Genomic DNA, 51,970 nt, shown 5'->3' on the forward strand with positions numbered 1-51,970 from the left:
CTTCATAAACATGCCCCTTATCGCATCCACATGCTCTGCGAGAACCTGGGCAGTGACTTTTTAAGCACATTGTTTCTTTTCATCTGATCACTATAATACCTTTTAAAATCTCATTATTGCCGTAGCTTAATGAGGTGTCCATGCTGCTTCAGAAAGACAAAGAACTGTAGTGCTTTTAGCTTATCAAGTGAAGCAAGGCCTCCACCGTTAGGTAGCAGACAGTCACTGCAGAAAGTATTGCCTTTTCCCTTCACACAGATTGGCCTCTGGCTATGGTACAGCAAAATTGTGACTGAAGATCTGATTATACTGCAGAAACAAGGCAGCTGTTGGTGGCAAATGTACACATTTTGAGCATTCAAATGCTCTTACCTCCAGCACAAATGGATTTTACCAATAAATGTTAGCAAGAATGGAAAAGATGTACCATACCAGTTCTCTCCTCATCAATTTCCAGACCTGCTAATAACTCTACACTCTGACAACATAATCAATTCCACCACTACATAACAGACCACTGCAGATGAATCACAGTATGTAATGAACAAATCTGAGTATTGCAACACCTCTTTTTAAATAGTTGTGGAGACACTCAACATCAGAGAGCAAGAGTCTGTTTATAGCCAGACCCATGTTCTTGCAGCAGGAAGTCTTGAAATCTATTACAGTAGCAGGAAAACAAAAGGTTTAAAAAAAAAAAAAAAGGAAAAAGAAAAAAGAGAAAAAAAAGCATGCAGCTAACAGAACCTCTACTGGTCTGAACTTACGAAAACTGAGGCTGATTTCTTCAGAAACTTCTCATGTAACTTCTGGGTTTTTGGTGCTGGGAATCCTTCTAGGGCATTTGTAGGCTGGGTTCTAATGGCACTTGAAATAGCAATTTCCTTCCCCTTACACAGCTCAAGAGAAAAATTTTAGTTGGGATGTGGGGGGAGGGGAAGCTTTTTGGATTAATTAAGTAGATCTTTCCACTAAAAACTCACTTTCACTTCACAGGAGAAAACTCCCACTACCAGCAGACATTGTTCACTCCACAAACTTTACTCAATCTGTAGCATTTTGGAGTAGGCAGTTGTGAATAAACCCTCTTATCTCTTCTGTTAAAATCTTACATCAATTACACAGGAAAAAAAAACAGATCAGGAGACTCAAAATTGTTAGTTTATTTTAATTATTATCTTCAGACAAACAGCACACATCTTCTGAATAGATTTTTCCTTTCAAAAACTCAACCGCATTTTCATCTGTCATTTCCTGAAACTTCTTGTTCGGAACCTGAAGAAAGGAAAAGGAAAGGGTACATTAGTTCTGTGGTCCTTACCAAACTACCCTGTCCCAGCAACCGAGCACTGAGTGCTGGAAAGACCACAGGGAATGCTGTATTTCAAAACCAAATTTACTTGGATCATTTATTCTATAAAAATCAGGAAAATATGCCAACGTCACATAGGATTTTTAGGTACAAAGCAATTCAGTAGCTTGGGGTTGTTGGTTTTTTTTTTTTTATTTTTCCTGAACTATATTGCTCCTCTGTCATTTCTCCCTAGTGACATCACCAGTACTATCTAAGGAGAGATGATATACAATTATCACTCTGCAGAAGGCTCACCATTCCCTACATGGCCTGCTCTCCCACCACCGTGGTGCTAACTGAACCAAACCAGAGAGTGTTCTTACCAGAATCACGTGATAGCCCAGTTTATTCAGGTGCCGCATCTTCATTGCCAGCTTCCCTTGGGGGTGTGTTGTACCCACACAGAAGGCAGACATAGGAACAAAGAGAAAAGCCAACCTACAAACAAGGAGAATTCCACTGAGAATTCCATGGAGAAGATTCCATTGTATGAATGCAGAATAAACATTTCTAAGATGATTCCATGATGTATTTTTGGTAGGCCAAAATGTTTTGCTGTCCTTTTCCAGTTCTCCAGAATTAAATAATTAAGACCCTCTTATCTTCCATGAGCCCCACACAAGTACCAGCCTCCACCCAAACATCCAGAGCAGAATGAAGTCCTTGGATCTCTACTCCTCCCACAATGAGAAGGGAATAGATCATTCAAAATTCTACTTTGAGAGCTTCTGCATTTACTTCCATCCTTTGTTAGTACTGGGAATCAGGCACTTCCTGCCATATAAACCTACTTGGAAGGGTAAGGAAAGCTGAGTGCTTTGGAAGCCTGACAGTGACTTTCTGTTACACAATTCACTAGCTTGCCTTTTCCTAAAAAGCAAACTATACAAAATACATGGCTGCACAGCGATCCAGCACACATATGTTATGTATTACCCAATCCTACTTAAGCATTACTTAAGTGATAGATGTCTCACTTCAGTTGCTGAGAGGTCAGTCTTCTACAGAAGACTAAATTAATCACTTAAAATGTGGAAATTAAGGTCCTTTTTACTCAAATTATATTTCAGCAGACGAATTGTCATACCACTGAACTGCACGTTTTAGAGACATAAGAGGATAACTGAATTGGACGAACAAGTGATTGGAACTTTAGGCCCATAATGTATCAATCTTTTTGGAAGGGATTTCAGTCATACTTCAATACCTATATCCACTACAAGAGTATCAAATGCCTCTGATGTTTCCTCCCTCTTTTTCTGAAATGTGAAGTTCTAGCCTCTGCTAGAAGGTAGTGAGCTGGATAAGTTGTTTCTCTGAACTGGCATGGCAATTTATGTATGTTTCAGTGAGCAGAAATAACAAGTACTACTTTTTTTTCTACAAATCAGTGAACCAAAGTAACTGGATGAAGTACATACAAATAAAACTAGCCTGCTAGAAAAAATATGCTGTCAAAAAAGACACCTTTGAACACTTGAGTCAGCATGAACATCTGTTGCAGCTACTGGGAGCACTTTCTTTCTGTCTGAATCCATTCTGATTTCAAAATCTGAAAGTTGAACAATAAAACATTTAACAACACAAGAAGTTATAATTAATGCTCAAAATTATCTGAATTCAACTGCTCCTTTGAAAAAAGTTAACAGACACCATCACTGCTCTGTAATTGCTGTTCTCTAGTATTTACGTATTACTGATGGTTTTCCCCTCCCTCCAACCAACATAAACATCCATAGCTTGTACATCTCCAGAAGAAACCCACACATTTGTTCTTGAAACTGTAAATAAAACCTTATGGGAGTTAAATAATTTAAAGAACTAGTCTCAGTCACAGTGTGTTATACCTATTCAGATATTCCTGTAATACTGTTTCTCATTAGAAATATTTAGGAAGAAAATTATTACGAATTATTACAGATACAGTAAAATTGGTAAGCTGGGCAACTGGCAAAAATATGAAGTATATAAAATATAAAAGAAAAAAAGGTTATCAAACAATCACCCATCAAAGAAGTTCATATCCCACTTCATAACAGAAAGTAGAACTCAAACCTTAGCCAGAACTTCAGAGAAGAAACAAGTTAGAAAGCAAAAGACAACTGCTATTTGGCTTTGTTTCTAAGGTGACTTAGTGTTAACATGAACTCTCTGAAACAGTTGGCTATATGGGATTTATGTACAATTAACATCTGCTCACCAATGCTTAACATAAAGTCCACAGCAGTTTTGTAAAAAAAGAGCAATCATAAAGTTTTAGTAAATTGATGTAAATACTTTAACATAAGCATCCTAGAAAGTAGATTCCACAATTGAGGACACCGGCTGTTAAGAGACTGTGTCTTCAAATTGTTACAACTTTAATCACTTGCACCTTATGTAAATTTATTACCTCTTTGCTATTTGGGGTATTATGTATTTAAAAGAGCATGAGAATAATTTGGCTTCATACCAATATGATATTTATATGGCAGCTGAACATTTTGCTGAAACATGTCTTCATCTCCCAGAAGTTCTATCAGTGCCTTTTGAGCCTTTGTGAGATTGAAAGCGACTGAAGAGGAGAAATTCTCAGTCAGCACAAATGCAGGCTTCGTGAAGGAAGGGCTGTCAAGTTCCATACACGTTTTCACGCAGCGAAGCATCACTTCCTTTTGTTCTTTGTAAGTATCACCTGAAAAAGAATTAAAAAAAATAAATTACTTCCCATGTAATAAGGCTTTAACAACCTGGTCTAGTGAAAGGTGTCCCTGCCAATGCCAGGGGGGTTGGAACTTGATGATCTTTACGGTCCCTTCCAACCCAAACCTGTGAATCTACGGATCTTAAAGAATTTTTTCTTTTATTATCATTAATAATCTGTTCTTGCATAGCAAATCAATTTCAGTATAGGAATCAAAACTCAATTGTTTTTTCACTGAATATTATTGAGGATCTTCAATATATTGTTAAATAGACATAATCAATTTCCTAATTATAGTATTCAAGTCCTGTAGCTGGAACCTGACCATTTTTCCAGTCTTTGTCCTCTACTGTAGACAGCTCTGTCCATGCTATTGGTTATTACAGGATAGTTAAGGAGAACATGGAACGAGAAAGCATGCATTGAAATGATTTATAAACTCCAGACAGCTAGAAGCCTATTTAGAAAACAAAGAAGGAGTATGAGACTTGGTCACAATTTTGAAACCATACTTCAAGAGTACTCAGCTGTGCAAACTCTAAGCAGTTCTACTTCACTGGACTACTCTACTGGCTGTAGAGAACTGTAATGTGGAAACCAAATTCTACTAGAAAACATTTCAGTTCTCATTAGAAGTCAAAGCAGTAAAAAAAACAACCCTTTTGCTTATGATTCAAGGTACTGAAGTTGGTTTACAAAAGTTAAGACTTCCTGTTTTTAAAGATGCTTGAAAATGACTCTTACACATTTCTATCATTTACACAGACCTCTCATTCACCCATTTCCCTGTGCATACCTACTATTAAACTGTTATCAACATGAGGCCCAAGACAGTAAGCCTGATGCAACTGCGCAGAACAGATTACTCAGATCACAACCACTACATCAGCTTTGTCTTGACAGCTTCGAGTTGAGTATTAATCACATTTGCATTCTTTAACTTTTAAACTTTTAAGGCAATTACAACAAATTCTACAAAGAGGCAGACTATCACTTTTAACACAAGAACAAGACAAAGTAAGGCCTGACCTGACGGTATCAGTTCACCCTTGCTGTCCTTTTGCAGTAGCTCATCAAGTGCACGACGAGGAAGGTATCCTAGGATGCAAAGCGCATACACCGCCTTCAGCAGTTCTGTGCTGGTAATCTGAGGGAGGAACTTATTCAAGCAGCTATCAAGTGTCCCAAAAAACCTTTTCAAAATGCAGAAGAAAAGTATCTAAATACACAAGTAAAGCTATATAAAAAATATATTTTAAACAAAAACACAAGCTAGAAATATTTACTATAATTTATAATCACATGTTGTGAAATCTAACATTAGCTTTTGATTCTTGAGAATTCAGCTGGCTATCTATGAACACATTTAGTAGTCTGGCCAGTCTAGAACCAAGGTCTTCATTTTCAATGACAAAGAAAAATTCCTATGTGCAAAAAATGTGAAAGGACACAGCAAATTTATCTTACAGATTAATAAAGTAGAATTATGAACTCTTTCACAAGTGAAATCAAATACTGGTTACCATACATTACTCTATAATGACTACATAATGTATTATCTGGCAGTCTAAATGAAAACCTACAGATGCTTTTGGCCTCTGGGAATATAGTTGAGTTGTGAATACACTCGGAGAATAATGAAAAAGCTCTTCAAGTTGAAGAATTCAGGGTCTTCTGTCACCTTCTCAGCAAAACTCTCCATCAGCTCAGAAGGCTGAAAGCCAAGTGTCTCAAAGGCAGAGAGAAAATGGGTAATCTAAAAGAAAGGATAGATTTATAAGCTCAAGAAAGCCAGCAAAGTAGATGCCATCTGTAGTCTTCATAAAAGGCATTTGTAATGAAAGCAGGGTTTCCAAATTATATCACCCTTTTCTTATTTATTCTTCAATAAATAGAACAGCATTTTTAAAAATTAACTGTATCAAATTCATCAGATTGGTATTCCTAAAAAAGTCTGTTCTCCAAAAACCAACCAAAACCATGAAGAAAGGTAAGATGGAAAGCACCAGATATTCTGCTTGTACCATTATATTATTTGGTCTCAAACTCACCTGTCTTTTGTCCCAAAGGCAGGCAGTAGAATTAACATAGTCTGCTAACACTGAAAACAATTTTACATTACGGTACTGGAGAGCGTTACAACCTTCCAGAACGAGAATTAACTGCCGAAAGGAAGCATCATGGACATTCTCTGCAAGAGAAGAGCAAAAAAGGACAAATGATAGAAAGCAATAGAAACTATAGGTTGGAGACACTGTGGGAACAGTTTAGCTCAGAGAGGGCAGATAAGGAACCGCACAACAGCTTGAGACTAGGTAGGCAAAGTCAAATGAGCTAAAACACATGAAGGAACTGAGAGGTAGACAAAACTAAAGCGAGACATCTCAAGCTAAAAGGGATAAATCATCAAAAGGGGCAACATTAACAAAATAAGCAGGAAGACTGTGTTTCAGGAACATCTTCTGTTCCAGGATTCTTGTTTTTCAGCATCTCCCTGCACTCTGCATGCAAAATCTTGGATTAGCCCCTTCAGTACTGATTGAGCCTTCCAGCTGTCCACTTCATGTCAGCTGAGGGAGTAACAAAGATGTGGATCTAAAGCTACTAATTAATGAAATTTACATTTTTTTCCTATTTGGTTTTACAAAACAGCAAGAAGCCACAAGTACAAATCTATGTCTAAAAAGTACCAGAGGCTGTCAAGCACCAAAGCATTAGTGTAAGCCAAAATAGAAAACACGGAACCACAATGTAACTTCCTGGCATATGAGCATGATGACATAGATTGAACGCAGATGACAACAGACTTCTCTGCACAGGACTGCTGCTTCATATGCCACACAAAATGGACCTATTCCTGCGATGAAAAATAGTAAGTAGTAACAACAATGCCCTCTCCTGAACATCTTGAAGATTGTTTGCTGCTATGAGGGGCAGATGCAGCATAAAAGACAGTGACTTCAAGAGAAAAGAGCATAGTTACAATACTAGGATTGGTATCCATCAAAACTAGACTTTATTTTTTCCTCTGCCAGAGGACTTAAGGGCCTAACAGGAGAACAACCAAATTTAACTCCTCTGAGTTATGCTCAGCAATTTTTCAAGTTCAGTATAAAACAGTTCACTCTTTTCTTGAAGAATGAGTGCTGACAACTGCAACTGAAGCCAGTGAGTGTTGTGCACCAAATAAAGTGACTTATAATACTAAATACTCTTAAAGAAAACAGGCTAATGGAACCCGTTACTGGACATGTTGATATTAACCTCTGCTGCACAATTAGAAAATCAGTATCACCACTGGGTCAGCCCCCTGCTGCTACAAAAAATTAAGTCAAAGAGTACCTGTAAAGTATGCAGTCATTACAATTCTGGCCAGGTCCCCAGAAATGGGAGGGGGGACTACTTTCTTTAGAGCCCTAGCAACAGAAGAGGACCCAGAAAAACCTGAAGAATTCCTCTGCTGCATGGCCTGCAACATGTGCCCCTCCCTGCCCTTCCTATTCCATCTCTGGTAGCAGTCACTTCTGCCGAGAAATTAATAACTTTGTCCCCTCTGAGCATCATTTGTATGATGTGTGTTGTATAAGTCCTGAGAATATGCACTAAAAACAAAAGCAGAAAGTGGTACTGAGTAGCTGCTTACTGTGTGTATGCCCTCTATCCTGCGTACTGAGTGTGGTAAAAGTCTTATGGGAGAAACCATTATGTGTAATTCAAGACTGTGTCCTAACATTTATGAACCACTAGGACAAACAAAAGCTGTACAAACACTCCTGGTTCATTTCTGTTAAGAATGATATTTTGCCGTCTTAATGGTTTTTAGACACAAATTCATAAGTATTTTAAATGTGAATCTATATATGTTGACCATATACTCTAATCATACTAAGCCACCAATCCATCCTGTAAGTTATCTACTTCCAATTCAGATTTGTTTTAAAACTTTTTCTGAAATCTTCTTGCTAGAATTCAATTCTTTTTCCTGAAGTCTGCATAAAGAAAAATGCAAAGAAAAATATGTAATTCAGGTAAATGTTAAGAAAAGCAGAGAATACAAGAGATATTTGTTTTCATTATTGATCAGTAACTTTCTGTCTTGCTGCTTGTCAAATGGCATTTGCTATAATATCCTGTAAAACAAAGATGTTTCTGGAGTTTTAAAGGAAATCAGAAAAGGGAGATGAGCTGGTAATTAGGAAGAATTTGGTATAAGGAAGGGAAATTTAATAAACATTTTTTTCTTACCCTGGATCTTTTTACTGCAGGCATTCAGGATTGGAATGGAACAATAATTCATTGCAACAAGAGCGAAGAACACACGCAGAGCATTCATGAATGTCAGATGGTTTATCTCTTTCAAAACTGCCATCTAAAGTGAATTAGAGTTTATTAAATCCTTCATTCTTCAAGTATATAATCACTGCATTACGACAAAGGTATTGTCACTAGAATTTTCTCAAATTCCTGTTCAGGCTTACATGAAAGAAAAAAGGAGCAAAAAACAGCAAAAGCATAAAGTAACTACTCTGAGTTTACTCTCAATTATAGCAGATCAAGTATGCTAGAGCTGTGTCACTAGGGAAGTTCCCAGTAACTTGCATATACATTATTTAAAAAAAACCCCACAGTTTCAGTAAAACTCATTCCAAAGACTACAAATATGTACTTTCTATCAAGTCTTTAAAAAGTAGCAGAAATATAACTGGCACAGTTGACTTCTATAATAATACTTCAATGAATGGTTTAGATGCATGGGAAATCTGTATGCCTTCAAAGTCATCCAACAGCACGCTGAGTGGCTTATCTTCAATAGAAACACCCAGCTACAAATGTGGACTGAGGCACAGAAAGTCAGCTGTGATGCCACAAGAAATTTAATTTAAGCAGGAACTGGGCTGATAACTGGCAGTAAAAATCTGGCTACAAAGTATATTGGCTATTAAAATACAGTAGTTTTACTATATGCAGATCAAAGGTCAAATGCAAAATGTGTCTACAATGGAAATCACAGAGTACTACAAATAGCACCATTCAGTTAACAAGTGGAAATGTTACGCTGCTCTCAGTTCCATATTCTAACAAATCTCCAGCCAGTTTCTAACCATCCTGTTAGAAATGGTAACTTGTTCAATGTTTTAAGATTTATTTAGATTTAATACATTGCATGAGCCCCCTTTACTGCTTTATTCTTGCCCAGCTTCCCATCAGTGGCATCTTCCCTTAACTGCTTGTGAATGCTATCACAAACTCTGAACTCAGAGCCCTTCAGTTATATGATGAAAATATGATGAAAACACTAGCAGGTTTCCAGACTCATCTTTAAACAAGGGGATGAAACCCACTACACCCTGCTATAAATCCTACAGCCTGCTTCCAATCACTGGGGACACTTCAGAAATGCATAAGGCAGCTGAGGTCTCTTGGTGTGTCACTCCTATTAGTCCTCTAGACCTAGACCATTAGTAGACACAGGACCATCACAGACCAGTTTGCTGTCATCTTGTCTTCCAGCCACAAGCTGGGAAAGGGAAATCATGAAATAGCCTGTAAGTGCTTCTGTGAAATACCATGAAGCAAGCCTAAACAAGAGGTGAAGGCACTGCCATTTTACTACCTGAATTCCTTTTGTATCATCTCCATTGCTTTCTGTCCCCTTTCATGGTGGGATATTCAGAGCCCCTAAATTCAGTTCTTCCTGCAGATATAGCTGGACTATGACCCGTATAGCAAAGAGAATTAACCTTCCTATTATATTTTCCTATGAGTGTCTGCAAAGTGCCATGCACAATTTCTAAACAAGGCAAGAGTACAGGCTTTATTGAAATAAAAGCCTCCAACTAAATTTACCTCTAATTTCTTTTTCAGAAAGAGTGGAGCATCTTTCCCCATGCATCTCATCAGGTTTTGCAGTATAAAGATGTCTCTGACACTTGGAATGCGCTGCTCCACTATTAACCTGATGAAGAAACACACACAAGGTCTTGAACCAGGGAGAAACTGTTTTAACAGCTTTCCTCGCTTCAACAGAAACAGGTACTCCCATTCTTCCTCACTAATGGATTTCCAAGTTAAAGCTGTAGTTACATGCTCAAGACTCTCTCATCTCCTTTTTCATGCCTGCATGATGTAGCTGCAGTACTGATATCTTATGCATAGAAATAATTATATATGCTTTCTTAATGCTATCCTGACAGATGAGTGTTATTCCTATTCAGTCAGCAGCAGGGGCATCTGACCAGACTGCCCACATGACTCTGCAGATGTGAGTGCTGTTGAGCCTCAAGGAATTAACACTCTTCTGGGCAGGGAGGGAAATAAACTATGCATTTTTATCACAGAATCATCTACCTGCAGGCATGTTCTGAAGCAGCTAGGAAACTCAGGGGAGGACACTAACAACTCAGTGCAAGCGAGGGAAAAACTACAAGCTATGCTGAGGGATACAGGAACAGAAGGGGATACGAGAGCATTAAGGATCATAAGCATAAGATGAAGGAGTTCTGCATTCCCAGCACCCCTCTTTCTGGCTCAGAGGGAAATACTGTAGTTGTTATGTCTGAATCGCCCTTAAATATACCAGCACAGCTACAAAAATATTGTGTCACTTTCTAAGGCAGTGCACTGCTGACACTCATCCCTGCACATATGGCTTCCTGGAGCAAGAGTTCCAGACACCAAGACAGAGAAGAGCTGTAGACGGATCTCCTGCTTTCCATCAACTCACAAGAACTGTGTACTTGAGCTTCAGGATACAGTGTGACAAATCAAAACACTTCACAAAGGAAGCTAGTCACACTACCTCCTTTCTACACATGGGTAAAAATATAGGCATGGATACGTCAGGTGACTTGATAAAAAAAACCCAACAAACAAAAAACCCACAACGGTGAAGCTGAAATCAGAACATGAATCCTCTGCATAGCAGTCTAGCACCCTATGTCATTGGAAGCCTTTCTGCTTGAAACTGCAAAGACAATACCAAAAATTACTATCTTGCACAGCTCTTATCTCATGTAATCACCGAAGTCCTAAAATCGTAGCACATCTTTTACATACAGGCATTCCCCCCATAATTTCTAACTCACATATTCAAAAATTTAAATACAAAGAACATGCAAAACATATTTTTTCTCACTGTAATCCAGCTTGAAGAGCGCTCACATTCTTGTCTTTATCCATCCCTGACAAAGTAGTTGCCAAAACTGAGAGACATCGGTTATCCAGATGATTGAGCTTTTCCTGTTAAATTTTCACAATGTCAGATTACTTAAAATCAGTTTCAGAACAGAAAAACTGACCAGTCTTAATCTGTACCTGCTGTCTTCTCTTTACCCCAGAAGTTAATTCATAAGATTTGACATAAAAGGTCAAATTTAATTGATTTGAAAAGGGTAATGATTTTTGCTACTTCCCTCTGTTAAATTTCTCTGAAATTAGGCAGAGTAAAATCACACAGAAATGAACTATGGGAGCCTTGTTTCCATCAGACTAAACCCAGAACCACAAAGGTTGGAAGAGACCTCAAAGATCATCAAGTCCAACCCGTCACCACAGACCTCATGACTAAACCATGGCACCAAGTGCCACGTCCAACCCCCACTTGAACACTCACAGGGATGGTGACTCCACCACCTCCCTGGGCAGCCCATTTCAATGACGAATGACTCTCTCATTGAAGAACTTTCTCCTCACCTCGAGTCTAAACTTCCCCATGACATAACCCAACTCCCTCTGGTGTTGTACAGCCTCCTGAGGTTTCAACCCAAACTTAGGAGAAGAGGGATTTTGATACTTACTTGGCACACTCTCACCAAAGTCTGAACTAGAAGGGTGTTCTGAGGAACACCTAGGCTCACCACAGCATGCAGACTGAACACCAAGTCACCCCGTGTCAACCTTCTTGAGTTCTGCAGCAGCTGCTGACAAACCCTAGGAAAAGCTGGGTGTTCAAAAATCAGCTGCTTCTCATAACGCTGCTGGTCATCAGATAGGTGTTTGAAGAGCCTCCATAGTGTTGTTAAACAGTTTGTGAAATGCTTAGTGGAAACAGCAGACTCTGAAGCCAAGTCCAGCACATCGCATGGACAGGTACACTTCTGAAGTCTATCGAAGAACAGTTCACTATGCTCTGTTACATGTTTCACTTTGATGCTCTCACAATCATCAAACTTTTCAAGTTCCTCGGAGCTCTGGTGACTCTGCTCATTCACCAGAGCATCTGTACTCTTCTCTGGCTGTATTTTAGTACCTGTGCTAAAAACTTCTGTTTTTTGAGACAGAAATCGAAGAGATGACTCTTGCAGAGAAGGCAAGATATTTAAAAATAAGTTCCTGAAGTTCACATGTTTCGGGGGATCCCTGTAAATGCCAATCCATAAAAGGTGTTTTCTCCTTGTGGCTGAAGATTTGGAAGTGAGCACAGAACTCCACTTATGCATGCCTCTAACAGTATTTAACAAATAACTCATTTTATTATTCATTTTTTGTTAATATTCCCTTAACAGATTAGAAATGCCAATTCAAGTAAGGGATCGATGGAGTTCTACCAGTAGAAACAGTCCCGGGGAAACTACGTAAACCCCCTTAGCAGTAAAACCAAATATAAATTATGGTTTAGATATTTCCAGGGCCAGAGCACCAGGCTGGGAAAAAGCCTCTCGGTTTCGGACTCGCTTTCTGCGGGCGCTCGAAAAGCTGGTACGGTAGCAGTGGCATAGGGCCGCGGCCTGGTGCCAAGGGGACAGAGGTCTTTCGGCGGCTCCGCACCGGATCGGAGCACCCAGACACAGCGGCGGAGGCTCTCGCCGGGCCGGCCGCTGCACTCCTCAGCAGGGCCGGGGAGGAACGGGCGCGCCGCGCACCAGACCCGCGCCGCGCGGTGACTGTTACCTTGCACGCGGCGGCGCCATGACACCCTAACCTTCCTCTCCACGCGCTCTCAGCAGGCCTCGCGAGAAGGACGGCGTGGGCCGAGGGACAAACTACCGCTGCGCGCGACGCGTTGCTGCGCAACGTCGAGTTGACGGTTTGAGGGGCGTCTCGCTCATGGCTAAGTTCGTGTTGGCAGGTGAGGCGAGGCAGGGCGGCGGACGCCGTTTCAGAGAGGGAGGCAGTCAGCGCCCGTGGCCGCCCCTTGTCTCTGCAGGCTCCGTAGACTTCTATTCTTTTAGTCTTTTGTTGAAATCAGCGTCGGTACGGCACGCTGCCTCAACCGTTCCCGAGTCAGCTAGTCCCGTCGGTGAGACTTCTGCCTCAGCTGCTGTCCCCGTCCCGCTGTAGCCTTCTCAGCCCTTTAAGTGGTTGTTGACGAAACTGTTTACCCTCCGAATTTCTCTTTTTATTGCTGGCTCATACACTGCTGTTAGCTTTCTGGGAGCTCATAAAACATTATTTTTTTAATTTATTTTTTTTTTAAATAACTGCAGCAATTGGAAAAAGGATTTTGCTATTAGGCCTTTATCAGTTAATGTCACAAAATCTTCCATTTGTGGTGTTTTCACTTGCGTTCACAGGTAAGGCAAACTGCCCTTACTATGCCAAAGCTGAACTCCTGGCTGACTATCTCCAGGCTAGCTTGCCAGACTTCAGGGTTCACAAGATCCTTCAGCACCCTGACAAATGGGAGGTAAGGGATAGTAAGTCACGTTGTTAGAAGATGCTTCAGTGCTTTACTAAGAAACAAATAAACTTATCTTCAGTGTGTCTCCTGATACCAGCATTTTGATATCTGGGTAGAGGTGCTGCAGAAACAGCTTTGGCCATGAGAGGTAGCCAGAGGAAAAGTTTGCATCTGAGAGGCTGGCGTTCTCAAGACTCTCAGCACAGATAAAGGGCACAAAATGTGTGCCATCCTAAGAAGTTAATTTTATTTTTTAAAATTAGGTATAAGTGGCTGTAAAGCTTTTGCACACTGTGATTGCATATGTGCTCAGAGTTGTTAATCATCAACAGCATTTCTGACATTCAGGGGCTTTGAATTACACTGGAAGTATGAAATTAAATCTCACACATTTGTTTACAATGTGAGTAGACCTTTCTGAGAACTCTTGCTGTAGATGTGACATGTCTACAATGTAGTCCCTATAAAGAATTGAAAAAAAATGCAATGTTCCTTCATGAGATAGTACTGTGATGTCTATTACCTCATCTATTTAGCTTAACACCTCCGTCAAGTAACTTAGTTAAGCGAACAGCAATTAGCCTCTGCAGCTTGCTTACCTTCTGCTGCTAAATAGGAAGTCTCAGATTACTCACTGCTTCACAACACTGCTGTCTTCAATAGCACTAATACAGCAGAGCAAAATTACAGCTGTAAAATCAAGCAGAACGAGGGCCTTTTGCTCCTTTGCTGAGGTGCCACAGTGTATCACCATGCCTTGCTTTGTGGTGTTTTCCTATTTTTTACATGCTGTTATGTAAATTGTGAATCACTTTGTAATTATGTATTGAGAAGAAATAATAAGGTTTGTAGCTGTAATATCAATCTTATCAAATGTGAAGAAGTATTAAAATCTTTGGGGGGGGGGGGGGGGGTGTTTACATTAGCAGTGGCTTCATGATATTTGTGAAATGAATGGATGGGAACATAGACAGTCTCCTATCATTTGGAGAGAACTATTGGACCGAGGAGGGAAAGGTCGGCTTCTGGGAGGAGTTAATGATTTTCTGGAACACGCTCAGGTAATGAGCTGCCTTTAATACTGTAAACCCATATTTTACTTTCTGTTCTAATAATGTTGGGTTTTATTCCTCCTTTAAATGTGAAACAAAGCTGTCCTGTCTAATGTTATCTGTCTGTCTGGGTTGTAATTTGATTACAGATCATCCTTTTTGTTCTTAGCGCTATTATGGCATCACCTCAGTGATGCTGGATGAGGAAATGTTAGACATTGCTGATGAGAACCTAAAGACATATATTGAAATTGAAAAAGAGGAGGAAGAGATTAAAAGTCTTGTCAAGCCTTTGCAGATCTGGATCACCAGGTAAGAGCAAAATCAGTATCTATGAAGTTTCATTCAGCTTCAGGATAATGCACTTTTCCTGTCATGTATAGCAGATGTAACCATCTGAAGTTATACATGAATCCTGTAATTTCCTATTTGAATTGGGTTCTACACCCCTCACTATGAACATTCAGTATATAATTTAGAAATTATTTCTTCTTTTGTTATGTTTTGCACCAGTTCAAGGTAAGGATGTAAACAGGCAACATTTAGCCCTGAGATTACCCTAGAGAAAAGCAAATGTTTGCAAAACAAGCCACAAATTTTGTAATGCAACTATCCTGCCTAAATGTTTTTGGAAATATTGAAGTAAGTAGAGTACCATGCAATTCTAACTTTAGAAATTTCTGTATTTCTGGTAGCCCTAATAGAGCACCTTAAAATATAGTGGTTCTTTAAAGTCAACAATTTTTAAGTAAAAGTATCAACTGACATATACAGGATGAAAAAACTTCAAATGAACGGTAGACCCAAATGTTTTAACCTGTTAAAATGACAGAGCAAAAAAATAATTCAAGGTAATGGTCTATTTAAACATAATCAACTACAAGAGATCTCTGTGTTTATTTATCTAATACTTCCAAACCAGCATAGGTTAATCATGAACTATGTATTTTCTATATCCTTCTCTTTATCAGTGCATCATCTCCAGTCTGTTATCAGCTGATCCCTCTGTTGGCAAATGGAGAAGTGTTTGGGATGACCACAGATATCAGTATCCATTTGTTTGACACTGACAAGTTTAAGGAAGTTCTTTCTGGTATCGTAATGGAAGCTGAAGACATGGCATTCCCACTCCTCTGCAGTATTTCAGAGCACACTGAAATACATGAGGCTTTTGTTCAAGCTGATATTGTCATTGTTCTTGATGATGTCCTCTTAAACCATGAAGTCCAGTCCCTTGAGAACTACATTAGAAAAGTGAGTGATATCTGCCAAGTATATGCTCCCCTGATTGAGAAGAATGCCAAGAGTGAGGTCAGAGTAATTTCATCAGGAAAAAACTTTGTGAACCTTAAGGCCATGCTGATCATGACATATGGCCCGTCCATTAAACCTGAGAATGTCATTGCTGTTGCAACATCATGGGAAAGTGTGGCTAAAGCCATGCTAGCCAGGAAGCTGAACATGAATGCTGCAGGTGAATATTTATGTGTTCTGGTAGCATTTGAGTAATTCAGTGGATGGATACCTTTGAGAGTACATATTTCTTTGCAGAATACAGTTGATGTGGGTGTGGAAATGCAGCTAGAGCAGTGCATTCACTGATGGAATGGCTGTACAGAATGCCAGGATGTGACTACCAGGTGCTACCATTCCCTGATATCCATTCTCTGGGTGTGTGCTTGATTCTGTGAATGTTAGTTCTTTTGCTAATGCTTGGAGACTCAGCCCTGCCAGTTAGATGTGTGTTTCTGCTGGAACTATACTAAGAAGGACTGAGCTGTGTTGTGGGTCAAAGACTAAGATTTCAAGATTGCATTTGCAGTCTGCAGTGCATTGTAGTATTGGAGACACACAAAATAGCTGTGAATTAACATAGCAACATAGCTTAGCCTGGAGAAGAGGAGACTCAGGGGTGACCTTATTATTCTCTACAACTACCTGAAGGGAGGTTGTAGACAGGCAGATGTTGGTCTCTTCTCCCAGGCAGCCAGTACCAGAACAAGAGGACACAGCCTCAGGCTGCACCAGGGGAGCTTTAGGTTGGATGTTAGGAAGAATTTCTATACAGAGAGAGTGATTGCCCATTGGAATGAGCTGCCTGGGGAGGTGGTGGAGTCGCTGTCATTGGAGGTTTTCAGGAGGAGACTTGATGGGGTGCTTGGTGCCATGGTTTAGTTGTTTAGGTGGGTTGGATTGGTTGATGGGTTGGACACGATGATCTTGAAGGTCTCTTCCAACCTGGTTTATTCTATGCTGTGCAGATAATGAGAGTACAGTAGAACTTTGTTGTAGCATTATTTCAGGGTTAATTACTTTTCTTTCTCAGGTCAGTTGTTACATCTTGGTTATGTTTTCATGGTGCTGCACTGCATGACAAAGATGTGGTCCAATAGTCTGCTCAGCACCAGGATTCTTTCAGCATTGCAGGAGAAGGAGTAGGAACTGGTCTTCAGTGACAAATCTAGGTATTTTGGAGCCTAATAAAATACAAAAGTAAGTTAATAGGCTAAATAGCTTATCAGCAGGTTATTTGAGAAATTCCTTTTGCACCAAAGCAGGTAGTTTGGGACTTTTCTAATGATTCATTTCTATATATGCATGTACAGGACTGCATGTATGCAATATGATTTGGTTTGGGTTTTGACATCTAAGTATTTACTGGGCTTTGTTTTTCTGTACAATACATGATACAAATGATATTTTTTTTTCAGCTTATGATGAGGTTTCATATGAAGAAACTTTCAGATCAAACTATTCCTCCTATCAAGGCAGGACACTTAAAGATAATTCATCATTAAGGGAACTTACGAAGGTCATCTAGTCCAGCCTACATTGTGAAAGTATGAGCCTATCTCTTCATTCATCTCTGTATTTTCTTCTGTTACAGGTGTTAAAGATGTGATTGTTTGGGGCAATATTACTGGCCGCAACTATATTGATTTGTCACATGCAAAACTTTATGGATATGATTGTGCTATTTGGGGCCCAGCTGATTTTCCACGTCCTTTGTTGAACATGATTCATGATAGGTACAGTACAGATTTTTTTTTTTAATAAAACCAAATAACTGCTATTAGTCCATGTTTAATAAATATCAAGAGAAGATTTTGTTTTCAAGATTTATCTTTACTGACTAGCTCTATACTTAAAGGAAAACTCAAGCTGAAGTGCTCTGTCTACAAAAGAAGCTGAGTAGCTCCTAGTGCTATATATAGCTCCGACTCTCCTGCCAACATTGTTTATAACTATATTCTCCTCCATACTAAATGTGTTTCTCTTCTATCATATTCCAAGCAGCCTATAAAATGTAGTGGAAGTTTGGGTAGCAGCTTAGATGTCTGGTATGCATGAAGAAAGTTTGAAATGATACTAAACGTATCGGCATCTTGAAGTACCTGAATTCCCATTAAACATATGGCCTGAACATGCTGGTGTAGTCAGTTACCCAAAACAGGCAATCTGTTAACATATATAAAAAGGATGCTAGGCAGCCAAATAGCTTCTTGTGGGAAGAGAAGTAGCGGAGAAAGGATGAGTACAGTGAAAGGGCAGCAGATGTGACATACCCTTATATCTGACTATATTGAGCTCCCCCTCTGGTCTAAACCTAGCATTTACTGGATAGCAGACATTCATTTTATCCTGTACTTGTGCTATGATAAGCATAGGGAAATTATGGTTCGTGGTTGTCTTTTACATAAGATGGTAATACATAGTGATATAATCATTAATAATAATAAAGATTACAACTTGAGCAAATTACTTTACTTTCATAGGTAAGTGCTTTATTGCTACCTTTTGAACCATTTTTTGTTAGATCCTATTTTTTTCTGTCTTTAGGTGCCTTGCTTTCAACAGTGAAGTTTGAGTAAGTTTTGAGTGCTTTCTTCCTACAGGCTTAATTATTTTTTTGCCTCTAAAAAATTACATATCCTTTAGTCACCTTAGTTTTTTGTTTCTCCACCACCCCCCTCTCTTTTGCTGGTAGTGAATGGGTCCATTCAGAACTTCAGTCTGCAGAGAGTTCACTGAGTTCCCAGGTCAACCATTGTGTAGGAATGTTACCTGCTCATGCAGTAGCCACTGTACTGAGATACTGGTATCATGGCTCTCCTCCTGGGGAGGTCGTTTCTGTGGGAGTACTTACTACAGGTAAATCTAGTTTTCTTGGTTAATCTTTAAGAGCTTTCCCCAGGATGTAGAATATTATTTTTAAATCTAGATTTTAAATATAAATGTGTAAACCAAATCAGGATATAATGGGAGGCTGAGGGATATTTTTTCAGCATAAGAAACTCCAAATCTAAGAAATTTTACTCTCCAGAACTGGTGATTTGATACTCACTTCTTATAAGCATCTCTTAGGTTAATGTTATCTTGTTGCAGATTGCCTCTTAGTCTTTTAGTTTAAATATTTTCTGGTATATGTGTTCTGTCAAGGACTATTTATAGTTCTTAGAGCCTAAGCTATGCAAACCTGTTCTTGTGTAGTTACATGGACCAATAAATGGAACATTTCACAACAGCCATTTATTCTTTCTATGAAATAAACTATATATTCCACACACACACCCACCCCCCACCCCCATTAAGATGTAAAATTCTTATAGCATTTCAAATACAGCATAGGAAAGACACAGACCTGCTGGGACAAGTCCAGAGGAAGGCAAAAAATATGATCTAAGGGCTGGAACACCTCTGCTGTGAAGAAAGACTGAGAGTGTTAGGGTTGTTCAGCCTGGAAAAGAGAAGGCTCTGGGGAGACCTTAGTGTGGCCTTCCAGTGCTTAAAGGGGACCTATAAGAAAGATGAGGACAGACTTTGTAGCAGGGCCTGTTGTCATAGAACAAGAAGCAGTGGCTTTAAGCTAAAAGAAGGGAAAATTTAGATTAGATAAAAGAAAGAAGTTTTATACTGTGAGGGTGGTGAAATGCTGGAACAAGATTGCTTAGTGAGGTGGTAGAAGCCCTAAGACCTTTAAAGGTCCTTTCCAATTCAAAGTCATGTGCATCTATCTAAAATACAAAATTACAGTGAAAGGGGAACTCTCTTGTCTTTGAACACTGCACTGACAAATGCAGTCTCTTACAGTTGCAGATTTTTGCAACTCTGTAGGACTTAATCTTGGCACTGGTAAGGATGTGTTTTTAATCAGAAACAGTATGATTGGGTAATATTAAGAGGGGTTTTTTCTTCTACTTCAGGTCAGTTTTGTGTTCCTGAAGGAATTGTCTTTTCTATGCCAGTGAGGTTCCAGAATGGTAACTGGGAAGTCATGACAGAATTAGAAATTAATGAAACAACCCAAGAAATTCTGGGCTGTTTAGCCCATGAGCTGATTCAGGTGATGGTTTCTTGTATCTAGTAGTATGCCCATTCTGCCACCTATGGGTCCCTTGCAATATAGCTTTGTTCCAAGTGTTAGTTGTACAGTTGTAGATGTACAATCTGCTCACATGCACTTTGGCATGGTAAATACCAGGTATTTAAAAGTGTAAGGTATTATTTATATATTGAAATGAACAGAAAACTGTTCTGTCGCCCAAGAAGGAGCTGATAAAACAAATTTACCTATGTAAGTGTTGAATTTGCATGCCAAGTTCTGCAGGATGTGTGCCAAACAGAAATAATAATTTACTGTTTCTACGTTCTGTGCTGCTGATATTGATTTTGCTTGTGATTCAGACTACTATGCCAGAAAACATATTTTTGGGGGTCTTTGTGGCTGTGATTCAGCATGAATCAAGACCAGATTTTACTGGAATTAGAGATTTTTCAGAAAATACAAAATCAGTGAGCAGTAATTTCATCATGAACTTCATGTTCACTTAGAAATAATAATTTAACTTGATTAAATATTAAAAGACTAAAAAGACTAATTTCAAGCTCCACATTCTAGCTTCAATTGGATTTTGAGATCTTCAGTCATACTAGTAACATGTGAGGACTCTTTTACATACTGTACATACTGTAAGTTTGTGCTGGAAATTACAGTGGATGAAAAGAATGGGTTATACTAAAGCTACCCTTTTTTTTTTTTTCCCCATTCAGGAAAAGCAAATAGCTTTAAAGGAAACAGAAGAAATGCACCACTACTAAAACATACTTGCTTCAAGGTGTGTTTTTCTCACCATAAAAGATGAGATCAAGTTTTAAGTGAGAATTTCAGTAAATGGATTCTTATACCTCTTTCATTTAAAATGGAGGCAAAATCCTTCAGGAAGGAGTAACAGTAACAAGTGTTTCTCTGATGTATCCTGACCATGCCTGGGGCATGATGACCGGAAGTGAAAGCCTGCTTGGTAGCAACCTTGTTTTAATGTTTCCACTGTGTCATTCACAGTTCATGAATATAAAAATTGAGCATACATAATACATTTAGCAAGACACCTTTTGTCTTAGGTTCTTAGTAAATCTAAAATCTATTTAACCAAATTAACTATTACTACAAAAGTACTTTCACTGTATGGCCTACTATATATTTATGAAGCTATTCTTTACTATACTGTCTAGAAATAATGAGTTGAATTTCTAACAGAGAAAAAATACTGTAAAATGGAACTCAAACTTCTCAGCTTTCTATGTGTTACAGTACTAAACAGTTTGTTCAGTATGTTTGGCCTATAAGCATGTCAGAAGGAGAGGTTGAGACACACAGACAGTAAGCTGAAAAAGAAATATTGTTACTCTGCATAAAGATAGCAATGTCCGTAAGTGGTGGCCACATCTGCTACTTCTTTCAGTTACAGTATCTGAAAGATCTCTTAGAGGTCCCTACATTATAAATTATTAAGCCATTTCAATTTGTTAATGACACACTAAGTTTATAATTAATTAATGTTTTAAAATACATAGTGATATGAGAATTTTATCTAAAAGTCTGCAGAACAATTTCAGTATCCCTTCTTAACACTTAGGAGCACGTGGGAAGGCTATAGGCCACGTAATATTGCTATGGCAAAAGCCCCCTGAATACACAATCTGCTTTTCCCATGCTCCGCATATTCTCCCAAGTCTTTCTGTGCTGCTACCTATTTTCTTTTTCAAGTCCTCTTGAGATTATATAATGGAAAGAAGAATTATTCATCAAATTAAGAACAGATGAACTTTTAAATGTGTTTATTTTTTGTTTTCTCTAGCCATTTATTTCTGCTTTTAGGTCCTACAGGCCGTTTCCATGGATTATATTTCTTTCCCCCTTCCTTCAAATACTTTTCCAGTACTTTTGTATCATCATTTGCTGTACTGTGATCTCTTCTTCTGCATTTAGGGCAGGCTAAAGCATGGGGAAACTTCAGATCTTGATGCCCAGCTTGATGCCCAGCTTGATGCCTTTCATGAGCACATAAGCCTTTTTGTTATCCATGCTTGTTTTTCAGGAAAAGACTACAGAAACAATAGGATTTTCTTGATATGTGCAGAGTATAATTGTTCCACTACTCCTGACCTTGATTAACCCAGACAGGAGATTCCCAGTTAGATAGGAGTATTCTTCCCTGTCTGCTCCCTGCTTGTATGGCACTGTTTTTCTGTAGAGCTGCTTTATTGTGACTGCTTTAAACACAAGAAGAGGGTCTTTCCATAGCTGGCAGCTAACTGCTTAGTTGTGGCATACTCCTGAGAGATTAGTATCAGGTGCCCTACTGTTTAAATATTACAAAAATGATTTGCTTATCTCCTTGCATGTGTAAGTGCTTTAGGAGATTGGCAAAAGTATTTACTGCTTTTACTTTTTTCTTTTTCAGAGATGGAAACCTTGCCTACTGGTCTCTTTAGCCAGAATGAGGAGGAGGAAGTGTCTGGAGGAGAATATATATTCTCAAGCAAAATTAAATTGTTACTAGAAAAATGTAAATGCATACACCTCCTTAGTGACAAGATCATTTCTGTTTCCACATTTTTTATCTATTTCAAGAGTTTCATAGGGACTAAGATATAAGTTAAAGATGTAATTAATTATGTTGTTGTCTGAATGGGATTGTTGCAGAACTACTTCCACTTGCATGTGTTTGGTGTCTTAAAAGATGGAGACTGTGTTAAATTAAATAGGCTATTCTAGGTCATTACCACGAGAACTTACTGTTTTTCCTTTTTGAATAGTTGCACCGTTTGTTACATGAGACTGTGCTGTCTGCATTATTGTGCTAGCTTTCACCTCAATTTCAGTCTCTATAGCAACACTGTTTCTCAGCAACTGGGAGATGCTTAGTAAAGGCCCCTCAATTTAGAAATATTTCACTCCAACCATATGGAAAAATTGCTTTGAAACAAAGATCAAAGAATTTTTATCTTTAATAATTCAGGATATTTATTACTAATTAATTAGTGTTCTCTGTTTTGACTGCTTAGACAATTACCTGATACTTTGATCTGGGCCTTTGCCAGGCATTTGTTGTGCACAGCATTCATTTAAAAGCAAAACCTTTAGTACTATGTCTTGAAGTCAACTTCTAAGTGCTATAAAACTACTGGGCTTCTCTGGTGGTGTCATCCAACTTCTAGGACTTCAGTCAGTAGCTGAGAGAAAGGTAAGTGTGGTTATGATATTTAAGAGGAGGCAATAATTTCAGCCTTTGAATGCAACAAAGAATGTTTTCACCCTTCACATGAAACAAAAGTAATTGTAGTTTATTTTATGTATATTTAAAATGTTGATGATGTGCTGTCTGATTTCAAAAGAAGGAAGGCCTCTGTGATGAAGTCAGTTGATCTACTTGGCGATTTCTGCCTTACTTGATCCAGTTTGTCTTTCTCTGTACATTAACTTAATTATGCAGAATGTTTAAAATTGCATTTCATTTGCTAAAGTACATATTGTGATAACCTGGATGGGCAAACAATACATATATGTAATAAGACAAGTTACTTTTCTTGAGCATTCCAGTAGGATTCAAGAATAAAGCTACCTCTCTACATAAAAATGTTTGCGTTAATGGGGTCAGGGTTTATAATTGTAAAAAAAATTGTTTCATCTACAATTGTAATTAATTTTAAATTTGTTTGGTTTGTGGAAGTGTTTTTAATTATTAGTAAAGGGCACATGTAGCTGAAATACCACACACTGACTGAAATAATGTATTATCAATGAAGAGTTAGTTCAAATTTGATGGCAGACAGATACTGCTTCTGCTTTCATATTATGTTGATTACAAAGTAGATGTGTTAACTGTGAAGCAGGTCCTGTTTATTTTACCCAAGCACTCCTACTGAAATCACAATCTGGATTCTCCATAGAGTTTTGCATATAAAAATGTAGATTTTATATATATTGATAATACCTTTCATAACTTTATGGAGGCAGGGTTCCTTGGTATGATATTATGATGTTGCACAATTACAGCTAGTTTGGTAAAACACATGAACAACATACTTAACTTTAAGACCATGAGTACCCTAGTACAAGAGGATATTGTGGTTAGACATATGGGTAATTTAAAGACATTGTGCTGTACTGGATAGAGAGCTTGCCATCTTACAGTAAGTATCAAGTACTAATAGATAATTCATGCTGCATCTTTCCTTATTTGAGTGAGCAAATAGTAATGAGTTCTAATTTAGGTGAGTTTAACCTGTATTTTTTTTTTTTTCATTCATCCTCTTGCTTTATTTTATGTACCTTTGGTGGGGAGGGGGGAAAAAAAGGAGGAAAACATGAGTCAAACTCTGTTTGTAAGTCTGTCTTTTAGGTTGCTATATGTAGTTTTCATTAAGCACGTGTGTTTAATTAATTGCTTAGAATCTTCTGATTTCATTGGTTTCCATACACTGACTTTTCTATCAAGTTATGCAGAGGCATATACTACTGCACTATTTTAGGAGTGGAGTAACTGTGAAAGCAAAGCTTCATGCCTGTGTACATGTTGGACAGAACTGCAGTCTTGCAGAACCCAGGGTTGGGTCAAAACTCTAAACCTGAGTAAGGAAGAAAATGGAAGAATGGTGAAAAAGTAACCTAGTAGTATTTCTTTCAAAGAAAGACTTCAATAAAATGTATGGCATTGTAGTCTTTATTGAAAAAGTTATTAAAGCAAAACTTTATTTCATCCTTTTAAGTATTTGTAGGTTATTTAGAGACTGAAACATAAAGTTGCAGCTTTCACCAGTTAAAATGGTGAGAAGCATATTTATGGTATCATAGATCCCTGAATGTTTATGCTTCATAATTTGCCATTATTAAAGTGAATATTTGGGTAAATTCGGATAGCCAAAAGGTAGTATACTGAATTAATATTTATTCATATTTATAATTTATTTTTGTGTTTAAAAATATAATGTTATTTATAGTGTTAATCCTGAGTGGAGGCATTTAGTTTCTCTTATTATCAGGGATATAATTACTTTTGCTTTCAGGATTGTGTAGAGAAGTCAGTTCACGGTTATGCTTTCTATTTGCCTTCCTTCTCAGCTCAAAAAGAAGAAGTGTCAGCTCAGATGAAAACTTTATTTCTGTTGGAAAATTTTAGAAAGTAGACTTGTGATCAATTGCAATCAATTAATCTTGGAAAGAATCTGATGTAAATATATGCGATCCTATATGTGAAAACTGAACTCAATAGTGAAAGATCCCATTTCCTGTATTTGAAACCGGGTTTGCCCTGGTACTATTCTGTAATTACTGGAATTGCTTCTGCCTTATCCCAAGCAGAGAGCACACAATTTTATGGAGTTTCTCTGCACTTGACGCCAAAACTATTATGTTGTTTTGTGTAATTTTTTCTAATTCCATTTCTGAAATGCATCCAGTAAGTTGCTGAGAGGTTTGATCTGAATGGTTTGATATATCTCTGTCTAGAAAATGTGCTTTTACACTTTGGCTTATTTCATTATAGAACGCCTAATGCCATCTGTTTCAAATGGATCCAGACTTGCAGGGTAAGGATTTTTCTCATTTTTTCCCAACTTTTCTCAAGAGATATGTCTTGACATCATCTGTGTCTGTCTGAGTTGTAATGAAGTAATGCCGCTTTCAGAATCTATGTGCTGTAGCACATAACGACAGCTGTGATGTCCTGTCTTTATTTTTGGATCTGTCCTGACACCTTCCTTGCCATTATCACCTGGGTTTATGGACTGGTCAGGCATAAAGGGGCCACATTCCCTAATTTATAATATAGGATATGTTTTTTTTCACATGTTCTCTAATAGGCATGAAGGATGGCCATACATTCCCTTTATGAATGCAAAATCATAGTGAGTACTTCATCTGCTAGATAATGTAGAACAAAATGCAGAACTTGCAAGTGACCTGTGAGAAACAAAAGAGTTTACAGCTCCTAAATAGCTTGTCATAAATAACAATCCCAAAATATTTTGTATTTTATTTGGGATATTCTTCTTTGTCCACTGTTTTACTTGTGTGCTCTCTCAAGTTAAATCTGGAACTGTTCTTGAAAGGCACAGAATGCCCTGCTTTGAGGCCACATTTTGTCTGTAAGAATGAACTTGAAATAAGTAGCAGATGGCTACTAAAGCAGATTCCCTCCACTTAGAAAGTCATCTTGCACATGGAGGGTGTTTTGAGTTGGATCACGTGTATGTTTCTAGCATTTGTGTTTGAAAATAAGCATTTGGAATTTAATCCATAGCCTACTGAAAACTGTGGGAGTTTTTCTGTTACTTTCAAAAGAGATTTGGATCAGTTTACTGAAGAAAAAAGAACTGATGATACACAGAAGTCAAAACTAATTTTTCACATTGTGTGACATGCTACGCTACATCTCCAAATAATATCACAAAACACAGTATGACAAGAGCAGGACTAAACAGATGGTATAGCAGATACTGGCTTATTTCTGTATCTTAGGCAGCATCTGGGAACCAGCAGAGCCTGTAATTTGCTTACTATTATCATTAGTCTGCTGCATTTGTGGGAAGCCATTCCACACAGATTGACTACATTCTGGACTAAACAGGTAGCGTTTTGTGGGTTATCTCTACTTGGTTATGCACATTTGTTGCTTATCTTAGTCCTTAATCAACTGTAACACTTCCTATTTGAAGTACAGGGAGAAAGAGTATGTGAGGACAGGAAGGTAACTGGTAAATCCTTTCTAGTTTCTAAATTTTTGCAAACAAGCCTTTTTTGTTTGTTGGTTTTTAAGTTCTAGGTATCTGTGCAAAGTATGAGGTATAGGTCATATTCAGAAGCCCTTACATCCCACTCAGGAAATCATCCTTTAGTGATGTGGAAGGAATGAACTGACATTATGTAAGGGTACAGGGTTGAATCAAACATCTTGAGTGGGATTACTAATGAGGTATGTCAAAAGCCAGTTGCTCTGTTGAATTACTTATGATCTTCTCTAAGAGACCCAGATGTTGATCTTACCAGAACATTTGTTTAATGCTTGAAATGTATCCTGCTGTGCTGACTGACAAACTGTTCCTTTTAGAAAAGTCTCTCTTATCAAGATAGGCTCTTTTGCCTGAAGAAATATTATTTACTTGTGATCTTGGCTAAAAGTATGCACAGTGCATATCCTTTTTTTCTCATTGTGAATAGACTTGATACCCAAAGAAGCAGGTGTGCTCTGTATGTTAAATACTATTTTTGTGTCTTCTCATGTCACTGATCATAAGAAGGCCATTTCCCCCACAAAGCTATTGCAAAGGGGGAAAAAATAATGTTTTAATTTCTCCTATTAATTTTTAAAGATTTGTCTTCAGAGTATTGTGGGGTTATTTTGGTTAAAAAACAAACAAAAAAATCAAAACCCAGACACTTCATTGTAATGTGGTGTTTGCTTTTTTCCCACAGAGGCTTTCAGTGATGTTCAGAGCTCCATCTACAGAACAGCCCTAGAACTACGCTCAGTACAAAGTCTGCTAATGTTAGTAGCTGATGAGAATCTTGTGCTTTGATGGGGAGAAGGATCTGTAAAAAATTTATGTTGCTGTCACCATGAGTTATTATGCTACTTTTCCCTCATTTTCCACCTGAGAATCTCAGAAAACATTACAAATACATAAGAGCTTCATATACAAATTGATCCCCCCTCCCCCCCCCCCGGCTTCTGAATGTCAATAGAAATACATCAGCAAAATTCTAAAGGCAAGGGAGAATAAAATTATTACAATCTGTAATGCTGCTATGTAGACACCACTGGAAATTATAAATATTTATCTGCAGATTATTGCTGTTATTGCTGTATCTATTATTATTGCATTATCTATTATTATTACATGTCAAATTCCTATGTGTTTAGGAATTGATTTATTTGAGATAATTGTGTAGTGTCAAAAATGCATTGACAGGCAGTATTTTTAACACTGTAAGTATTAATAAGAAGAACAAAATATAATAGACCAGAAACCTCCTGGCTAGCACTTGTTCTACCTGTCTTTGCTGACAATGTGCAACATTGCACGTGAGGCCTTCAGTGTAGCACAGAAAAGATGACTTGTTTGTTGGCATTGGCCATGTAACAGCACAGAAGTACCTATTCACAAAGCTACTGTTTTTGATTACCTCTGTTGCCTAGTCCTTCATGTCTCCTCTAGGCACCCATGGCACCTACTCCAGTTACTCTGCTCCTCCATGAGCATTGGTGGCCAGGATTGCACAAGGGTTTACAGACTGAGATTCACCAGTGTCTTGCACTGATATTTTGCCATCTGTGCTGGAAAGACCATAGGTGATATAATCATAGCTTCATAGAATGGTTTGATTTGGAAGGTACCTTAAAGATCCACACCCCACCTGTCACTGACAGGAATACCTTCCACTGGACCAGGATTCTTGAAGCTTCATCCAACCCAACCTTAAAAACCTCCAGCAAGAAGGCATGCATGACCTCCCTGGGCAACCTGTTCCAGTGTTCCATCAGCCTTACTGTAAAGAATTTCTTCCTAATACCCAGTCTAAATCTGGTCTCCTAAAGCTTCATTCTCTCCTGTCTTATCACTACAAGCCCTTGCAAAAAATGCCTTCCCAGCTTTCTTGTAGGCCCTTTTGTGGTACTGGAAGGCTGCTCTAAGGTCTCCATGGAGCCATCTCCAGGCTGAACAGCCGCAGCTCTCTCAGCCAATTCTAAGTTCTCTGCTTCTTCAGCAATCAACAAACTTTCAGCCTACGACAATCTTTCTATTCTGATGTTAATTTTAATTGATCATTCATCTGCAGTATTGAATGTGGCCTTCAAGAAACCATAACTCTCTTCTCCCCCTGGATATTGATTTTCCATGGCATGTCTATAAAACAGCTTGTTCGCCCATAGTGCTACCCTTCTCTTGGTATTTGTGCATGAGGAAATAGCCTACATCAATGCATAAATTGTTTTCACAGTTTTCCTGTTGGGTTTTTTTTTCTGAAATACTGAGTGGTGTGTAGCTTTATGCTATATCTATACATAGAGTGAAAGTTCTATAATTTGGATGCAGTTAGTCGTGCTATTTTCTTCCCTCCCTATCTATCCCTAAATCACATCCAGGAAATTTAAGCTGAGATGTTCTTACTTTATATCACAAGTTTGGCTAGATTCATAAACCCCACAAGACCTTTCTCAGACTGCTTCCTTTTTATGTTGCATATTGTTTTAGACTTCATTTTACAGACTTGTCTTAGCTAGGCACTTCTAGTAAAAAAATGTTGATCTTTCATTCATTGAAATGCAGGAGTCCTCATTCATTTCTCCCTTCATTTTACCACAGTGGATTTGCTTGATGTTTCTTGGATTCAGCACTTCCTATAAAGTGAAGAGAGCCAGAGGGGAAAGCAGCTTGTTCTGAACATACAGCAGATCTCTGGAATGCTGAAAAAATGTTTCAAGGTGTGAGAAAAAACAGGTCAGGCAGATCCAAGAGCTGCTGAATTCATGATGAGTCTGCTGGCTTCCATGTATGGCAGGTGAGAGGAAGCACAGCTGTAAATCTATCACAAAGTACTACTAGACTGTCTCTACCACCCTTGTACCATTTCTGTATGCATCTCTCCCTTTTAGATTCTTTTCCTTAGTATACACAGTGATAGTAGTTCATCTATAGGATATGAGGCAAAAGATTGATCAGAGAAATAGTGGTCAAATGTTTCCAGAATTACCTGGAAGTCCAGATGTCTGCTGCTTTTTCTCTCAACAGCTTTACAGAGACTAGCATTTTGACTATCAAGATTCTTGAAGACAATTTTATGTAATGATATTCTGAAGTTCAATACTGCTTTGCAGAACTGATATCTTAAAAACAGAATTCCAGAATTTCCTGATTTATAGTTTCCAATTCATGTCTGCTTTGTCTTCACATAAAGAAATGTTTTCCATTGGATCCCTATGTTGCAAACTTGGACAACTAAGCTAAATTAAGCTCCATTCTTTATAATCTGTCAAAACTAAAGCCCTGCTCTTCCATATATCCTTTTGAATAAATTGACTTGGAGTGAAATTAAATGGAATCAGCCCAAGAGAAGCTCAGTGCAGGTCTGGGGCCACAGTGAAGCTGTTTGATGGTATAATACATACAGTTTTTACATTCTCAGTGACTGTAGTGAACTTATTTTATTTTTCTAGATCTGGAACAGGTTATATCAAAATTAGATCTGCTGCAGCTACCCTAATTGCCCTTTCAGGTGACACTCTACTGGCTAAGTACAGAGGTAGGAAATCTATAATTTTATACACTGCCTGAAATACTGAACATTGAGAAAAGTCTCTATTGTATTTTTTTTTTTAACTTTAAAAGAGAATACAGTTCTGCCATGCACAAAGTAAACTTTGTTGATGTCTTAGTTCTAGAGAAAGGCTGATGCAGAAGAAAATGTTTCCACAAATGTCTGTAGCCATCTTTGCATAAAAAGTCTCCAAACTAATTGTAGTAAAATTTAAGATGAGTAAAGCTCAAAAACAAAGGCTACGTTCTGTGTGCCTAGCAGAAAAGAATGGAAAATACCCAGGCTTAAATTTTACTGGATTAGAAAACAATTTTACATATTTGATCCAGGAAACATTTAGAGCACTTTTAACATTATACAAAAATGCTTGAGGAACTAAGCTAAACAGATAAAGGTAGACGTGAAATGTGCAGCACGAGGATTTCTGCCTCTGTTAAATGCTCAGAATGGACCACAAGTCTCAAGCTGTGCCAGGGGAAGTTTAGGCTCAAGGTGAGGAGAAAGTTCTTCACAGAGAGAGTTGTTAGCCGTTGGAATAGGCTGCCCAGGGAGGTGGTGGAGTCACTGTCCCTGGAGGTGTTCTAGAGGGGATTGGGCGTGGCACTTGGTGCCATGGTTTAGTCATGAGGTCTGTGGTGACAGGTTGGACTTGATCTTTGAGGTCTCTTCCAACCTTGGTGATTGTGTGTGTGTGGTATTTGCCTCATACTCTCCCACTGCATATTGTGTATTTCCTTACAAATTGCAATAAGGAAGTCACAATTTTAAAGGGGCATATCTTGTATAAACATATTAAAATATTTGTATTATAGACATGAAAATGAGCTTGTTGTTTCCTTCACCCTTACTGGTCTTAACTGCTAGGAATAATGAATTGCCATAATTTCCTTGCTTTCCTTCTCTTTCCCCTACCTGTAGGAAGAAAGTATTGTCACAGCAGTCACTGAGTGCCCACTAGATGGACAATAAAGTGGAAATTTTTTGAGGGGTTTATCTGATAGGCTGCAATGATCATGTAGATAGTTGGAGAGTAAGTATCTACAAAAGACTTCAGGCTCTGCCAGGATTCTAGTTTCTTTCCTGTGGTTGTTTTCGGCTTTCTTCCAGCTTTATGCTGTCCCTGATGGCAAGGAAGCCTTGATTACCTGTAGTGCCCTGAGAAGCCTACTAACAGACTTAAATCAGGTAATGCCACTGCTGTGCTGTTACACAACAGGTCTTGTAGGAGTATCCTTATGAAGGAGAAAAAAAAGAAAATATAGTTGATACATTTTATGTTTGATTATACTACAGGACTGAAGTCAGTAGGAGACTCTGGCATAGAACTGTAATATCACTGCATTATTGATGCAGGATTTGCAGCTTGGCAAAATAAAAAACAACAACAAAAAACCCACAAACAAACAAAAACACAATTAAAACCCCACACCAAAAAAACACACCTAAACCTGCAAGGTTACTATTGGTGAGAAGAGAGTAACAGTAAAATAATACTTTCATGGCCAGAATTTATACCAAAATAAAAAGACAAGCTACTCACTATGACAGATATAATTGTAATGTCCTTTGTGTGGGACATAAAAGAAGCAGTAATAAACTACATTTTCCATGCTGTCCACTCTTAATAGATGCTGTCATTGGCTGGGTAAGTTTTCACATTGTCTTTATCAGGGAGTGGGCTGTTGAGTGGAGATTTGAAATATCATCAATGTTTTCCCTTACCGTGCTGACACCTTGTGGTAATGCTACTATCATGCCAAGAAATTACTAGGAGGCACGCTGTTTGTTTTCTTTGTCTTTTCCTGTTCACTCTATTAGGGCTCACCCCATGTTATGCAGCAGTCACTTCCAGAATTGTTTTTTGTCTGCCTATACTACAGCTACTGAGTTTAGTTGTTGTAGCTGAGCTTGACAGTGCTGTGATAGATGGCTTTTAACAGTATTGTTTGAGAGGAGGATGAGAAGCACAGAAAGCTGTATCTATTAACACTTAACACAAGTATAAAAGTACTTCTTGCCATTGATCCAGAACTTAGACACTTAGACACTAGGTCAGGCTTAATCATTACAACTGCCAAAATCTTGTGTTGGGCATTTCCAAGTCTGAATGTGGCCCAGGCAGTGCTTTTCTTACCTAACAGAATTGGAACAACCAATTGGAACAGGATCAGTAACAACCTGTTTCAAGAGCGCTGCAGAAGAAAAGAGGCTCAAAGAAGGATGGCTCTGGAGATAGTAGAGGAGGGGCACTTTCCTGCTCCCAAGAAGACTTTGTGAGTTTCTGTTTCTGATGAGTTTATAATCCCTGGATAATAGGTCAGGCTGCGGAATATTGTTTGATTATGTCCTCCAAGTCAGTGTTTTTGTTACGACAGACACCATCTTACGATTTTTCCAGTAAAAAGGGAACGGGACACTGCTGCACATTTTTCTGTAGCTCAACTATGGCTACCATGCTGACAACCTAATGACTAGTTGTCATATAGAATATAATATGCTTGTGTCTTTCTTCCATCCTTCTTTATGTCATCTCTCTCTCTGTCATTTTTTATGCTCTGCCTAGGGTCAAGCATTGCAAATATTTAGTACCTGCTACAGCTGCATGGGATTTTAAGCACCTCCTCTGGTGACAAATTCACTGGACATTAACTGTGAATTCTTTCCACATGTGATCCACAGTGCATTCACTGACAGTCATTCTACTCAAGCCTGACAATTACTGTTCTGGTAGTAGTGAGTAGTTGATGCTACATCCTGCTTCATTCAGATCAGTTCTGGTTTGTGTGCTTTTAGTTAGCATGTAACTTCATTACCACTGATCACAGTGGTTAATAGGGAGCATTGGTTTCCATATTGTTTCTCCTTCTTGCCATGAGATTTTGGTTGTTCAGATAAGTACTGCAAACATGTGAAGGCTAAGATTCCTTCCTAGTTGTGTAAAGATGTAGCAACTGTCTTTCATCTCACATATGTTCTCTATGTGAGGCTCAAGTGAGACTGAAATATGGAAAAAATTGTCACTCCTCTTTAAAAGAATTAGTTTCATCCTTTCATGAAGGAGGAGAAAAACCTGTTCATGAAACTTGGTTGCGCTACACTGCTAGGTAGTGCATTGCTATTAGAAACCAACTTTTTGTGAAAACCAAGACTGAGGGATGATAGTTACAGTGATTCTCACAGAGAATATTGATTCAGTGTTTGTTTTCAGAATGTGGTGAAACGCAAAACATTTTCTATTGCTAGTATTTCCCCACTTGTATTCAGAAACTTTGGGTGTTTTTTTTTTCATTTTGAATGTAATTTAATTCTTTTGTGATCAGTCAAGTTTCCTCTGCAATTCTGTAGAGTTTCACTTACCTAATTCTTAGGTAGCAGTGAAAGAAAGCATTTGGGGTTGCCATTACAGGTGTCACTGTGGGGCTGAGAGGTATCTGGGCTTTTCCTAGCATAGAATAGACTGAGCAGCAAGATATATGGCCCTTTGCTATCCTGTTGTAGGTGAACTTCACAAGACATTTCACTTCTGGCTAAAGGAAGCAAAAAAGAGAAGCATCAAATTGCACTGATATTAAATGGATGGAAAGAAGAACCTCTTGTTGACATTCTGTTGAAGGAATAGAATCTGATTCAAGGATTTAATTTTTTTTCAGCCAAAATATGCCAGCAGGCATAACTAAGCAGTGCTTCTTGCTTAGCCATAGCACTGCTGTCTCCTTACTGTGCTATAATTTAATTTTGATCTTTCTGAGAACCAAACCCATGGATTCATCTTTTCTCTACTGGTATACAGTTTCTTTCCAGAACTCAGTGCTTCACCACTACCTGGCCCTGAAAACTTGTCTTTCCTAGTAGACAGACCTGTCCTGGAGTCACCCAAATTCTTATCTGAAAACAGAACTGTAATGCAGAAGAGTGAGAATAACAGCATGGCACCAGAGCAAGGCAAAACAAAAGCTCAGGTGAGCAAAATATGAAGCTGTGCAAGTACTAAAGTAGTGGAGAACACCTACCAAATTAGCTATTGGATTGCTTTCCAATTACCAGTGCTTCTTTTTTGGCAGTCCAGCTGCATCCCTCTGAAATCAGATCTAGAAAATTCCTCAGATGTTTCCTAAACTATAACTCAAAAGATGTCTGACATAAACTGTGAGTTGGTCCACTGTGATGAATGCTGTGGGTGTCTGACAGCTGAGGACACTGGGGTCCATCTGTTTTCCCTGAAGTTATGAGCCTTTTTTTCAGAGGTCCTCTGTCTTGTAGGGTATTGGAATGGATTGCCTGGGGGGAGGGGGGGTGTGGAATCACCACCCCTGGAAGTGTTTAAAATAAAATTGGATGAGGCACTTAGTGCCATGGTTTAGTTGATTAGATGGTGTTGGGTGATGGGTTGGACTCAATCTGAATGGTCTTTTCCAACTGGGTGATTCTGTGTAAAGGAGGGAGGAGAGTAAAGTGAAATATTTTTGCATCAGCTAGTGAGCAGCCTTCAAACAGATGCATCATCAAGAGCCGTGTGTTTTGGCCTTCACATGCTCTTTCCAAGTGTTCAAATGAATTGCTACCTGTTGCAAATCTTGATAAAGAGTCTTTGAAAAACTATGGTCTATACCTGCTTTTTATTTTGGTGTTCAAGAGGGGATTGGATGTGGCACTTGGTGCCATGGTCTAGTCATGAGGTCTGTGGTGACAGGTTGGACTCAATGATCTTCGAGGTCTCTTCCAACCTTGGTGATACTGTGATACTGTGATGTAATGGGCAGCCTCACTTTTTTGTTAATTTCTCACTGATGGAAAAAAAATTTAAATCTGAAAAGTGAGTGCAGCTTGAATTTGATACCCTCTCAAGATTAGTGACTAACTCCTTGACTTCCATGACCTTCATAAGCTGCATTTTTGTGTGTGTGTTTGTATGTGTGTGTTTGGTTTGGTTGATTTGTTTTGGGGTTTTTTGTTTAGAGTAGCACATTAAAGACTAGTTCAGACTGGAATCCTCTCTATATTCTGACAGTAAAACGTGGCATCGTGTCCTCTTACTACAAGCAAATGTTAAGGAAGAACACCTAAATGCTTCTTAGGCTCGGGCCATTTTTGTCACCATGGCAATAGCAAGAGGACAGAATGGGCCCTTCTTAAGGGTAAACCGAGTGATGTCCACTCCAACTAAAGTAGTTCATGCATAAAAGCTCTCCACTAATCTATTTCCAGGTTCCCTGTAGAGAAACAATGCTGGAGGAGTGGGTAGACAGTGTAGATAAAAATAAGTACATAGCATTTTTTTTGTTTCTATATTTATTTGAGAAGTTGGTAGTTCAGCACATACCTGGAATACAGGGAACACTGGGTTGTGTTCAAACCACTTTGTGCCTTCTTTTTCTTCCCAGAAGCCAAGGGTGCAGTAACGGAGAGCAAGCCAGCGCACATCAGGTCAATCCTTTGGCTGCTATTCCCATGTTGCCCTTTGAAAGACCTATCTTTTAGTACTCTGCTCTCTATATTGAGATGGAGTGCCAGCCAGCAGACATTGCATGTAATTTTGATGGCTGGTGTTTGTAGTTTTAGAAGACAGTGAGACAGGACTTGCATCCCTGTGGTGGAATTCTGTCACAAGCAGTGCTCTCTTGGTCATTTTCTCTCTGGGCTGAGAATTATTTTTGAGCAGTTTTGTACTGATTTCCAACATTTTATATGCAGATTATTTCAGTGCTGCTTAAAAAGATGCAGTCTGTAAGTCCAATTATAGCTTTTAATAGAATCCATGAGCTTGGCAGCCATGAATCCAGCCTAGCTTATACCATGCCCCTAAAGCAGTTTACCTGGAAAGTATTTTTCTCTCTAATTTCTGCACCACTGTCCCCTGCATGGCTCAGAGGCTGCCACTTCCACCCAAAGACCCATAGTTTCTCTTCTTTCTTGTACATCCAGCCTTTCTCTCTATCTCCCAAAGCATTTGTGGGACTTGGGAGAGACTGTTCAGAATATTCCATTTTGCAGTAATTCCAGGGAATGAGGTTTCTGTTGTAATTTAAAACAAAACAAATTCTTACACACTTAGAATTTGTCATAGGACAAAGAATTTTTTCCATAGAGTAGATTTTCCACTTTAATAGCAGTTAGAAATACTTTAATGCATCAGTTGATTGAAATTAGTTAATTTTAAAAAAGTAAATCTGTAAACCAGACCAAATCCCAAACTTGCCTTGCCCTCTTAAAGAAAAAATATGTTATTGCTGATAAAGTTATGAATGGATAACTTTCTCTTTTTTTTTATCGTAGGTAATAGCCCCTTTTGAAGCTGTTGTGTTAAAAATTCATGAGTCCATCAAAATCATTCACAATGAAAGCAGGTAGGTAAATGCAGTGGTACAATCACTGAAGACTGGTTAGAAATGCTCTTTTAGTGAAGAGTTAGGAGTCAAATAATTTTTCCATTTAGAGACTGTGGGGATAAAAATCCTGTCAAATGAGGATGAATGATACGAAAACCCACTTCTGGCAAAGCAAAATGTTTTGGTTTGCTTTCATCGGCACTTTTGCAATTGTTAGTTTACATTTCTGAAAGTTGTTTTAAGGGACAAAATATTCATTCACATAGAAGTATCACAACAGCAGACTTTTTGCAAATTTGTCTCTGAACAGGACTTAATCAAACCAAATTTGATAATTTGCATGAAGTTTTTAAGTCAGAGTAGGATATCCTTCTAAAACAGATAACAGGCTTGATACAGTAACTATTGGTAGAAATTATGTGACTTAGTGATTGAAATTATCATAGCAGTCCCTTCTAATATGTAAACTATTGACATGATAAAATATTAATTCCTGAACCACAAATTTCTTGGGTGATTTGTTAGGGGGTGTGGAGGGGTGCTGTTAATATATAGGCAACTATGCTTACCTTTGTCTTTTACTTTTTCTTACCCTTCCTTCATTTTGGTAGTTCTATATGAATGACCTGTAGATATTATCTAATCTCACCAGAAGCAGCTGAGGGAAGTGGTGTTGTTTAGACTCCAGAAAAGGAGACTCAGGGAAGAACTTACCACTCTCTACAACTGCCTGAAAGAAGGTTGTGCTGAGGTGGGTTCCAGTCACCTCTCCCAAGTAACAAGTGATAGGACAAGAGGAAAGAGCCTCAATTTGTGCAAAGGGAGGTTTATGCTGAACATTAGGAAACATTTGTTCACCAAAAGGGTTGTCAAGTACTGGAACAGAGTGCCCAGGAAAGTGGTTGAGTGACCATCCCTAGAGGTATATATCAGTGTAGACATGGCACTTGGGGGCATGTTTTAGTCATGGACTTGGCAGTGCTAGGTTAATGGTTGGACTCAATGAAGTTACAGGTCTTTTCCAGCCTGGATTCTATGATTCTATATCTGTGTCCACTGAAAGCAGTAGAATTACAACCAAGTGCTGAATTTGGTCCTGAATCTACCCTCCTTCAGTATGCTTGGTTCTCTCTGTTCCTTTTTTGCTTCATTGTAATAAATCAATGTGCAATTGCTGCATCAAATTCACACAAGGGCACTCCACGACTAGAGAAAAGCAATTGCAGTTTCATATTAAGTCTCTGTTCTTGCCTCGCTCTCTGTTCTCACAGAGAACAGAGATACAGCATAGCTTTTGTTTAGATTAGCAATAGTTGAGAGGATATCTGGGGAGTTTCCTCCTGCATCACCCTCTGACCCAGATATAACTGGATGAGTGAATCGTATTACTCAAGGGAAGCTCTTGTCCTTATTTGTGGACCAACTTCAGCATTTGTTTGCCCGTTCACAGAACTGGGATCTGAATTAGTTGCAGGTAGTCAGAATTTTACACTAAACATGCATTAAATGCTGTTATAAGGGGCCACTGTAATTTTAACTTTGAATGGTCTGACTAGCTGTCACATTAAGTCAAATCTTGCATAATTCCAGTGAAACTGAGGGAGCTTTACTCTGTGAGCCAACAGATACCCAAAAGAAAGTGAATGAGATGAACTTCTGGATGCAACTGAGCAAAAGAGTTAACTATATAATATGAAACAGTTGGCTTATTGCTGTAACATTAACAAACTTTGCTCTTTGTCTCCACCTCGTCCATGGGGAAAACAAAACTGTATTTCTACTCTGCCTTCTTAGTGAAATCCCAACTCTAGAACAGAGGTGTGGGGATTGTTTGGTTTGGTTTGGGTTTTTTGTGTGTGTCATACTGTCATGCTTTTTTGTCATGCTCTTAAGTAGATAATTTCTAAATCTTTAGTGTGCATGGGAGGGTAGCACTTCTTATTCTAAAAATCAAAGTATCTTTCCAAGGGTGAATGGCCTGTGTGGAAACTATTGGTATCATTGAACAAGCTACATAGAATACCAGGAACAAGAAGGAACTTAATCAGTGGTGTAGAGGCTGCCTTTACTCCTTTTTTGCCCAGGGAGAAATGATGAGAATCTTTTGCAGGTCAAGGAGCTGCCATAAGTAGATGCTTCTAGACAGAGGGACTGATAAAATGTCTCTTCTGTTGCAGCCACCTTTGTGGGAAAAGTAAAATGCCAAGGTGCAAGGCTCAGTCCTGGCCACAGCTCTATTCAACTAACATCTTTCCACATTTAGAACAATGCTGTTATTGCTAATTCCATGGATAGAAGCCCCTCCTGAAATACAGGCCTCTAACCCAAAAATGACAAATACTTCCCAAACTGATGAAGAGAAAGTTTATGTTACAGTGTTTGCTCTTTTCCGTAACTGCATATATTTTTGTGTGTGTGATTTAGTAAAATTCTCAACCTCTCATGTCCCTGGCAGATACATGAAAAAACAGTTTGACAAATGGAGGGACAAAATGCAATTTCTGCACAACTGCCAGGAAGACAAAAGCTGCAAAATAGAGGCCAAGCCCCAAAGTGTGAGAGCAAGCAAGCAAAAATAGTTGCAGCAAATAAACCAAGAAGTAAAGGTATGGTGATAAATACACCCAGAAATTTCACAGCTATGGGCAGTTATGGAACACTTAACTACTCCTTTTCCTGCAGACCAGCACTGTTGATACTATTTTGTGCACCTAATGCTTCTCTGCTCTAAGGGGTGACCACATTAATGTTTATAAAGGGTGAGTGCCAAGAGGATGGAGTCAGGCTCTTCTCAGTGATGCCCAATGACAGGACAAGGGGCAATGGGTGGAACTTGAAGCTTTGGAAATTTAATGTAAACATCAGGAAAAAAAAATTTCACTTTGAGGGTGATGGAACACTGGAACAGGCTGCCCACGGGGTTTGTGGAGTCTCATTCTCTGGAGATATTCAAAACCCACCTGGATGTGTTCCTGTGTGATCTGGTACAGGTGATCTTGCTCAGGCAGGGGGGTTGGACTGGATGATCTTCCAAGATCCCTTCCAGCCCCTAACATTCTGTGATTAAAGAATATAATGTCTTCAGATTGGAACTGTGGGGAAAAAAAGGCCACATAGATTTCTCCAAGCTCAAACATGAAGTTTATTTTATTGCAGGAAAATGTTTTATTTGTGAAAAGAATTGGCTCAGTTTACCAGAAATTTAAAAGAAAAAAGTTATTTTCCTACCTGTTTTGGTGCTATCAAACCAAAATTATCAGTGCTAGCAAATCTGATTATCAGTTATTTTCACAAAGTAGTTTCTGTGTTTTGTCTGTTGTAGACAATTTTGCAGTCATCACAGCATCCGTTTCCACAGCGTCAGAATATGATGCCAAGAAACTCACATGTTCTGCTGAAAAAGAGAATGAAGGGGTGGGTTAAATCCTGTCCAAATAAGGTCTGCTTCCATAGCATGTGCAGACTGGAAATCTTTGAATCTTCCCAACTCTGCAAATAGAATGCATCTCTTACAAACACCTGAGGTTCCCACTGCAGTGGACCTTATGTTCTCAGAAGACCCACTGGGGTCAGTGTTCCTGCAGAGTGACAGATCTTTTATGGGACAGTATAAAAAAACAAAAGAGAATGAAATGTATCTACCTGAATTGGCAGAAAGCTCTCTCAATGGCTTCGTGAGGAATACAGTTCCTAATCCGACTGCAGTTAAGCTACTACCTGATGAGAAGGAAGGCAGCAAGGAAATGGAACTGCAGCAACTAGTCACAAAACTGAAGGATTCATTGTCTCTCCATGCCCAACCAGGTATAAATATCCAAGTTACCTTGACACTGTCTTTTCACCCTCATCCAATTTACTCTATAATGTTGTTCATAATTATTTAACCCTCAGAGGAAACTCAGAATCTTGCCTCTGCCATTGTAGAAGTACTCTAGCTCTGTACTGTAAGGTAGAACATATTCCTGTAAGGTAGAATGTAGCTCCTAAGGCTGGAATAATGTGAAATAGGAAGAATCAAAATGCATAAGAGGAAATCAGTCTCAGCATCAATTAAGGAGCAAACTTACACTGGTGAGGTCTCTTCTGTTGCTTTTTTTGTAAGAGAGCTGGGTCTGTTTAGCCTGAAAAAGGGAAAACAGAGAAGGGATCTTATCAATGGTTATGAATATCTAAAGGCTGAGCATCAAGAGGATGGGGCTAGACTCTTTTCAATGGTGCCCAGTGACAGGACAAGAGGCAGCAAGCACAAACTGGAACACAGGAAGTTCCACCTGAATATGAGGAAAAAGTTTTTTACTTTGAGGGTGACAGAGCACTGGAACAGGCTGCCCAGAGAGGTTGTGGATCCTTCTTCTCTAAAGATATAAAAAACCTGCCTGGACATGATCCTGTGCAACCTGTTCTAGGTGAACTTACTTTATTTAGCTGAGGCATTAGACTGAATGATCTCCAGAGCCACCTTCCCATCTCTACCATTCTGTTATTCTAACTATGACTCTAGTCCAGACAGACATCCAGCAGTACAAAATCCCTTTGTGGTCAACGGTCTTACATAGCAGAGCTTTGTTCAACACTCACAATGCCTCACTTTTGATAATGAGAATATAATGAGGAGAGTGACAGAAAAAGCTGCTATTTCTATGGAGTTATTTTACACTGGAGATTTATAAAGAGGTTTTCAGGGCTCTGGCAACATGCAAATGCTCTGAAAGACTTAAAATCTGTTCTACTTTTCAGCTCAATGGTCTGTTTTGCAGCAGGACTTCTCTAGAGTGGAACGTGTTTGCAGATTCTTTTTTTACTTCATCAACCAAGTAACTTCACCAGCTTGTAAATGATGGAAACCATTTACCATGCATCTTCACTGAACTATTTAAGGTAATTGATGCCATGTTAGACTATTTAAAGTGTCTCAGTTGTTGCATTGTAATGACCCAGCACAACAGATTTCTGCATTAACTGACTTCACCAGGAACCAGAAATAGTGTAAAGAGAACAATGTTCTGTTTCTGTTGATGGGTTTCTCCCTCCTGTGCAGTACAAGTTGACCCAGCTGATAAAAACCAACATGTCTTTATTAATGTTACAGTGACTTTCAAAACAGTCCAATCCTGTCCTTCCTTCTTACTGCTAGCAGTAATGGCTAGTGCTTCAGGAACATTTAATTTTTATATGAGAGTTGGCTTGAGTCAACTGTTTTAGTGATGTATTTTCTGTCACATTGTTGTTTCTTACAACAAAGGAAGGGATAAGGTCTTAATTGTCAGACTTCTCAGTGCTTGATATTTAAATATTCATGACTTTTCCAAACTATTGAATTCATATTTAAAGGAATTCGATTGTCTTAAAATCATAGGATCATAGAATGGTAGAGATTGGAAGGGCCCTCCAGAGTTCATTGATAGAAGAGCATTCCTATTATTGATTACATCATATATTACCATAGAATGGCTAATAAGAATGTAATGGTTAATATGAATATAATTTCACCTGTAGCATCTAAAATATGAGGAAAATAACTTTTCCCTGTGGTTATTTTGTATTTGATAAAACATATCTAAAACTTGCAGAGTATTAAAAACCGTAACCAGATGTTGTATTTACTTGGATTGTTAACTGTTTGTTTGTTGACAGCTTAATGGGACTAATGAACTAGTGGCAAATTCACTAAGTATGGTTACTCAGCAGTGCAAATGACTACCCATTTCTTTCTCTTTAGTTTTTCACAGACTTACAGAATCATTAAAGTTGGGAAAGATCTCTAAGATCAAGTCCAATCATCAGCCCAACACCACCATGCCCACTAAACCATATCCCAAAGTGCCAAGTCTACATATTTTTTGAACCCCTCCAGGGATGGTGACTCCACCACTTCCCTGGGCAGCCTGTTCCAATGCTTCACCACTCTTTCAGTAAAGATATTTTTTTGTAAATGTGCTATCTAAAACTTGCACAGTGCAACTTGAGGCCATTTCCTCTTGTTCTATCACTTGTTATTTGGGAGAAGAGACCAATATGCACCTCACTACGGCCTCCTTTCAGGTATTTGTACAGAGCAATACAATCTCCCCTTAGCTTCCTCTTCTCCAGACTAAACAATCCCAGTTCCCTCTGCCGGTCCTTATAAGACTTGTTCTCTAGACCCTTCATCCTTCACCATTAGTATGTCATGCTCAAATTACTTCCTTGGAATTGTGTTGTATCTCATAGATTTTTGCAACAAGATTTTTTTTTTTTCTGATAAAACACATAATTATTTTAAATATCTATAAAATTGAAACAATTCAGAGAGAAGAGATTATAGATTCATCCATGTACTTTTCTAATGGAAACATAAAAATTAGTGAATGAGTACATGTATGTGGGCTCAAACCCAGTTATGGTTCAAGAACATGTGCATACTTCAAAAGATTGTAGATGAATCACTGGAGATATACCATCTTTCCAAGAGAGAAAATACTCCTAGTTTTTGCAGTATTTTTTTTCAGTGATTACTAGGAAAATGAGTTCAGTTTGTGTGAAGGCAAAATGTTGTTGGACGCTTTGGGAGAAAAGTTAGGTAAATTACATATTCTGAAGCTTTGTTTGATGTGCAATCAAACAGGGTGTAGGATGATATGATCTCAAAGCAAATGAAAAAAAATAGTACTTTAAAAAAGCTGCTCAGCAGAATGTTTAATTTTCCACATAGATTTTCCTGGACTTCTATTTTTCAGAGTGAATTATAATCACCAAAATAAAGAGTCTGTCTGACTCATTAAAATGGCTAGAAATCTTGGATTCTGCTTGTAGCACCTCAGCCACCTTCTTGAAAGACTTTATACTGTAGTAGTGATGGTAATGAACATTGCTGGTGCTTTCTGCTAGTTTGGTCACAGGAGGTCTTAATTACACATACTACACACACTGAAGAATTACAGCAAAAGATAGTGACTTGTTAGCTGGAAACTTACAAGCAGTTTCTCCCTAGCAAAGGAAGGGTGAAGAGGGTGAAAAACAAAGAAACTAATTGAGGGGGAAGGACCCCAGAAAACAAATAGTGCTGAGGTCACTAGAAAGTGGCTGATATGGGCATATCACATAAACAGAATATCGTGTGAGGTAGATGCTTAGGAGCTTTTGCAATATACCAGTCCCAAGAGATACAAATAGTGGCCCAAGGAGATTAAATGTTGATTTTAGGAAGATAGCCATCAGCTTCTGATGAGGCTGTAAATCTCCATCAGAGTGAGTCTCCATCAGAATGAATTAGAATTGGTTGGAAACAAGGAGCTCACAAATAGAGTTTGGCAACGTAGAACACATCTGGAGCACAAATCCTTACAAATAGATCCCTGAACTATCATGGCCTTGTAGTTCATGACAGTGTATAAAGACTGAAGGAAGTGTTTTCCCATACTAATAAGCAGTTTAGCTTCCAGGTACCTACATGATGAAAGGACAAAATCCCAAGGCCTTCATTTTGTTGTAACTCAGTTCAGCTGACAATGAGGCAAAATTAGTCAGACACACTCAAAGAAACATTAAGCCAGGAATAGTATCTGCAAAACCAAGTTCACTACAGTATCACAGAATCACAGAATGTTAGGGGTTGGTAGGGACCTCGAAAGATCATCTAGTCCAACCCTAGAATAGGTCCAGGAAAGTTTTGAATGTCTCCAGAGAAGGAGACTCCACAACCTCTCTGGGCAGCCTGTTCCAGTGTTCTGTCACCCTCACAATTAAAAAGTTTTTGCTTGTGGTCATATGGAATCTCCTTTAGTTTCTCTGCTCACAGTTTCACATGTAATTAATTGTATCCCCTTTTTTTACTTCAGCATATTAATAACAGATAATCTCCTTTACATTAGCAATTCCCAAATGTTCTCCATACTGTGATGTATGTTGTAGATTCATCTATTTTTCTCTTTTTTTTTCCTGCCTTTTTCCTCAAAGGCCAAATGATGCTACAGACTGTTGATTAAAAAGCTTGCTGAAGCAGAAAAATACTGTAAATTTACTTAAGCTAAACAACAGCTTAGCCCATAGTGGTATTTCACCATTTTTGTTTCTGTCTAAGGGGCACGAGAAAGCTGCCAGCAGCCCTTTCCTTGGGCATCCTGTTGTTACAAGTGGGATGTATCTAACATGGAAGAACTAGCCTCTCTGAAAGGGCTGTGTGGAAGACCACCTGAGATAAACAGTACCTGTTCAGTTAATCTGCTTGGGTTTACATCTGCTGGAGCTTGAGAGCAAGTGGGAACAGGTAACATCTGATCTACTACAAAACCAGTCCTTCTCAACTGAGGCATACAGCCCTTAACACTCACTTTGTCAGTTGCTGAACTTAGTATCTGTAAGGTGAGGTCTGTGTCTCTTCATGTTAATACAAAGTTGTGCACAATGGGGCTTTTAGATCTATTAATCTAATTTAGACAATTAACATCAGGAGCGAGCAGGTCTGTTGTAACAATGCCCTTGCCTCCCTCCTGCATGGTAGCAGAGCCCTCTTGTTGCAAACAGAAGCAGATGAGGCGGGGTGGGTGTTGGCAAGTACACTAAACTCTGTGTTCCTGTGCTTATCCTGCTTTAGTGTTTCCTCGCCTCTTGAGCATTTAAATGGTTTGTTGTACGCTTGACTTTAAGCACAAATTCAGTGCCATTGATGCTGAGAGCTCTCTTATAGGGTTTTTTTGTCTGCTTCTATAAGATGCATTTCACCCAAGGGGACTATGTTTAAAATGTCTTTCGTTCACACCCAGTTACCATTTTGAGATTTTATTTACACCTTTTGCTACTTAAACCTATTTCTGCAAGCTGATGAATACCCAGCAAATGAGTTTTACTGTGGGCTTTTGGACAAAAAAAAACCAAAACACCTAACTAAACAATAAAAAGGCAGCCAACTATTGCCACATGCTCAAGGAAAGAATCTTTGAATGAGCCTACAAATGTAGCTGCCCTGTGAAGCTGAACTTTGTAGTTGCATTCAGCCAGGCAGGCAATGGAAATGTTTCGTCAAAGCATCAAATGTTATCTACCCAATGTTTTGGTGCATGAGTTTAATATAAAATTGCATAGTAGAGTTATCAATAACAGTCAGAGGAAATTGATTTGTCTGCAAAGAACTTGCAAATTAAAAAAGAAGAAAATTCAAGTTATGTATGGGAATGCTGATTAAACACTTTAACTGAGAATGTGTAAAATATTAAATAGTGGTTTTAATGCATAAAAATTGAGGGTAAATACTATAAAAATACCATGTGAAAGCAAACAGAGGAGCTGATAAAACCTGTTAACCATTTTACTCGTGCTGGAAAATGGAAAACATTTTTGGAATGAGTATTACTTGAATAGCAAAATGTCCTTCAGCAGTCATTGCTTTGTACAGCTGTACAGCTATGCATAGAACAAAATATCACCATCTCAACTTCAATCCTGTCTTGAAGACAGTGGAGGTTTTCGGCAACTTTCTGCTCTGGTTGTCTAAATCTTATTGAATTATCAGTTATTCCTGATTTGGCACCCAAAAGACAGTAGTCCAAATAGGTCATGTGCATTACAAAAAGCCTGACATACACACAGATTAAAATAGGCAACTGCTTATAAATCATGCAGTTTATTAAGGAGGCTGATTTCATAGGTAGTTTAAAAAACTCCACAAGTCCAAGTGAATCAGAGATACACTGCTCTTAGCTATAGGCCTTCTTCCACCATATAAATCGACATTCATGGGGACTAAAATGGAAAAATTAAAGAAAAGTAGTTAAAAAAAAATTCTACAAATCATTTGACTAAATGTGTAGTTCCCTCTTCTTCCCTGGCTGTCCAATGATTCTTCCAAGTAATGCAGATTTCTTCTTATGCACACGAGTATTTAAATCTTCAAATGAGCCTTTCTTCTTCAGAGCTGGTGACCTCTGAATATGAGGAAATATCCCTGAAAAGTGACATGAAAATACATATAAGTGATCAATTTCCAAACAGCAAAGAGCAGTTGAATATTCAGTTTCCCACATCCATGCTTCCTCCATCTTTAGATGCTGCTGGTCCCCTTAAACCTCTTGTTTTGGCAACAGCTCTATTTGCAAGTTTTCCTTCAGTGACAAATTACTTTGATCTTTTCCTTAAGCATGGAATTTTTCTCTATTTTTCCCTTGAAAACTCTTGGACTTGTAATCATTCAAGTCTGATCACAGTCTTTCTGAGTCACCAGCTTGTCATCAACTTCCCTGCACACTGGATGAGATCTCTCACACAGTAGCACATTGTTGTTTCCTTAAGGAACGATAGTGCATTTTCTTTGCAATGTTCCCCAAAAGCTAGTAGACTGGCTTTATATCTTTTAGTCATATTTATTTTCTGGAAAAAAGTAACTGGCCACACAGTGCTTGTTTATTTACCAGCCTCAAATGCAGAGTACAGCAGGCTTTGCCTCCCTGGCTCATTAAGAGACAATTGTTATAGCTTTAATGTGTCTAACTTCAGTATTGGGATATATTTGAAATGGTTTTTTTTTACGAAGCCTGCTTTTTTCAGAGTGTTTGGGTTTTGTCAGGGGAAAATGATGAGTTAGTGAAGATGCCTTAGCCTTAGATAAGCAACTGTAAAGGGCTCTCCCTACATATCTCGGTTTAAAGCTGAACTCTGCACAATATCTATGGCTGCTGCTGGGCTAAGTAGGATGTTAGCTGGATGGAGTTTGCTAGGTAACTCTTATAGAGCTGTTTTGATCTTACGGTGCTTTTCATGGACTGTGTGGATTTTGAAGTGTATCTTCAGACCTGTTAGTGACTACAATGAGGAACCTGGCAGGACTAGACTGGTTCAGAAAACAGTGTTTGAGGCTCTGAGTCTGGACGTGGGATACTTCTACCCCTGTCCTGGTGCATGCTCAGACAGACTTGTTTTCCCAGGAGGGTAAAATGGGGAAACTGAGGAAATGCTTCCCTAGATGGGATTAAGTAGTTCTGTTCAGTCCTTCTCTTGATTCCTTTTACCAAGGACTTCACTAATTTTTTTGCTTGGAGGGCTGGTCTTAGAAAAGCTCAGTTCCTAACACTCAGTTTTCACAATGACCTCATGGGATTTATCCTTTAGCTCTGAAATCTAACACTAGAATAACAACACCTTAACATCAACATTTCTTTGCCAAGTCCAGAACTCTGTCTTGCTTTTCCAAGTCAATTACGTGTTTAAGGAACTACCATGATTGGAGTTCACAGGCTGCTCTTGATTTATGATCCTGTTTGCAATAATGATAATAATAATAATAATTACTATTATTACTATACCCCACTACAACCCACAATCAGATTGAAATTATGACTATTTCAGAAGGATAAGATGGAAAAATTCAATATGGAGCAATAAAGATCCTATCAGGAGTTGCAAAAATAATGGTAAAGCTGAAAAGGAGACCATTGCTTTATTGCTTGACTTCTAGAACAAGCCTCTGAAAATTTTTCATACTTGCCCAGTACACAAGGTTGCTCAGATGCTGATAGTGCTGCTCTTTGGGCTAAGCAGATAGGCTTGTACATCTCTTTACACATAAGAAAGTGTAATTCTATTACTCATAATTTGCTGGGATGTGATTTCTATCTGCAATTATTAACAATTGATTTCTGCTTTCACTGACTAAACAAGGCAGTAGGGTTAGAAAGATTAAAGCAGCTAGCTTTGTCAAGAGACTGTGAGACTTGGATGACAGCTTAGATAGCTCCTTCAAAAAGTGAAATTTAGGTTGTGACTGCTGTAAGCTGCCTGCCACAGGCTGGTGTTAATCAATTGTTCAGAGAAACAGATTATCTGATTACAGTTCACAAAACAGGTAAAAGAATAGAGAAGGGGAGGAATCATTGTTTGTCTTAAAGTGTGAACACTTAGTAGTGCTTAAAATCTCTCTGTATAGGAGTAAACCAAAGTAAGTCTAAATAAAATTTTAAAAAGTTATTTGATTGTTCAAAATACATCTTGGCTGGAACAAAAGCTGGTTAGGAAAACTGGTGTATTTATCGGCATGAAGAGCCAGATGTAAACAAAAGGCTAAGGGGGAAATTAAACAGTGGTATTTAAAGCTACAATGCTGAAAACAAAAATTAATCTGGGACTTTAACTTGGTGGGCATCTCAGTTTTTAGTAGTGCTATTGCCTCAAGTGTCTAATGATGCATTCCATTTGTAGCCAAAAATGCATCATTCCGGTCAGGACTGAGCAACTTGTTGCTTTTGTGATGTCTAAGGCGACTTGAGAACCGGAAGGGTGCTCTGTGTTTTTTGCTATCAGTGCATCTCAACAAAGGGAAGATCTTCTCAGAGCTATGTGATAGCTCAGATTCTTTGCAGAGCAGGACAGGATACGTGCCTTGCTTTTAAAATGCAGGTAGTGGTTGTTTGGCTCAGAGTTTAGAAACCGGCCCTGTGTGTAAGAGTAGTTCTTCAGTCTGAGGCAATTGATTCAAACACAACTCCTATGCCCTATCTTCATGGCTAGCATTCTCTGTAGGTAATGGGGTTTCATAGTTTCATAGTTTCATTCAGGGTTGGAAGGGACCACAAGGATCATCTAGTTCCAACCCCCCTGCCATGGGCAGGGACACCCCACACTAGAGCAGGCTGGACAGAGCCTCATCCAGCCTGCTCTTAAACACCCCCAGGGACGGGGCCTTGACCACCTCCCTGGGCAACACATTCCAGGGTTTCACCACTCTCATGGTGAAGAACCTCCTCCTCACATCTAGAGAGGGTTAAGGACCTCTCAATCCTTTCTGTCTCAAATCCTATCTTTACCTTTCAATACACAAAACATTTTAAGGGCTGTGGGCAAGAGCTGGGCTGTCGAGTGGTATAGTGTCCCTGGGGTGGAAGAACTTGACAGGAAGGACTCAAATCCCTTTTTTTAAAGAGATGCTGTAATGAGTAAATGCCATGGATATTTCTCTCAAATATCTTAGTAACTAATACACCAGTCTCAGAAGTGGACATGAAGGTCTGAATCCATTCAGTTCTGCCTTCTTCCTGTGGGCCCAGTGTGCTACACTGTTGTTGATGGCACCAGCACTTCCACCCCTCCCTCAAATTATAACTCCTGTCCCTTTCTGAAGGTGGACATTCTCAAGGGAAGGATGTGTTTGCTGGTAGCAGGATCAGAACTGAAGTCCTTAAAGGGAGTGAGATTTAGGAAAAGCTATGCTTTGTCTTCCTGCTAGGAATGGGGAGGATAAGTGACAAGCCTTCTTTAGCAGATCCTTCTTCGAGGTGCCAGTTCTCACCTTACCACAAATGGAGAGCCTTACTTTAAGCCTAGGGATTCAGCTCTGGGGCTGGGAACCTGGAGATAAGGAATTGCAGCATTTAGTGTCATAGGTAGTTTTTTCCTCCTGAAGCTGTGTCTGAAAGCCTGCACACATCTGAGTCCTAGGTCTGTTTCCATTTTATGCTGGGCAAAGTTACCAGTATGGAAATAGGAAATACCTAGTGGCTCACTACTAGATGGCAAGTAAGCCACCTACTCTTCTGCTGAAAGGCTGCTGTTCTCCCCAGCAGCACCAGTGCAATGCACTCCTGGGGTGATGTGCCCCTCAGAATGAGGACTTAAGAAGCAGCCTATCCTTGGCAGAGCAGTGGTAAAAATGCTGCCGTGGAAGAATATCCTTGTATGATCAGTTGCTGTGCTGCTTGCTTTGTTTTCCACTGCCCCTTTTTCCCCACCAAACTGAAACTTAATAGCTGTCATTAGAGTTCAGGTTATTTGGAGGTCAGATTTTTATTGAGATCACTTTAACCATGAACATAGCTCTATATTGGATTGGGGAAAGTGGGGGGAAGTTGTGCAGTACTGTCCTGTTTTTGTACTATCCCCACATAACACAATATTCCTGTAACCCTTCTCTTTCCCACTAGTTCTAATTATTGCCAGTGAGATGTATTAAAGGAGTAGTAACCTTGGTTTCTCCCCATGAACTGGGAATGTAGAGTAGCAATCTTCTGTTCTGCCTCTGCTAGCTGCCTTCTTCCTAGGCCATGGGTTCTGGAGAGCACGCAGTCCACATAGATATCCCAGAAGAGCTGAGCCAGGTCCCAGAACAGAGCCCCGTGTTTCAAGTTCTCTGATGATTTCAAGAAGATCATGAAGTCCCAAAAGCCACTGACAGAGTCGGAAATGCGAGGCTTCCTCATCTCCAGTAAGAGAGCTGAGGAGGATTCCCAGCAGTGGGGGTCTGCTCGCCCAAGAGCTAGTGGGTCAATCTGGCTGTGGCAGAGGAAAGGCATCACACAGAATGCTCCCATGATTAGAAGAGTGCAGGTGAGTCTCATGTTGCGGTGGATTCTTCCTCTCTTTCCAAGGTCCATTGTGTCACTGAAATGTAACAAAACCAAAACAAGCTGAAAAACTCACTGTTAGATGCATGAGCAAAGCATGACACCTCACATGTTGGTAACTGTTTTTCTTCTCGTCAGAGACCTGTGTATGCTTTTTTTTTCTTTCCCCTGTAATCTGCAGACAGCAGGTAGAAAACTGACGAAAGTGAGTTCTAATGAATTAATGGTAGGTTGCAAACTCATCCATTAAACAGGAGTGTTTTACCAACTAGAATGCAGAACAGCTCTGAAAAGAGGGTGTGGTAAAGCCACAGCATAGCTGGTCAGGTTGCTCAGCTGATCTTGAATGTTTCCAGGGATGGGGCATCTACTAACTCTTTGGACAACCTGTGTCAATGTTTCACCATCCTTGTGGTAACAAGCTTCTTCCTTGCATCTAATCTAAATGTGCCCTCTTTTAGTTTAAAAACATTACCCCACATCCTGTTGCAACAAGCCCTACTGAAAACTTTGACCCAATCTTTCTTGTAGTCACCCTTTCAGTACTGGAAGCCTACAGTAAGGTCTCCCTTGAAGCCTTTTCTTACCTGGGCTGAACAACACCAGCTCTAAGCCTGTCACACAGGAGATGTGTTCCAGCCCTCTGATCATTTTTGTGGCATTCCTTTGGACCTTCTTCAGCAGATCTTTCCTCTACTGAGATTTTTAATATTTTAAGTACAGATGTTTATTGCTGATCACTGTAGCAATTGTCTGTTACATTTAAATTGTGAAACTTGGTAAGCAGCTATAGAATGATAAAATTATAAACTTTTTGGGTCAGAAAGGCCCACCTCTCTCCATCAGATTTTGTTTCTAGTATGTGCTTCTATTGTGCATTTTCTAACATGCTTCTAGTATTTCTTCTATTACATTTCTATTACATTTGCAGAAGACACCAAGCTGGGGGCAGGTGTTGATCTGCTGGAGGGTAGAGAGGCTTTGCAGAGGGACCTCAATAGGCTGAACAGATGGGCAGAGTCCAACGGCATG

At 38.9% G+C, this 51,970-nt stretch overlaps 4 protein-coding genes across 6 annotated transcripts; 2 read left to right on the top strand and 2 right to left on the bottom strand.

Annotated features, from left to right (window-relative positions):
• Positions 1 to 1,154: 1,154 nt before the first annotated feature.
• Positions 1,155 to 12,964, bottom strand: FASTKD2 (FAST kinase domains 2). The gene is made up of 11 exons (XM_068138338.1): positions 11,834 to 12,964; positions 11,173 to 11,276; positions 9,885 to 9,993; positions 8,283 to 8,406; positions 6,089 to 6,228; positions 5,621 to 5,793; positions 5,067 to 5,230; positions 3,807 to 4,028; positions 2,822 to 2,906; positions 1,678 to 1,792; positions 1,155 to 1,275 (listed from the first exon to the last, which is right to left on the bottom strand). Exons 1-11 carry the CDS (start codon positions 12,515 to 12,517, stop codon positions 1,168 to 1,170), a joined length of 2,028 nt encoding a protein of 675 aa, XP_067994439.1. The 5' UTR covers positions 12,518 to 12,964; the 3' UTR covers positions 1,155 to 1,167.
• A 103-nt stretch (positions 12,965 to 13,067) lies between these two features.
• On the top strand, positions 13,068 to 24,445 carry MDH1B (malate dehydrogenase 1B). 3 transcript variants are annotated; one of them, XM_068137785.1, is made up of 10 exons: positions 13,068 to 13,104; positions 13,550 to 13,662; positions 14,583 to 14,717; positions 14,878 to 15,020; positions 15,680 to 16,182; positions 17,596 to 17,737; positions 18,697 to 18,860; positions 19,913 to 20,052; positions 20,760 to 20,824; positions 22,454 to 22,530. In XM_068137785.1, the coding sequence occupies exons 1-9, from the start codon at positions 13,083 to 13,085 to the stop codon at positions 20,805 to 20,807; spliced, it is 1,410 nt and encodes a 469-aa protein (XP_067993886.1). In that variant the 5' UTR covers positions 13,068 to 13,082; the 3' UTR covers positions 20,808 to 20,824; positions 22,454 to 22,530. The 3 variants fall into 3 exon arrangements, with proteins under 3 accessions (XP_067993886.1, XP_067993887.1, XP_067993888.1); XM_068137786.1 differs by lacking the exon at positions 19,913 to 20,052 and having other exon boundaries at positions 22,454 to 24,445; XM_068137787.1 differs by lacking the exon at positions 14,583 to 14,717.
• Positions 24,446 to 25,455: 1,010 nt separating this feature from the next.
• Positions 25,456 to 45,890, top strand: DYTN (dystrotelin). The gene is given in 14 exon segments (XM_068139204.1): positions 25,456 to 25,580; positions 27,466 to 27,528; positions 29,358 to 29,553; positions 30,209 to 30,294; positions 31,382 to 31,494; positions 31,938 to 31,954; positions 32,451 to 32,582; positions 34,100 to 34,268; positions 36,583 to 36,653; positions 39,091 to 39,241; positions 39,958 to 40,044; positions 40,046 to 40,439; positions 41,373 to 41,513; positions 44,695 to 45,890. Coding segments are annotated over 13 exon segments (1,599 nt in total). The 5' UTR covers positions 25,456 to 25,561; the 3' UTR covers positions 41,474 to 41,513; positions 44,695 to 45,890.
• Positions 45,891 to 46,323: 433 nt separating this feature from the next.
• Positions 46,324 to 50,968, bottom strand: FAM237A (family with sequence similarity 237 member A). Its single transcript, XM_068138353.1, has 2 exons — positions 50,560 to 50,968; positions 46,324 to 46,554 (listed from the first exon to the last, which is right to left on the bottom strand). Exons 1-2 carry the CDS (start codon positions 50,966 to 50,968, stop codon positions 46,409 to 46,411), a joined length of 555 nt encoding a protein of 184 aa, XP_067994454.1. The 3' UTR covers positions 46,324 to 46,408.
• Positions 50,969 to 51,970: the final 1,002 nt, after the last annotated feature.

The sequence above is a fragment of the Melanerpes formicivorus genome, unplaced genomic scaffold (genome assembly GCF_026170545.1).
Source record: "Melanerpes formicivorus ecotype bairdi unplaced genomic scaffold, bMelFor1.0.p_v2 SCAF_5, whole genome shotgun sequence".
NCBI classification, from domain to species: Eukaryota; Metazoa; Chordata; class Aves; order Piciformes; family Picidae; genus Melanerpes; species Melanerpes formicivorus.

Bases quoted from the DNA above. Each gene is read 5' to 3' on its own strand.
- MDH1B (XM_068137785.1), top strand. From the start codon at position 13,083: ATGGCTAAGTTCGTGTTGGCAG. The intron at 13,663-14,582 runs GTAAGGGATAGT...TGTTTACATTAG, and splicing joins AGCACCCTGACAAATGGGAG to CAGTGGCTTCATGATATTTG. The intron at 15,021-15,679 runs GTAAGAGCAAAA...TCTCTTTATCAG, and splicing joins TTGCAGATCTGGATCACCAG to TGCATCATCTCCAGTCTGTT.
- FAM237A (XM_068138353.1), bottom strand. From the start codon at position 50,968: ATGGACCTTGGAAAGAGAGGAAGAATCCACCGCAACATGAGACTCACC. The intron at 46,555-50,559 runs GTTACTACTCCT...GTCACTTTTCAG, and splicing joins GTTCATGGGGAGAAACCAAG to GGATATTTCCTCATATTCAG.
- FASTKD2 (XM_068138338.1), bottom strand. From the start codon at position 12,517: ATGAATAATAAAATGAGTTATTTGTTAAATACTGTTAGAGGCATGCAT. The intron at 11,277-11,833 runs GTAAGTATCAAA...AAAATTTAACAG, and splicing joins CTTTGGTGAGAGTGTGCCAA to GAAAAGCTCAATCATCTGGA. The intron at 9,994-11,172 runs GTGAGAAAAAAT...TTTCTTCATCAG, and splicing joins GCTCTTCAAGCTGGATTACA to GTTAATAGTGGAGCAGCGCA.